This window comes from Eptesicus fuscus, chromosome 13, assembly GCF_027574615.1.
Source record: "Eptesicus fuscus isolate TK198812 chromosome 13, DD_ASM_mEF_20220401, whole genome shotgun sequence".
Lineage (NCBI taxonomy): Eukaryota > Metazoa > Chordata > Mammalia > Chiroptera > Vespertilionidae > Eptesicus > Eptesicus fuscus.
The window spans coordinates 1370817-1427220 of record NC_072485.1 but is presented as its reverse complement, the minus strand read 5'-3'; the positions used below and the strand labels follow the sequence as shown (position 1 = coordinate 1427220).

The 56404-nt window shown below is 60.9% G+C and overlaps 3 protein-coding genes across 5 annotated transcripts; 2 read left to right on the top strand and 1 right to left on the bottom strand.

The window, feature by feature from the left end:
- The first annotated feature begins 2326 nt into the window (after positions 1-2326).
- On the top strand, positions 2327-10764 carry CXCR5 (C-X-C motif chemokine receptor 5). 2 transcript variants are annotated; one of them, XM_054725588.1, is made up of 3 exons: positions 2327-2390; positions 7401-7402; positions 9703-10764. In XM_054725588.1, exons 1-3 carry the CDS (start codon positions 2327-2329, stop codon positions 10762-10764), a joined length of 1128 nt encoding a protein of 375 aa, XP_054581563.1. The 2 variants fall into 2 exon arrangements, with proteins under 2 accessions (XP_054581563.1, XP_028014239.1); XM_028158438.2 differs by lacking the exon at positions 7401-7402 and having other exon boundaries at positions 2327-2386.
- Positions 10765-11156: 392 nt separating this feature from the next.
- Positions 11157-14523, top strand: LOC129151110 (elastin-like). The gene is made up of 5 exons (XM_054724947.1): positions 11157-11162; positions 13264-13984; positions 14035-14114; positions 14161-14196; positions 14311-14523. The coding sequence occupies exons 1-5, from the start codon at positions 11157-11159 to the stop codon at positions 14521-14523; spliced, it is 1056 nt and encodes a 351-aa protein (XP_054580922.1).
- A 453-nt stretch (positions 14524-14976) lies between these two features.
- On the bottom strand, positions 14977-50186 carry BCL9L (BCL9 like). 2 transcript variants are annotated; one of them, XM_008150091.3, is made up of 9 exons: positions 49945-50186; positions 27828-27926; positions 26288-26673; positions 25509-25628; positions 22559-22763; positions 19547-19631; positions 17156-19448; positions 16487-16765; positions 14977-16139 (listed from the first exon to the last, which is right to left on the bottom strand). In XM_008150091.3, exons 2-9 carry the CDS (start codon positions 27851-27853, stop codon positions 15052-15054), a joined length of 4482 nt encoding a protein of 1493 aa, XP_008148313.2. In that variant the 5' UTR covers positions 27854-27926; positions 49945-50186; the 3' UTR covers positions 14977-15051. The 2 variants fall into 2 exon arrangements, with proteins under 2 accessions (XP_008148313.2, XP_028014237.2); XM_028158436.2 differs by lacking the exon at positions 27828-27926.
- Positions 50187-56404: the final 6218 nt, after the last annotated feature.

Here is a 56404-nt window from a genome sequence, read left to right as displayed (position 1 = left end):
CGTAACATAATCCATGGCCTGCGGAGTAAAATTACAGAGAAAAACCCACCCAAGCCACCGCTCGGCAGCCGGCCACCTGGGGCAGACGCTCCGCCCGTCCGTGATGGGCCGCCGTGTCACTTTGAGGAGGGGCCTGGGACACCGTCTCACCTCAGGTGGGCTGTCCATGAGCGGGCGGGAGCTCACAGCGTGGAACTATAACCAGGGTGCATACTGAGGTAACATCGGGGCTGCCTCCCCTGGGAGCACCCCCGGCTGACCATCACACACCGGGGGGACCTTCCTTCTCTTTCAAGTGGAGGGGTCACACCCTCGGCATTGCCCTCTCTGCCGGGCAGTCTGGCTCTGGGTTTGAAGATGATGGTATCGTCTTTGCCAGCACAGCAGTCATCCTCTGAGTCCTCTGCAGCAGGCGTGGGGAACGTCCATAGCAGGCCCGCAAAATCGCTGGGTCTGGCCCTGCCGAGGCATCAGGGCGAGGTAATTAAATGTTTCACCACATACAGCAGGCTAGTTTTTAAGTTGATCATTCTGTATGGCCGCGAACGACGTTATAAATATCCAAATGGCCCCTGGCAGAGAAAAGGCTCCCCGCCCCGGTACAGCAACATTAGAACGCGTGGTCACCAGGCATTTACCCATTTAGGGCAAACGGAGTTGGCCAGCCAAGGTCAGGGCCTGGGGCAAGCGGGCCTTGGTGCCAGCACCTTCAGAGACAGGAAGGGGATCGTGATGGGTCCCTAGAACAAGCAGCATTAGGAGCCTGGCTAGCAGGGCTCAGTGGTTGGGCGTCGGCCTATGAATGAGGAGGTCAGGGTTTGACTCCCGGTCAGGGCACAGGCCCGGGTTGCGGGCTCGATCCCCAGTAGGGGGCTCTCTCATTGATGTTTCTATCGCTCCCTCTCCCTTCCTCTCTGAAATCAATAAGAATATATTTTTAGAAAGTTACTCTTTATAAGCCAATATGATGGACGGGAACCATCACAACGGTGTGTGTTAGGCATGTTGTCAAGGAGAGCGAGAGCCGCAGGCAGCCCATTGGAATTGCAGTCACATTAAGTTCGGAATCTTTAGCAAGAAAACTTTTATCTTCCTCTATTTTGTCCTAGTCAGACGTCGACCATTAACCTCAAATCACCCAGACGTCAAAGCACAGGCTGATGAGGGCCCGGGAGCAGTCCTCTGAAGGCTGGCTGCGGGCCTGGGAGGGTGTGCGCGGGAGGAGTCTCGTGAGGAGGCCGCATCTGGCTCCAGAGGACGCTTCTGCGCAGAGGAGCCAGACCGTCTGCACGTGAGGCAGAGCCAGGGCGCTGGAGATGCGTGCCCGGAGACGAGTTCGGACTCAGCGTGAGGGACACGTGTCTGATGATTCCATCACCCCACAGGAAAGCACCAGCTCCTGGAAGGAACAAGTGGTGTGTTTGTCCAATGCTGGGTGACCGGCTGGTGAGGATGGAGTGCAAGAATCTTACATTTTGCCCTAACCAGTTTGGCTCAGTGGATAGAGCGTCGGCCTGCGGACTGAAGGGTCCCAGGGTCGATTCAGGTCAAGGGCACGTGCCCAGGTTGCGGGCTCGAACCCCAGTAGAGGGGGCGTGCAGGAGGCAGCTGATCAATGATTCTCCCTCATCATGGATGTTTCTCTCCCTCTCCCTTCCTCTCTGAAATCAATAAAAATATATTTTAAAAAAATAAAGAGGGAACAGGTTTTGTCCCAGCCTGGGCAAAAGGATGGTGGTAAGCAGGGTAGCCAGGGTCCCAGTGTGCCAGGGACTTAGGGGTGCCCAGGACAAGGGGCTTTCAGGTCAGGCACCCTGGGCGAGCGGGCTCCCTGGCGGCGAGAAGACGAGGGTTGGGGATGGCTCGGAGCAGTGGGCTGGGAGGCCCTTCCTTTCCCTGTCTTGGAGTTTCCCTCGTTGCCCCACGGACCGTGGTTTTTGTTACCAGGTGCGGCTCCCTGAGGAAGCTGGCGGAGGTCAGGGAGGAGAAGTGCGGGGCAGCCTTTGAGCGAGTCAAAGCCCCAGATGAGACAGCGAGTGCCAGGAAAGAGCTGAAATGCTTGACTAGCACGAAGGCTACGGGGATTTTCCCTCTTTCTTAAAAAAAAGCACACACACACACACACACACACACGCACACACAGAAAAGACCCAGTGGAAAAAAGTGATGAGCTGAGGCAGGCGTGGGTCCTACGCAGCCGGGGAGACCGCGCAGCTCATTTGTTTAAAGTTGCCCCTGTCGGCGGCCACCTCTCTATAGGTGCCCGGCTGGGAGCTTCTCAACACCAGACGGCGAGCGGCCAGTTTGGGGACAAACAGCTACAACTATGAACTACCCCTTAACCCTGGACATGGACTTCATCGTCAACTACAACCTGGAGGACCTGGTGAGTAGGGACAGACGTTCGCCCAGGCCCTACTTGGAATTCTAAATATTCTGTGCCCAGGGCGCCAGGAAGAGGGAAAAGCTGTGGCGTCCCCCCCACCCTGGCTGGACAGAATCTAGACCGGCCCTTGGGCCCACTCCATGACGGAGCACATAAGCAGAGCCGTTGCCTTAAATAGACACCCTTTAGCGGGAGCTGGAAGTGGGGGTTCAGCTTCTGCGTCCTCCCTGACGGGCTCTGTGACCTGGAATGAGTCACGCGGCCTGCCCTCCTTGCCTCTCAGGGCTGAGGTAAGGGTGTAGCCTGGGAAGAACTGGGGGGTTCTTAATCTCAGGGGGCTGGCATTGCGAGTCGACCACGCGTGTGTCCGTATTCATCGCTTGCTAGACAATTCTATCGTGGGGGCACTCCGTTCTGTTGAGGACCTGGTCTGAGCCCCCAGCATTGGCTGTGGTCTAGCCGAGAAAAGACAGATCCCTCACCAGAAGCTCTCAGACCATCATTATTGCTAAACGGGAGAGGCATGAGGCCAGGTGGTCAGCTAGAGAGAGCACCAGTGGCCGGAGGCCGGGGCAGGGGTCCAAGCTGGTGAGCGGACTCTGTGTTCATCCTAGAACATGGTGTGCCTCCTTGCAGGACTGACCCTCCAGAGCCCAGGTGCGAACAGGCCCGGCCTCGCTCTGCCCCACCACACCTCTCCCAGGCAGCGAGGGCGCCGTGGGCTGGGCTGTCTCTGGGCCCCCAGGGAATGTGTGTGTGGAGCATCTCCGCCAGAGACCCCGGGACTCCTGCGTGCAGGCGGCAGAGGACTGCTTTAGGGATCTTCTGGAAACCTCTTTGTGGTCTTTTCTCCCTTCCCCCACAGCCAATGGCACTTCTGGGCTGGACTATGAAGGAACCAAACCCTTCCCCTCACCCTCCAGCTCCCCTGGCTGTGTGCACAGTGTAGCTCCCTCCACCCTGCCCCAGCCTTGCCGGGAAGGTCTGCCCTCGCCTGCCTGGGTCCTGGGGTGTGGGCGTGAAGCAGACCGTGCGTGGGAGAGAAGCTGCGGGGAGGGCTAAGTGCCTAACTTGGGGCCTGAGCCCCGGGGAATAGTGGACCAGAACCGTCGTCTAATCGGACCCGGTGAAATGGAAGCACAGCCTCTTCTTCGAACAGTATTCAACGGTTCGGACAGCGAGCTCTCGCAGGCGCAGGGCTCAGCGCAGCCCTCACGCCCGAAGCTGGTCCTGAGCTCCAGCTCCGCGTCTAACCCCAATCGGACCGCCCCGCCCGCCCGAGCGGCAGCCGCCGCCGGCCTGACCGGCCCGGGGAGCGGCTGGTCTTCCCCGGCCCCAGCTCCGAGCTGACCCCAGCGCTGACCCAGTTGCTGTCAGGAGCCTGCGACAGGCCCGCTGGTCCGGCTTCTGAGAAGCCTCACCATTTCCCCTAACTGCTCGCCCGCCGCGCTCCACTGCGTGACCTACTAGACAGGTGGTGGCGGGGGCAGGGCGACGGCAGGTTCCAGCCGCCAGGACCCACAGCCCAGGAGCGGGCCTGGGCGGCTTCCTGGTGAGGACCCTCCGTCAGGGGCCGTGCAGGGCGGCTGGGGGGCTCGTCTGTACCCAGCTCCCGGCGCCTGGCGTCACCTTCACTAGCTGCTGGCGCCCCTCCGCCCGGCCGTGGCCCCCCAAGCACGGCCCACCCCCGCGGGGCCTCTCTGACCGGCTCTGCAGGAGACCCTCGGTCGCGGAGTAGAAGGATCCTGCACGTAGTCGCTTCTGAATAAGTGTGGATGGGTTTGCGATTTGTCGAAGGTCTTAGCTCACCGCTCCTCTAGGCGTTAGGCCAGCTTCGATGCCTGCTGCCTCCTGCCCCTTGGCCTGGCCCCCATACCTGCTCCCTGTCCCAGAGCTCTGGTCTCCACGCTCCATGGCTGGGTAAGACCCGGGCTCGAGGCCGCCAGCCACGTGCCTGCCGGTCACCCTGTGTGTCCTTTCTCCTCTGGAAACCTAATTGTCAGGGCGAAGGAGCCAGGTCCCTGGGTGCGCGCCAGGGACCCATCCTGCCGGGAAGGCGGATCTGGGCAGACGGATCTGGGCAGACGTAGCAAAGCCTGGTCCGCAGGCACCTTGATGGGAGAGCAGGCGCCTCCTCACGACAGAACCAGGAGCCGGGGCGCCTCCGTGGGGCGGGGGTCATCATAAACGGCACCTCCGCCCCACCCTGCACCCACCGGGGGGCGGGGGAGGGGAAGCTGCTACAGAGCAGGGAGAAGCTCCCCCATCCCCAGCTCCTGACCCTGACCCTCCCCAGCGCCGGCCCCATGAACTCCGGCTCCAGTGTGGTCAGAACAGCACAGGCTGCCAAGCCCGTCCGCGCCATCTCACCTCATCTCACCGGCGGTGTGGAGAGGACCCCAACGGGTGCCAGCATTTCTGGGCTTTACCTTGGGGGGAGGGAAGGAGCCCCTGCAATGAGGTCACACGTCCCAGAAGAAGCCCAGTGGAGGAGGCCCGCTGGGTGTGATTGGAGGGCTTGGAGGTGAGGGGAGACCCAGGGCCAGCCCGGGAGGGTCAGCACGGGGGGCCTTGGGCTCAGGCGCAGACCGCAGCCCCCGGAGGAGCTCTAGGGCGCGGCCTGGAACGTGGCGGCCTCCGCGCTGACTCAGGGCCCAGGCCTGGGGGAGAGTCCTCTCGGGAACGACGGACAAACTCTCAGGCCGCCGTCTCAAGCGGTTGCTGCGCACACCGAGGGGACATCAGCCTGCCCCTCGGGCTGCGTGGCTCAGCTCTGTCTCCAAAGTGCAAATTGGTGTGGGGTGCCCAAGGGGACCCCCTAAACCTAAAGACTCGGTGCAGAAGCAGGGATAGCCTAAAGTCCCCCCTCAGAACCACAGCGGGTAAAGGAGGAGCCCACAGGCTCGCCCCTGACGGGAGCGAGGAGAGAAGCTTGGCACGGGGCGAGCCAGCGACCCAGGTGTTCTTCTGGGGAGCCCGGTCCTCCAGAGGAAGGGTGGGGGCCCTGGCCCGTGTGGCTCAGTGGATAGAGCTTCAGCCCGGGAACTGAAGGGTCCCGGGTTCGATTCTGGTCAAGGGCACATGCCGGGGTTGCAGACTCGATCCCCAGTAGGAGGTGTGCAGGAAGCAGCTGATCAATGATTCTCTCTCATCATTGGTGTTTCTGTCCCTCCCTCCCTCTCCCTTCCTCTCTGAAGTCAATAAAAATATATTCAAAGGAAGAGTGTGGTGAGGGATACAGACCTCTGTCCTCACCCTCAGCCCAGTCTCATTCTTCCAGACCCCAGCCCCTCCTCAAAGGTAGAATGAGAGAGACGCGCTGGCTGACTCCGCTCACAGCTCCTGCCTCTCGGCTGGACTATCCAGACGGGGACATGCACGGAGGCACACGTGTGCTCCGTGTCAGCCGTGGGCTACACCTGTGTGTAGAAGCTCTGCCCCTGGAGTCCCGGCTCTGCCCCCTGGCCCCAGCTCGGGGCGGAGAAGCACAGTCAGGCTGGGGCGTTCACTGGCTGCAGGACAGACAAGTGAGAAAACAAAACAGCTCCCACCCAGGTCCCGAGCCACATGAAGGTCAGGCTGAGCCCCAGCTCCGCCCGGGGCGGGGCGGCAGCCAGAGGACCCACGCCGCCAGGAGCTGGGAGCAAAGGGCGCCGGAGGGCAGGGCTCAGCCTCCTTTCTGGAGCAGGAATCCCTTCCCACACACAGGCCTCAACTTCCTCTTCCTCCCAAGAACCCCGATGTTGGCCAGCTCTGCCTGGTAAAGGCTCTTCTCCTCTGCCTGGAGCCCTGACCCCAGGCTCTGCCCACTCCTCCCGGTCAGCCCTCTGAGCCTCACACCACAGCCCAGCTTGCCCTCTCGCCCCTGGGGCTCTTGTCGGTCCTCCAAGAAGACAGTTCTCCGAGACTCACGTCTCCTCTTCACCCCCGGACCTGAGAGTGTCCCCCCACTGCCAGCTGTCCCCCCGTGTCCAAACCAAACAATGTGGGCTGGGGTCCGGGCGGCCGCCTGCAGGCTTCTGTTCACCTAGGGCAGGGCAGGGCCTTTGTTCCGCCCGGGGCCACGTGGATATTAATAAGATCATTCCCAGGCCATACAAAATTACCCACTTAGCCCGGCCGGCGTGGCTCAGGGGTTGCGTGTTGACCTATGAACCAGGAGGTCACAGTTCGATTCCCGGTCAGGGCACATGCCCAGGTTGCGGGCTCTATCCCCAGTGTGGGGCGTGCAGGAGGCAGCCGATCCATGATTCTCTCTCATCATTGATGTTTCTCTCTCTCTCCCTCTCCCTTCCTCTCTGAAATCATTAAAAAATAAAAGAGCTGGCCCTAACTGGTTTGGCTCAGTGGATAGAGCGTCGGCCTGCGGACTGAAGGGTCCCGGGTTCGATTCCGGTCAAGGGCATGTACCTTGGTTGCGGGCACATCCCCAGTTGGAGGTGTGCAGGAGGCAGCTGATCCATGTTTCTCTCTCATCTCTGATGTTTCTAACTCTCTATCCCTCTCCCTTCCTCTCTGTAAAAAAGCAATAAAATATATTTTGAAAAAAAAGAAAAAAAAAGAGCTGGCCATGCAGTGAGGGAGCAGGTGCCCACCCTGGTCCTGTGACAAAGGCGCACGTCATGTAAGAAGGGACGATGGGAAGCCAAACGGAAGAGCCGGGGAGGATGGAGGAGGTGATGGAGCAGGCCTTGACCTTGACGGAAGCCTAGCATCAGGCACAGTGAGGAAGGACTGCTCAGCCAGAGGAAGTGTTTGGGCCAAGTTTTGGAGACCAGGTTGTGCCGGGGTGTCAGGGCAGGCAGGCTGAAGCCATAAAATGAAATGTGAGGTTTGAAAGGTCAGAGAAATATGTATTTTGTTGAGATTTAAAGGCCCTTTGGAGGCATTTAGACCTCACCCTGCAATTCCAGGGTTTTCAAATGAAAATAGAACCATTTTCTTAAACAAAAGCCTTAGTGGAGGCCCCGCTGTAAAGGAAGGGGTGGGGCTGGAGGCTGCCCCCTCCCCGGAGAAGTCCCCGAATCCGCTGAGGGAGTGCCCGCACAGTGTGGGAGCATGGCAAGAGGGTTGGCTCTCTTTCCTTGAGGGAACTTGGAGGTGAACCCCACTTCTTTCTGAGCCCCACATTGTATTCTGTTGTGTGAATGCATGACGGTGGCTTACTTGAATCTTTTTTTTTCTTTTAAAATCTTTATTGTTGAAAGTATTACATATGTCCCCTTTCCCCCATTCATCTCCGTAACCCTAACCCTAACCCTAACCCTAACCCTAACCCTCCCGCCGCCGCCCAGGCCTTCAGCACCCTTTGCCTGTGTCCGTGGGTGACGCATATACGCATATGACTTCATTGTGATCTCTTTCCCCACTCGCCCACCCTCCCGGCCTTCCCTCTGAGCGACGCTTCCACGGCTCTGGCTCTATTTTTGATCATCAGTTTATGTTGTTCATTAGGTCCCACCTATGAGGGAGATCATGGGACACTTGCCTTTCTCTGCCTGGCTTGATTTGCTCAGCATCATGCTCTCCAGGTCCAAGGCTTACTCCGATCTTGAGGCACTTTCTCACAAACATGACTTTCCCTATCACTGGTTTTGCTATTCAGTGTGAAGTGGGGAAGAAAAGAAAAAGAAAAACACCACTGTTTGTAGGTAAACCGGGATCCAGCAGGACCCTGGTGTGATGGGGATTTGGGGTTGGGAAACCCTTCCTCTGTGTGGAGCCGGGCAGAGTGAAGACACACAGAGGGACACTGGTCCCCAGCATCGGGGCATGGCAGAGGGATGGGGCAGGGGCAGCATGGTACTAATGTATCCCCTCACCCGCTCTCCAGAGTCACCTGCCCCAGGGCCAGGAGGAAAAGAGCCGATAGGGGAACGGGAACGGGGCCCCTGGGGCTCCGCAAACTCCGGGGGCCGTGCAGGACCTCACTCTCTGGAAGGAGGGCAGCGCGGGGCCCCCAGACCCGCTGCCAGGACCTCTCCCAGCCTCTCCCTCCCTGGGCGCTTTGATTACAGACAGTGTCTTTTTTAAACGACATGCATTGGTTGTCACTGGTTTTGAAAATGCCATAGAGAGGGGTCTGGTGAGGGGAGAGGCGGGAAGGACAGCCCTGGGGAGGGAGGTGGAGCAGGTGCAGGGGGCCAGCTGTGAGTGAAAGGTATGAAAAGGCACAGCCAACCCCCCTCTTCCTCTGCGGTTAGCTGGGTAAGCAACCTGAGTGCCGGGGAGGGGTGGGAGGAGGGAGGAAGGGGGGAGGAAGGGGAGGAGGAGGAGGAAGCTGGGGCAGGGGGGCTTCCGGACAGCCTGGGCACACCCCCTTCCCTGGGAACAGGCTCTTCCCTCCCTCCCCCTGGGCCTGGTCTCCCTCCCTTCCTCTTGCTTCTGAGGCTGCCAGGGGAGCAGAGAGCGAGCAGGGAGCTCTAGTGATGGGAGTGGCGGGCGGGAAGCCCAGGCCCTGCCCCTGGTGGGGGCGGCACTGGCTCTGGAGTTAGATCAAGTGGTTCAAACAGCCTGATCTTGAGCGAGGCGCATTGGTAAAGCAGGAGCATCGGCTGCCGGAGCCCGTTGCTAGATGAATGGAAATGGGAGGCTATCGCTGCAGCTTCCAGGACAGTGAAGGCAGACGGGAGAGAGGGACACATCAAGGGGGGCCAGCAGCCCTCGGCAGCGCCGTGCCGGCGGTGGGACCCTAGGCTTCACGAGTGAACAGACGGCTCCGGCCCCACTGGAGCCATCCCACTCTGGAGGCTGGACTCCAGCCCCGACTGCAGCCTCCGCGCCTGGGACACAGACAGGGGTCACTGCCGGCACAGCCCCTCAGAGTGTGAACCATGCCACACCACGTGTGTCCTTTCGTCTCCATCACTCCCCTGAGCGATCAGTCCCTTTATTTACTTTTTAAAATATATTTTTTATTTCAGAGGGGAAGGGACAGGGAGAGAGAGAAACATCCATGATGAGAGAGAATCACTGATGGGCTGCCTCCTGCACGCCCCCTCCTGGGGATCAAGCCCACAAGCTGGGCCTGTGCCCTGACTGGGAATTGAACCGTGACCTCCTGGTTCCTAGGTGACGCTCAACCTGAGAGCCATGGGCCGGGCCCACCAGTCTCTTTCACAGATGGAGGCTGCAGTGGGAGAAGGCGCTCAGCGAAGTGGTCAAGGGCACCGAGGGGCGCCGGGTGGGACACCGGGGAGTGCAGGCCAGCGCAGTCAGCGGGGGATCAGGGCAATCTGAAGGGAGGGGGCCCTCTCCAGGGAGCAAGGCGGGTCCTCAGTTCTCTGCCTTCCTGTCTCCTCGCTCCTGCACCCAAGGAACTAGGAAACTACAGCGACAGCACGGAGACCGCCCCCGTGGAGAGCCACATCTGCTCGGCGGCCGAGGGGCCCCTGCTGACCTCCTTCAAGGCCGTGTTCATGCCCGTGGCCTACGGCCTGGTCTTCCTCCTGGGGCTGGCGGGCAACGCCCTGGTGCTGGCGGTCCTGGAGCGGCACCGGCACACGCGCAGCTCCACCGAGACCTTCCTGCTGCACCTGGCGGCGGCCGACCTGCTGCAGGTGCTCATCCTGCCCTTCGCCGTGGCCGAGGGCTCCGTGGGCTGGGTCCTGGGCGCCGCGCCCTGCAAGGCCGTGATCGCGCTGCACAAGGTCAACTTCTACTGCAGCAGCCTGCTGCTGGCCTGCGTGGCCGTGGACCGCTACCTGGCCGTCGTGCTGGCCGTCCACGCCTACCGCCGCCGCCGCCGCCTCTCCGTCCACGCCGCCTGCGCCGCCGTCTGGCTGGCGGGCTGCCTGCTGGCCCTGCCCGAGCTGCTCTTCGCCAAGGTCAGCCAGCCCCCGCGCAACGCCTCGCTGCCGCTCTGCGCCTTCTCCCAGGAGAGCCGCGCCGAGGCCGGCGCCTGGTTCGCCGCCCGCTTCCTCTACCACTTCGGCGGCTTCCTGCTGCCCGTGCTGGTGATGGGCTGGTGCTACACGGCGGTGGTGCGCAGGCTGCGCCGGGCCCAGCGGCGCCCGCAGCGCCAGAAGGCGGTCAGGGTGGCCATCCTGGTGACCAGCGTCTTCTTCCTCTGCTGGTCGCCCTACCACGTGGCCATCTTCCTGGACACCCTGGCCCGGCTGCGGGCCGTGGGCGGCAGCTGTGCGCTGCACGGCTACCTGTCCGTGGCCATCACCGTGGGCGAGTTCCTGGGCCTGGCCCACTGCTGCCTCAACCCCGTGCTCTACACGTTCGCAGGGGTCAAGTTCCGCAGCGACCTGTCGCGGGTGCTGGCCAAGCTGGGCTGCGCGGGGCCCGCCGCCCTCTGCCAGTTCTTCCCCGCCTGGCGCAGGAGCAGCCTCTCCGAGTCGGAGAACGCCACCTCCCTCACCACCTTCTAGGTCTCAGCCCCCCTTTTCTCTTTGACTTCTTAAGGGGCGCCCTGACTCTGGAAACTTCGCAGGACTGGGATCCCACGAGCTCGCCTGGCCAGCAAGGCGGGCCGACGCTGCCTCCATCCCTGCTGGCTCTCCTCCCCTGGGCTGGGCTGGGTCCAGGGAGGGAAAGGCCTGAAAGGCCCAAAAGGCACTGTGCCCACCTGAGGCGCCTGGGCTGAGGGCCCCGCCCGCCTTCCTCGTCTTAACCACCCAAAGCTCGAGAAACCAGTTTGCTTCTGTCTTCACCAAAGTGGAAAGCCATCAGCCCCCCAGAATGCGCCCACGTCTGAGGCCACTAGCCTCCGCAGCTACGGCCCCCTCCCACCCGCCCCAAGGAGCGAAGCCGAGCTGCGGGGATGGAGGTGGAGGCTGAGGAAAGGCAGGCGTGGCCGCAGCCTGATTCAGCCTCTGACACACACGACGCCTCCCGCCGTCGTCAGCCCTGCAGCCTCTGGACCAGCAGGAAGCTCAGACCGACTCAGACCAGGCAGCTGTCCCCGGCTCTGACCACACGGTCCCTGGGCCAGCTCCGTGTTCCCGGCCCCGGGAGGGCAGACTCAGACAGTTCCTAGGGAACCGAGGTCGAGCCAGCAGAAAGGAGCCAGCCAGGGGGAGAACAGACCGCCTGCCCCGCCCCCAGGAGGGTCGTTCTACACCAAAGCCGCCACCTCCTCTGCCCAGGGCCCTGGTGGGTCTGGGCACTGATGCAGGAGGCAGCCGGGTCGCCCCCTGCCCCTCCAGGGAAGTGCCTCAGGCAGGAGAAACTCCTGCGGCAGGAGGGTCCCCACCACAGCGAGGGCGTCAGGACCAATACGCAGACCCCCAGGGGAAAGCCGGAGAGAAGCTTCTGGAGGTCAGGCTGCACAGACGGCCTGAGGCTGAGGGAGAAGGGCAGGCGGCAGGGAAGCGCCAGCCCCCGAAGCTCTTCTCAGAGGGGACCTCTGCACTGCTTGCTCGCCCACCGGCCCGCCGGCTCCCCCTCTGGCCCCCCGCCTGGGTCCAGCTGGAGTGGGAGAGCCGGACCCCTGCTCCTGCCAGGGCACATCTGAGCTGCCCACTCCCGCAGGCCGATCGGCCACATTCCCGAGGAGGCCCGCACGCACGAGGGGAGTCAGCTTCTGCCTCCCGGCGCCCAACAGCAAGCTGGGCAGCGGAGGAGCCAGACATGGAAGCAAAAAGGCAAGAGATCAGGCTTACATTTTCTCTTTTTAATAAAAAGGCACCTATAAAACAGGTCAGTACAGTACAGGCAGCACAGAGACCCCCGAACAAGCCTAGAAATAGTTTCAAAATAAAAACCCAAAGGATGTCTTCACATATTGTATTTATATATTTATATTTATATATATTTATATAATGGTACAAAATGGCTGGGGGATGGCCGTGGATGGAGGAGGCTGGCCTGTGGAGTTTACCTGGAAAAGCTACTCTGACAGCAGGTGGGAGAGGAGTGTCAGGCCTTGCGGTCTGGCCCTCCCCTCCGGGCAGGCAACACGGAGACATCTGGAGAGTTTGGGGTGGGGGTGGGGGCGGGGGCTCACAGGCAGGGTGTCTGGCTGGCTGGATGGTGGCAGTGGCTCCTGGACACAGAGGCCTGGGGCCCGGGCCGGGGAGGCAGGAGCCTGCAGCCAGCCCGGGAGGAAGCGCTGGGTCCGGCTGACAGGGGACTGAGCACAGCACCAGAGGGGGAGGTGGGGGAGTCCCTTTGTGTGACAGCTGCCGAGGTGGGGCCGGGCCCTACAGGTCGGGCTGGCAGAGGACACGTTGCCTAGACGTGGCCCTGGAGGCCCAGGGAGCGGCCTGACCCCACAGCAGGAAGAGAAGTTTGAAAACGAGCTTTTACTCCTGGGGGAGGGGGTGCACAGCACCCAGTGTGTATGGCTTCAGCTCGACAGAGGTGGGTGGAGCCTGGAGGGGGAGACAGGAGCTGCGCCCGGGTGGGCACAGCCCTGGGCCCTGGGCAGAGGGGCTTTGCCAGCGCGTGGGCGGCAGGCAGAGAGGCCAGCAGGGCGCTCTGCTCCGTCTCTCGTCCGTCCGCAGGGCAGAGGCCGGTGGGAGAGACAGGCTCGGCCACACCTTGGTCTTCCTCCTTTGGTGACAGAATTCAGTGGCAGCCTCTGGAGATTGGGGGCCTGGGGGTGACCTGGCCCAGAGCCCCCGCTGTTCCTCACAGCTCCACTCAGGGGCACACAGCTTCTGCCTTTTCTCTCCTCTTCCCTCAGCCTGGGACCCAGGACTTCAAGTTCTGGCTAAGACGTAGCAGCAGGGACACCAGCCATCCACAACTGGAAGCCACACACACACACACACACACACACACACACACACACACACTCTCTCTCTCTCTCTCTCTCTCTCCTGAATCAGTCAGCAGCCTGCTGTCCCACAGGTCTCAGCCCTGCTGGGCTCACCAGGGAAAAGCCAGGTGGTCTGACCTCAGTTCAGGTGTGAGCCGTCTGCCAGGTGTGGGCCGTCTGTCAGTGGGCTCTCTGTCAGGTGTGGGCTCTCTGTCAGGTGTGGGCCGTCTGTCAGGTGTGGGCTCTGCCAGGTGTGGGCTGTCTGTCAGGTGTGGGCCATCTGTCAGGTGTGAGCCGTCTGTCAGGTGTGGGCTCTCTGTCAGGTGTGGGCCGTCTGTCAGGTGTGAGCTGTCTGCCAGGTGTGGGCTGTCTGCCAGGTGTGGGCCGTCTGTCAGGTGTGGGCTCTCTGTTAGGTGTGGGCCGTCTGTCAGGTGTGGGCTCTCTGTCAGGTGTGGGCCGTCTGTCAGGTGTGGGCTCTCTGTCAGGTGTGGGCTGTCTGTCAGGTGTGAGCCGTCTGTCAGGTGTGGGCTCTCTGTCAGGTGTGGGCCGTCTGTCAGGTGTGGGCCGTCTGTCAGGTGTGGGCTCTGTTAGGTGTGGGCCGTCTGTCAGGTGTGGGCTCTGCCAGGTGTGGGCTCTCTGCCAGGTGTGGGCTGTCTGTCAGGTGTGGGCTCTGCCAGGTGTGGGCTCTGTCAGGTGTGGGCTCTGTCAGGTGTGGGCTGTCTGTCAGGTGTGGGCTCTGTCAGGTGTGGGCTGTCTGTCAGGTGTGGGCTGTCAGGTGTGGGCTCTGTCAGGTGTGGGCTCTGCCAGGTGTGGGCTCTGTCAGGTGTGGGCTCTGCCAGGTGTGGGGTCTGAGGTGTGGGCTCTGTCAGGTGTGGGCCGTCTGTCAGGTGTGGGCTGTCTGTCAGGTGTGGGCTCTGCCAGGTGTGGGCTCTGCCAGGTGTGGGCTCTGTCAGGTGTGGGCTCTGTCAGGTGTGGGCTCTGCCAGGTGTGGGCTCTGTCAGGTGTGGGCTCTGCCAGGTGTGGGGTCTGTCAGGTGTGGGCTGTCAGGTGTGGGCTCTGTTAGGTGTGGGCCGTCTGTCAGGTGTGGGCCGTCTGTCAGGTGTGGGCTGTCTGTCAGGTGTGGGCTCTGCCAGGTGTGGGCTCTGCCAGGTGTGGGCTGTCTGTCAGGTGTGGGCTGTCTGTCAGGTGTGGGCTGTCAGGTGTGGGCTGTCAGGTGTGGGCTCTGTCAGGTGTGGGCCGTCTGTCAGGTGTGGGCTGTCTGTCAGGTGTGGGCTCTGCCAGGTGTGGGCTGTCTGTCAGGTGTGGGCTGTCTGTCAGGTGTGGGCTCTGTCAGGTGTGGGCTCTGTCAGGTGTGGGCTGTCTGTCATCTCCCCACGTGAGCAGTGGACAGGTGTCAGACTGCACAGCCCTGAGGGCAAGCATTTGAAAGAGGGGGGAGGGCTTCTTTCACCCCTTTTCTGGATGGCCTCAGCACAGGACTGCGGACCAGGGCACAGACGCAGCCCGCGGGGGCGGGGGTGTCGGCCGCAGCAGCAGGGAGAGGAGGCGGCAGGAAAAGGGAAGGACCAGGGGGAGCAGGACCAGGAGCAGGAGGCTGGCGCACCGGAGCGGCGGGAAGGGGGTGGAGAAGGGGGAGGTCACCTCTTCCTCTCCCCTCAGGGACTCCCCTCAGGAAGGCAGAGCTGAATGACGGGGTGCAGAGACACAGGGAAGACAGGCTCCAAAAGGCTTGGGGAGTGGGGTGGGATGGTCTGATGGCCACAATGGAACAACCCCTCCCCAGCGCCCTCCCCACTGCCGTCCCATCCGCTGCCAGCACGTCCTTCCGGTGGCCACAAACGCCATTCCCCACACAAGCCCCTCCCACCCACCCCGGACTCCAGGTCACCCCGACACGGAGGGAAGACACTGCTCAGGTGACACCGCGTGCAGTCCGGCCGGCCAGGCAGGGGTGCTAGAAGGGCAGGTTGGCCATGCCTCCCGGGCCCGGGAGGTAGCCCATCTGGCTGTCCAGAGACACACTGCGCTGCCGCAGCGGGTGGGCCATGAGGTTCTGCTGGGGCGGGGGGGCCAGGAGGGAGCCCTGTGGGGAGAGCATGTGGGGGGGCTGGCTGTAGACCTCGCCCCCCACGCCCCGCTGCTTCATCAGCATGAAATTCTGCTGGGTCATGAGGCCCTGTGGCGGGGCCATGACCCCTTGGTGCAGACCGGGGGGCACCACGCCCGGCTGCGGGGGCGCGCCTGTCCTGCCCAGCAAGGACATCTGTCCGGGGTGGCACATGGGCATGTTGAGCCCCCGCTGGACACCTTGCTGGCCCGGGAGGTTGGGGGCCCGTGAGGGCGTCTGCTCCGCCATCATGTTCTGCAGGCTCATGAGATGCAGATTGGGGGGCTGGGCCTTGGGGGGCTGGTTCTCGCTCTTGGGGAAGTACTGGAGGGTGCTGCTTGGCTTCTCCGAGGGGATGATCCTTGACAAGTCGAACTCGGGGATCCCCGTCGGGGTGGGCCGGATCACCTCGCTCAGCTCGGGGTCGTTCAGGACGGATGCCACCCCTGGGAGCACGCCTGGTGGGTACGTGTCGCCCATGCGCCCAGCCATGCCTTTGCCCATCAGGTGCTGCTGGGAGGGCATGGGGCCGGGTGGCTGGCCGGGCAGGTCCTCGGGGGGCAGGGGCATGCCCGAGGGGTAGTGCTGCTGTAGGCCCGGCCCCCCGCCCCCACCGGGGATGGCGCCACCGCCATGGGGCTGCTGCAGCCGCGGGGGGAAGGGCGTCATCTGGGAGGAGCTGGGCACAGGGCCACAGGGGGCGTTCAGGGAGTCTGGGCCCCCTGGAGCCATCATCATGGAGTTCTGAGGCGGCCCCCCTGTCCCCTGAGCATTGGGGTGCAGTGGAATGTTGGAACCCAGGGGGGTGGGGGAGGGGAGCATGGCCGGCTGGGGCTCGTGGGACAGGGGCTGCTGGCCTGGCAGGGTCATGCCCATGGGGCTTTGGGCAGCAGCTGAGCTCAGGTGCATCGGGTTGGACTGGTTAGTGCTGATCCCTGTGGGGAAAGAGAAAGGGATGAGGAACTCCAGGTACCAGCTGGTGCCAGTGGGGAGGACCTCACACCGGCCTGCCCCCGCTGCAAGGAAAGGGGGGGCGTGAGGCATGAAGGCGAGAAGCCGAGGGCCAGGTCTGGTCCAGGTTGCCACGGACACATCTCCGGGTGCTGGACGGACCCCGCGAGTGCCCTGGGCTTGGTTTCCCTAAATGACTGCGCGAGTGGGAGTGGCGCCCGGGACATCACCCCCTACTCCAAGGGCCGTGGGGGAGCACAGAACAGGCCCACAGGGAAGGCTGCCGGCCACGCCCACTCGCCTCACCCCCAGGGCCCTCTCCTGCCCGCACCTGCCCCGGAGCCCGGCGGCGGCGGCGGGGGCAGCAGGGGCCGGTCCGGCAGCAGCTCGTCGTCCGAGGTGGCAATGGTCTTGATGGCGTTGTGGTAGAGCGGCGTGGAGCTGGGCATGGCGTACTTGGACATCTGGGACATCATCAGCGACAGGGGGTTCTGGGACGGCGAGGGGTCTGGGGAGGAGGGGAATGGCAGGCTGGGGTTCACGAGGCCGCCGGCGGGGTTGGCAGGAGGCGCGGAGGAGCTGCTCCGGGGACCGCTGGGCGGGAGGGCGCCTGCAGAGGCGGGAGACGGAGCAGGGTGAGGGGAGGGGAGATGAACCTGCTGTTTATATTGGGGTGCAGGAGAGGCCAGCCCCCAAACCGCCACCGGACTCCTCCAGCCGCACCTCTACCCAGATGTCCCACTAGACACAGGCCCTCCCTCCCACGATTACCACTGCAGCCGCCCTTCTCCAAGCAGCTCCTATAGCCTTGGGGGCCCAGGAAATGGGAGATCCCGTGTGACCCCTCAAAATGCCTAGAGATTAGCATGTGTTCCTGGGAAAGCGCAGCAGAGCCGCCCACCTCTGTCCAGGGGCCTCCTCCATCGCCCGCCACGCATGAGCCCACCTGGCGACGCCCCACGCCTGAGCCCAGGGCCCGCACGCCCGCACGCTGACTCACCCTGCTCCATGCCGCCCAGGGTGGAGGATGAGTTCATGCTGAGAGGCGGCTGCTTGTTTGGGGGGACCCCAGGGCTGGGCATGGCTGTCTTGGGCGAGGCGACCCAGCCCGGAGAAGGCACCGCCATGGAGGGAGACTTGAGCCTGCTGGGAGAGCCCGTGGGCGAGCGGGCACTGAGCGAGGAGCCCAGGACCTGGGGTGATTTGAGAGGCCCCGGCGGGTTGGCAGAAGGCAAGGGCACCATCTGTGAGGGGGTCTGGGGTGACTTCAGGTTGGCAGTGGGCGAGGTGACCAGCGGGGAGTGCACCTGGCTAAGTGTGGGCGACTTCAGGTGCCCCATGCCCGGCGAGCCCATCTGATTAATACTGATGGTGAGGTCCGAAGGGCGTCGGCCCAGCCCCCGGCTCGGGGCTGCATGCACAGACCCCGGAGGAGGGTTGGACGCAGGGGGCAGAGGCATGTGGCTGAGCCGAGTGGTTCCCACATTGCTCATGGGCATGGAGCTCTGGTCGGGGCTGAACACGTCCTGGGTGTTGCCCATGTCCTGCGGCAGAGCCTGGTAGGGCCCCGGGCCCCCGGAGAAGCCCTGCTGGCCCTGGCCGGGGAACTGCGAGGCCATCAGCATCTTCTGCGGGCCGCCCACCAGGCCGCCGCTGCTCTGAGCCCGCACGCGGGCCAGGTCCTCGGGGCCCAGGCCCTGCGGCCCCAGCATGTCCCCAGGGCCCCGCATCTTCTGCGCCATCAGCATCTGCTGCTGCGGGGTCATCTGCACATTCAGGTTCATGTTCATGTTCATGTTCACATTCATATTCATGTTGAGGTTGCCTGGCCCCAAGGGGGGGTCCACCTCCCTCAGCCCGGACTGCCCCATGGGGGGGCTCAGAAGGCCCCGGCCTCCGCCAAAGTCCATGCCCATGGGAGTGCCCGCCAGGCTCTCACCGCCCGCCATCTGCCCGGGGAACATGGCTGGGTCCATCTGCCGGTGCGCCTGCATCATCCGCTCCATCTCCACGCCCTGCCCCATGCCGCTGCCGCTGGCCATGCCCAGGGGGCGCTGCATGCCCAGGGACCGCTTCTCCAGCAGCTGGTGCCGCAGCAGCTCCTCCCGAACCCGGGGGGTCATGAATCGCTCGGCCTCACTCTGCCCACCTGGGTAGGGCACGGGGTTCTGAGCAAAATTGCTGGGCCCCCCCATGGGGGGTAAGTCTTCGGTCCAGCCCATGCCCGGCCTCACAGGCCTCTGCATGGCATTCATAGGCACCTCCATGGGCATGCCCTGCATGCCCCCAAAACCAGGCACCCGCTGCATCTGGCTGCCTGGGAAACGGGGGCCGGGGAAGGGAGGTCCGCCCCGGAGCTGTATGGGATCTTGGACATCCATGGGCCCCCGCAGCTGGGCGCCCATCCCGGGCGGCCACTGGTCCCCAGGCTTGCTGTGGTAGGGAGGCGGCGGCCCCCTCACCATCACCGCGCCCATGCCCATCACGTCCTGCAGCGGGCGGCCCCCGTGGAGCCCAATCTGCTCCTCCTTCCGCCGCTTCTCCTCATAGTACTCCTCCTGCAGCTTGCGCCAGGCCACCTGCTCGGGCGTCAGGCTGTCCTGGCCCAGCCTCTGCATCATCATGTTCATCTGCTGTCCCATGTCCCCGCCCGGGGGTTGCCCAGGCACCTCATGCTCCAGCGGGGGGCCCCCAAGGCTCTGTGTCTGCGAAATCATGGACTGCAAGGGCTCCTCATACTTCTTCAGCCCACCGGGAGGGGCCGTGGGAGGTTGCGGGGGGGCGGGGGGGGCCGGTGCTGGTGGCCCGCCCTCACCCGCACCTCCCGGGGGCCCCTTGAGGAAAGGCTCGGTCTCCCCGCTGCGGAGCAGCAGCCGTTCGATGTCCCGCAGCGTCTGCAGGGAGCGCTCCCGGTGCTCCAGCTGCTCCTTGGACAGCCCCTCCGAGCCCACCAGGCTGCGCTGCCCACTTCCGGGGGGGGCGGCCTCCCCGAGGAGGGCAGGGCCAGGGGCGCCGCTGGGGTCTCCTCCTGGAGGCAGTGGGTTGTTGTTGGTAGCAGCTGTAGGGGTGTTCGGGTGGGTACCCCCAGTCCCACCGCCTGTGCTGGCAGCTCCCACTGAGTTGGGCGTCAGGTCCTGATTGGTGTCCTCAGGAGGCCCCTCAGAAGGCAGAGCGGGGGGGGCACTGCCAGGGGCTGGGGGCGGTGGTGGCAGTGGAGGTGGCTGGGACTGTGGGGTGCCTGCAGACGGTGTGCTCAGGGGAAGCGGCTCCGGGGTGGAGAGCGCTTTGGGGGCCTGCAAGAGGACAAAGGCAGAGCGTGAGACAGGGAAGGGGCGCACTGGCCCGGGTGGCTGCCACGGGAGGCCCCAGGCCCAGCCAGCACCACACTCACCTGGTCGAGCTTGGCCCGGGGCACGTTCTGCTGGTGGTAGGCCAGGATGGAGTCGGCCCGGCCCTGCAGCACAGCCTCCGCAGCCCTGCACGGGGTTCGACACAACAGCTCAGAGAGGAGACAGGAGGGCCCTCACCTTCAACACCCCAACCCAAACAATCCCAACCCACCCAAGCCAGCTGGACCCAACCCACCCAACCAACCTGACCCAACCCAAACCAATCCAACCAACCTGACCCAACCCACCCAACCAACCTGACCCAACCCAACCCAATCCAACCAACTTAACCCAACCCACCCCAACCAACCTGACCCAACCCACCCCAACCAACCTGACCCAACCCATCCAACCAACCTGACCCAACCCAAACCAATCCAACCAACCTGACCCAACCCACCCAACCAACCTGACCCAACCCAAACCAATCCAACCAACTTAACCCAACCCACCCCAACCAACCTGACCCAACCCAACCCATCCCAACCAACCTAACCCAACCCACCCAACCAACCTGACCCAACCCAAACCAATCCAACCAACCTGACCCAACCCACCCAACCAACCTGACCCAATCCAACCCAATCCAACCAACCTGACCCAACCCACCCAACCAACCTGACCCAACCCAAACCAATCCAACCAACCTGACCCAACCCACCCAACCAACCTGACCCAACCCAACCCAATCCAACCAACTTAACCCAACCCACACCAACCAACCTGATCCAACCCACCCCAACCAACCTGACCCAACCCATCCAACCAACCTGACCCAACCCAAACCAATCCAACCAACCTGACCCAACCCACCCAACCAACCTGACCCAACCCAAACCAATCCAACCAACTTAACCCAACCCACCCCAACCAACCTGACCCAACCCAACCCAATCCAACCAACCTAACCCAACCCACCCAACCAACCTGACCCAACCCAAACCAATCCAACCAACCTGACCCAACCCACCCAACCAACCTGACCCAATCCAACCCAATCCAACCAACCTGACCCAACCCACCCAACCAACCTGACCCAACCCAAACCAATCCAACCAACCTGACCCAACCCACCCAACCAACCTGACCCAACCCAACCCAATCCAACCAACTTAACCCAACCCACACCAACCAACCTGATCCAACCCACCCCAACCAACCTGACCCAACCCACCCAACCAACCTGACCCAACCCAAACCAATCCAACCAACCTGACCCAACCCACCCAACCAACCTGACCCAACCCAACCCAATCCAACCAACTTAACCCAACCCACCCCAACCAACCTGACCCAACCCACCCCAACCAACCTGACCCAACCCAAACCAATCCAACCAACCTGACCCAACCCACCCAACCAACCTGACCCAACCCAACCCACCCAACCAACCTGACCCAACCCACCCCAACCAACCTGACCCAACCCAACCCAATCCAACCAACCTGACCCAACCCACCCAACCAACCTGACCCAATCCAACCCAATCCAACCAACCTAACCCAACCCACCCAACCAACCTGACCCAACCCAAACCAATCCAACCAACCTGACCCAACCCACCCAACCAACCTGACCCAACCCAACCCAATCCAACCAACCTGACCCAACCCAACCCAATCTAACCAACCTGACCCAACCCAAACCAATCCAACCAACCTGACCCAACCCACCCAACCAACCTGACCCAACCCAACCCAACCCAACCAACCTGACCCAACCCACCCCAACCAACCTGACCCAACCCACCCCAACCAACCTGACCCAACCCACCCCAACCAACCTGACCCAACCCAACCCAATCCAACCAACCTAACCCAACCCACCCAACCAACCTGACCCAACCCAACCCAATCCAACCAACCTGACCCAACCCACCCAACCAACCTGACCCAATCCAACCCAATCCAACCAACCTGACCCAACCCACCCCAACCAACCTGACCCAACCCAAACCAATCCAACCAACCTGACCCAACCCACCCAACCAACCTGACCCAACCCAACCCAATCCAACCAACCTGACCCAACCCAACCCAATCCAACCAACCTGACCCAACCCAAACCAATCCAACCAACCTGACCCAACCCACCCAACCAACCTGACCCAACCCAACCCAATCCAACCAACCTGACCCAACCCAACCCAATCCAACCAACCTGACCCAACCCAAACCAATCCAACCAACCTGACCCAACCCAAACCAATCCAACCAACCTGACCCAACCCAAACCAATCCAACCAACCTGACCCAACCCAACCCACCCCAACCAACCTGACCCAACCCAACCCACCCCAACCAACCTGACCCAACCCAACCCACCCCAACCAACCTGACCCAACCCACCCCAACCAACCTGACCCAACCCAACCCAATCCACCCAACCTAACCCAACCCACCCAACCAACCTGACCCAACCCAACCCAATCCAACCAACCTGACCCAACCCACCCAACCAACCTGACCCAATCCAACCCAATCCACCCAACCTAACCCAACCCACCCAACCAACCTGACCCAACCCAACCCAATCCAACCAACCTGACCCAACCCAACCCAATCCAACCAACCTAACCCAACCCACCCAACCAACCTGACCCAACCCAACCCACCCAACCAACCTGACCCAACCCAATCCAACCAACCTGACCCAACCCACCCCGACCCGACCCAACCCAACCCAATCCAACCAACCTAACCCAACCCACCCCGACCCGACCCAACCCAACACAACCCAACCCAACCAACCCGACCTGACCCAACGCAACCAACCCTACCCAACCAACCCAACCCAACCTAACCAACCCGACCCAAGCCAATCCAACCCACCCCAACCAACCTGACCCAACCCAACCAACCCAACCTGAGCTAACCATCCAACCCAGCCAACTCAAGCCAACCCAACCAGCCCAACCCAACCCAACCCAACCCTGGCCCCACAGACACTCCTGCAGGACCCCAGGCTCCAGGTTGCTGCATAAAGAGAGCCAGCATGGTCTGCGAGTCACTTACGTGTTGGCTAGGTGGGTGGTGAAGACATACACGAATTGTGAGGGAGGCTTTCCGGGGACACCACCACCCCCGGGGGCATCTGGCCGCAGGGCTGCTGAGGGCCCATGCGGGGGGCCTGGGGCACTGCCCTCACTGAGAGGAAGCTGGGGGGCCTGGCCAGGACCCAGCTGCGGGGCCGCCATGGCAGGGTCTCCTACATTACAATCTGCAAGGAAGGGAAGGAAAGAGGGTCAGCAGTCCAGATTTAGAAAGCAGAACTAGCTGGCACCCCATCACCAAGAGGTGCCAAGGGACAGAGGTTCACCGTGGAAGGTGGTGCCCATGGGCCCTCTCCCTAGCCTGTTTTCCACACGTACTCGCCCTAGACCAGTCTTTGACCAGGATTGGGGGACCGTGTGGAACGGGAAGAAAGGGAAAGTGCCATGCTAAGGAATAGGTTTGGCACCCCGAATGCAACACCCACAGAGTCTGCAAAACCTGCTCTTAGCCCTGCTCCGTCCTCATGCCCTGGTCTCTACGAGGGGAGAAGGCAAAAAGGGCGCACCAACGGAGGATTCAGGCGATGAGTGGTTTTTCACCACTAACTAACTAGCTGGCTGTGTGACCTTATGAACAAGACACTCAGTCCCTCTCAGCCTCTATTCTCCTGTCCTGCATAAGGGGTAGTCAAAGAAATCTATTTTTTGTAACAAGTTCAGAAGCAAGACACAAGCTAAAAAACAACGGGGCCCGGTTGGTGTGGCTCAGCAGTGGAGTGTCGACCCGCACCAAGAGGTCACTGGTTCAATTCCCTGTCAGGGCACATTGTGGGCTCAATCCCAAGTAGGGGATGTGCAGGAGGCAGCCAATCAATGATTCTCTCTCATCATTGATGTTTTCTATCTCTCTCTCCCTCCCCCTTCCTCTCTGAAAAGCTAACAGTGTTCTAAGTATGTTGTATGTATTAACTCACCACATACCAACCCTATGAGGTAAATATTATTTTTATAGGTGAATAAACCAAGGCCCTTTCCCCAATTTATACAAATAATTAGTGAAAACCTGGGCTATAAACCAAGGTGGTCTGATTGAAGAGTCTGTGCTGTTCACTCTGTATTATATTGCCCCACCATTGAGAACTCTTTGAGAGCCTGGCTGGCATGGCTCAGTGGTTGAGCACTGACCCAGAAACCAAGAGATCACAGTTCAATTCCCAGTCAGGGCACATGCCAGAGGGGGGCGTGCAGCAGGCAGCCAGTTGATGATGTTTCTCTCATCTATGTTATCTCTCTATCCCTCTTCCCTTCCTCTCTCGCTCTCAAAAAAAAAAAAAAATCAATAAAAACATATTTAAAACAAAAAGAACTCTTTGAGAATCTAGTGGCAGGCAGTACAACTAAAATAGTAATAGTGGTTGCCTTGGTACTGAGTATGAGGTGTTAGCAACATCTTTTCTGTACTTGCCTGTGTCTCCCGGCATTTTTACAATGGTGCAGGCTAGTATCATAAACGCAAATGTGATAGCTCAACCAGCGTGGCTCAGTGGTTGAGCACTGACCTATGAACCCGGAGGTCACGGTCCAATTACCAGTCAAGGTACACGCCCAGGTTGCCGGAAGCAGCCAATCAATGATTCTCTCTCATCATTGATGTTTCTCTCTCTCCCTTTCCCTTCCTCTCTGAAATCAATTTTAAAAAATTACTTTTTAAGCCGAAACCGGTTTGGCTGAGTGGATAGAGCGTCGGTCTGCGGACTGAAAGGTCCCAGGTTCGGTTCCGGTCAAGGGCATGTACATTGGTTGCGGGCACATCCCCGGTGGGGGGTGTACAGGAGGCAGCTGATCGATGTTTCTCTCTCATGGATGTTTCTAGCTCTCTGTCCCTCTCTCCTCCTCTCTGTAAAAAGTCAATAAAATATATTATTAAAAAAAATTACTTTTTAAAAAGTGAATAAGATAGAGGAGGGGTGTCTGTCCTTAGAGGCAGTGACCACCCCCATCTATCAGGGAAGGTTCAGCCAGGGGCTCATGAACTGACAGTCAGTCCCTTTGGGGAGACCTGGGACCAGGTGACCTTTAAAGTCCCAGCCAGCTGCAGAGGCTTCAGTCAGTATTTGATCTATGTGCCACCTCCATGGACACAGTCCCTCATTCCACAAGCATCTGCTGCGTCTGCTTCCTCCTCTGGGACAGGCACCATAATCACACCTGTCTCATGTAAGGATTGAATACCACACAGTAGGACGTTTAGCCAGCTTAGTTTTTTTCTTCCTTCCTTCTAAGCCCCTGCCTTCAACAAGTTCACGATTGAACCTTCTCTGGCTGGTTTCTTATGCATTAAGCTGTTGCACCTGCCCCCTTCCCCCCCAAAAAACAGCTGTAAGCTTTGAGGGAAAGCACCAAATAAACATGTATGGGCATCCCAAGGGCAGGGCATGTCTGGCTCTCCCCCATCACTGGTGCAAGGCCAAATACATGCCCAGAATAAGGAATGGGCACCCACCCACACTTTGTCCTGGTGATGTATTCTGGGCACTTGCCAGGAGTTAGTGAAAGGTCAGGGAGGTGCGCCAGAGACACAGCCAGTGTTAGCTCACACCCTGGCACGGCCTGGACAACGGAGCCACTGTCCCACTCCAAGTGATGCTGGACTCTTGCTGCCCTCCCTCCACTGACCAGCAGGTGGCAGCACAGGCCAGCAATTCATGGAGTTGTAAGTGGAATAGCCAGGAGGGGCCACCTGAGGTTCACCCCACCCTGCCTTGGTCCTCAGGAAAAGGGGGCCACTGAGCACCTGGAAGGCAGGGGCAGAGCTGTCCCGGTGCAGGGAGCAGCAGTGCGGAGGTGGGATTAGAAAGCAGGAGCCTGGGCTCAGCCCTCTGCCGCCCGAGGTGAAGGGAGGAAAGCTCCCTTAGGGCAGCATCCCCCAAGGGCAGCGTGGGCCACAGCACCCTGGCACGATGGGCACTCACTGTGGGTGGCCCCGATGGGCTTGTCGTCCTCCTCGCTGTCTGGTCCTGAGCACCATTCGTCTCCGCTGTACGGCTGCTTCCGCTCCAGCACACAGCGCCGCTTGCTCCGGGGTGCCACCTCTGCTGGGCAGGCCGGGGCAGGCGGGTCAGAGGGTGCCCCAGGGCCTGTCCTCCCACCTCCAGGCCCATTCTCCCAGATGTCCCAAGGCGATGCCCAGGCTGTGGTGGGCATTTCGCCAGCCCTTGGCCCCCACCACACCACCATTTGTTTCTCATTTCTCTCTACAGCCCAACGGCCTGCCTCCCCTCCCCCACCCAGCACCAAGCACAACTGGTTCTAATTAAGGCTGGGGGGGGAGGGGGAGGCCTCTGCTACTCTTCCAGGCTAGTGGCTGCTCAGCAGCTCCCACCAGCCCAGAACCAGGAGGCTCCTGGGGGGTATGGGTCTGCTCCTCCCCATGGAGCACCTTCCTCCTCCCCTAGGGGTTCTGTGGGACAGCAGGAGAGGAAGAGACGGACTGGGAACCCACCACTGGGTGGCCCCATCATGGGTGGTGGGTGGCACCTAAGGATGACAAATCTCCCCCCCGGCCACTCCCAATCCTGAGAAAACTACCAGTGGGTGGGTGTAATGGGGGTAAGAGAAAGGCGCCCCCACATACACGCTGGAGAGAAGCAGGGGAAGAGGACCGGGAAGGGGACAGAAAGCTGGCTCTGCGCAAGCGTGGGCCTTGGACTGCAGAACATGCTGGGCTCCTGGGGATCAGAACATGGGGTACCTTTGGCCTCTGAGTCCAGGGATGGCGTCCCAGCCTCACGCTGCTCTCCAGAGTCCACAGACACACTCCGCTCCCTCTTCACTTTGCCCTTGAGCGAGCTGAAAGGGGGCACCCCGGCCTGGGCGTTCTTCAGACTGGAGTTGCTGGGTGAAATCTGGTTGGCCTTGGCCCCATGGCTCCCCGCCCCCACACCCTTTGAGCCCAGGTTGCAGGTGGGTGCTTGGTTCACATTCTGGGGCTGGGATTGGGCCCCACCATTCCCTGTCTTGCCATGATTGGTCAGCTTATTTTCTGGGTGCATTGGTTTGGATGGGGCAGGGGGGCAGTGGCCGCGGGGGGACAGTGGTGGGCTCCCCGGAGCTTCTCTCCTCCTGGGGTGGGGCAACCTGGGAGAAGGCGAGAGACAGGAAAGGTTAATCGTGACAGGGGCTCAGCACGCCTGCGTTTTCACTGCCCCCTCCTGCCTCACCTATGGGAGGGCAGGGAGGGCTGAGCGGCATCTTAAGATGCCCAGCTTATTCCTACCTCCTTCCACTGCTCCTCAGAGCAGGGCTGGTGCCATTCACCTCGGAGAGTGAAGATGGGGCAACCTCCACCCTCAGGCCCCACAATGCCAATGAAAACCAGAGCCTTTCCTGGCAGACCCACCCACACCCCAACACCCCTCAGGCTGCAAGCCTCCAGGCACCACCACCCGCACACACTGGCACCTGACCACCACTTAGCATCCTCTTGTCTGGGGGCTGCTGTCTGGATTGCTTCCAAGGTCCCAAACCTCAGCTTCCACGTGTCCCAGCACCAACAGGGAAGGGCACGGGACCTGAGGGTCACTACTCATGCCCAGCCCTGGTTCCGGGGAAGTGGGGGAAAGCACCACCGAGTGGCTGGTACCCACTGGTCCAGACAGCTCCCCAGAGCAGGAGGGGAGACTGCAGAGGCCTGGTGGGCAGGCGGGAGCAGGAAGAAAGGGGAAGGGGAGTGGTGTGTGGAGCAGACTGGAGTGCAGCTCACAGCCAAGGATTCCAAGGCTGTGGGCCCTTTAAGACCCAGCTGGCTCCCCCCACCACCTCCCCCTCCCCGGAGACCTATTAATAGCCGCTGGAAAGATCACATCACTGGGAGAGGATATTTATCCCCCTCATTCCACACCAGCTCAGATTTATTTCAGCTCCGCTGTCCTGCAGCCGCCTGGCCTGTCTGCAGGCTCCTCCTGGGGAAGGGAGGAAGGCTGGCCACCCCCTCCCAGCGAGGCTGGGGCCAGAGGGCACCAGGGGACCCACAGTGGGGTGGGAGGTAGGGGTTCCGCTCAAAATGTTTCTAAGCGGAAAAGGCCTAGCTGGTTGCCATTCCCCTGCCCCCTGGGTCCAGGCACTCAGGCTGGGCTCCTGGCTCAGGGCAGGCCTTCCCATTCCAACCCGCCTTGAACTGGGTGCCAGGGAGGCCCGATCCCCAAGCCAGCACTGCTCGGCCCCATGGCTCCTGGGCCCCTCCCTTCCCCACACTCCACACACACGTCCCACCCTCCATGACACCCACACACCTTGTCTTGTTAGCCAGGATCCTCATGGCTCCCACACACAGTGGGGCTACGCCCCCTGCGTGCCCAGGGCCCAGCAGGTACTCGGTACTGGAGCAGGGACTGCAGCAACAAGCCCCAAAGAGAAAACTTGTGACTTGGGGAGGGGGGGAGGGGAGGGGAGGAGGGAGGACCCAGCAGCCCTAGACTAGGGACCTGGACAGGGTGATGAGAGAGCGACTGCTAGGCGGGGTCTGTCCTAGAGGCCAGTCCTAGCCATCCCGCCCGCACTGACCCGCAGGGGCCTGCCCTCCAGCGTGGCCCGGCCGCAGAGGCGGAAAGCACGGAAGGGATGGGGGGCAACCGTGCCGCGCGGGGCGGCCCTGGCACCTGGGGCCCCCTCTCCCAGTCACGCCCCTCACCCCGGGGCCCCTCACGACCCCCCCTCACCCCCCAGCGCAGCGTCCCTCCCGGGCGCCCCCGGCGTGGGCAGCGGGGATGCGGGCTCTCCGCGCGCTCAGCCCGGGCCGGGCCCGAGCCCATCCCGGCAGGCAGGCCCGGGCGGGCAGGAGGCTGGGCCGGGCGGCAGCTGGCGCGGCAGGAGACCGGCGACGCGGCTCGGATTCCTCCCCAACCGCAAGAATGCAGCCCGCCCCGCGCCCACCCCACCCCCGCGCGGGGCAGGGGCGGCAGCCAGAGCCGGCCGGCGGGCGGCGCGACGGCGCGGGAGGCAGGGGACCCGATCGCGGGGACGGCCGCAGGGCCAGGCTGAGCGCGGGCGCCGCGGGGCAGCGGCTCCGGGAGCCTGGGCGGCCGAACTCTGACTCACTCCCAGCTCCCACGTGGACGGGACACAAAGACACGCACGGAGCCTGGGAAGCGGAGGTGCGCCCACGCCCCCCCCTCGGGGGTGCCGGAGGGCGCGGGGCGCACCCAGGGAGCCACCCAGCCCGCCCCGGCCCCAGGGCTGCCGCAGGGCAGAGCGCGTGCCCTGCCCTCATTGCACAGATGGAAAGACTGAGGCCAGCCCCGGAGTCCTAGCAGCCGGTAGTCACACACACACACAGGGCCATGGATACATCCTCACACACACACAAACAGAAGCCTCGGCCCCCCACCCCCACCCCCGCTGGTCCTGGGGAGGGGAGGGGAGGGGAGGGGAGCGCGGGGGGGGGGGGGGGCCTGGGCCTGCAGCCTACACAGGTGACAGGCCCACCAGGCACTGGGGCCCAGTCCCGCTGCTCCCCACCGGGCTGCTGGAGGCTAGGCTGGGACCACAGGACCAGGCCCCCCTGGGGCCCCGTGAGAGTCTAACCCTAACGTAACCCTGGGCACATGAGCCTTCCTGGGAAGGGAGGGGCCTCAGGAGAAGGTTTCAAAGTCCAGGGCTCGGCTGAGCAGCGGGCACCAGCCCGGTTAGAGCAGAGGCGGGAGGCCGGAGGCCGGGCAGGCGCAGAGGGGGGTCTCGGGCTCCACCTTCACCACCTCCTTCAGCCGGGCTACTTACCACCTCCTGGGAGGTAGTTGGTGTGTTTGTAACCCTCACATGTTTCCATTGAGAGTGGAAGGGAAGAGAGGAAACATGTGAGACAGTGACTGGTGGCCTCCTTGACGGGGAAGGTACTGCCTTTGACCAAGAATCGAACCCGAGACCCTTCGGCGGAGGGTGACACTCGCCACTGAGCCAAGCTGGCCAGGACGAGGGTAGGGTTTAGTATTCCATTTCACCAGGAGGACACTGAGGTCTAGGAAAAGGAAGGGACCAATAAGACCCCCGCCCCGTGGTGTCCCCAACACAGCAGTGCCCCTCTGCTGGGTCAGGACAGCTCATCGGAGCCGTAACAGGTGGGTTGGCTTCCCACATGCCAGCCACGGGGCCAGGCCCACCCCTCCCTCCTAGGTTTACAGCTGTGAATCCTGGGACCTGTGCTAAGTTGGGAAGGGCTGTTAGGACATGGGGCTTCTCCAGTGTCTCCCGAGGCCGAGGCTCGGAGCTCTCCTCGCCCATCCCCCTGCTCCCACCCAGCCACAGGGCAAGCTGAGTCAGGCAGGGATGAGTCAGAACTTTCCCATCTCACCCCCTCCCACTTTTACCCCCAGGAGTGGGCCCAGCTCCCGGAGACCCCGCCTCCTTACACAATCCCAGGAGAGTGCGGGAAGGCCCCGGGGATGGTGGGCAGGGGGCTGGGTCCTTCCTCGTGGGTGCAGTTTTTAAATTAAATTGACTGGGGTGACACTGGTTCATAGGATCATGTAGGTTTCACGTGTGGATTTCTGTGACAAGATCTGAATATGGCCCACCCCCCAAACTCAACTCATCTTATATTACACCCCCTTTACTCCTACCCCCACCCCATGAGTGAAGGGTCTCCCCAGACCAGGCCCCGAGCCCCTGCGATGGTGAAAAGCAAGGGATGGGGCTCTGGGAGCCCACGCCCGGGCTCCTCTTGGGGGGTGGGTGGGGCCGGAGTGAGCCGGCTCAGACAGGGAGGGAGCTGGGCCCGGTCCTCGGGGAAAGGCAGGGAGAGGCCCAGGAGAGCAGGCCAGGAGGGGCTGAGCCGGTGCGTGCTGCCCTCCCGGTGAACTCGGGATGGGGGCAGGAAGCAGGGCTCGAGGTGGAGGACCCGGGGCTGCCCAGGCCTCCGGCTCCCGGCTCACAGGAACCCCCACAGGCGCCGGGGCACTCACACACCCGCGGCACCTGCCTCTGGCCCACTGGCCCTGCCTAGAGAGCCTCTGCGTGGCTCCCTGCCTGGCCCCACACCACCATGAGAACTCGGGGGTCCTCGCTCCCACATGCAGTGGGCAAAGGTGGAAGTGGATGGCGAGGGTCCTGAAAGGACAGGCCCCTGCTGGGAGCAAAAGGGGTGGGACCCTTGGCCTCTGGCTAGAGGGGTGCAGCCCCCAAGACCACAAGGCCCTGAGCCCTTTCCCAGGGCATAGGTCTCCTTGGTCCCAGAAGCTCTCCTCTAGCACCCAGCACTTCCTCCTCCTGAGGGCCCGCGGCTGGGCAGGTCAAGGGTCACAGCCCAGCAGGAAACCTGCTCAAGGACCGAGGTGTGGCTCAGAGACCCTCTGTGGGAACTTCCAGCCAGGAGCTGGGTGAGGGGCTTCCCCTGGTCCAGGTTCCCAGTAGTGCTCCCCACTTCCCCCTACCTCCTGCCAAAGGAGACCATGCAAATCAACCACTTCTGCCTGGGAGTTTCCAGCGCAGCCCCCCGCGCCCCAGCGTAACACCAGGCAGCCCAGCCCCACGGGAACATGGAAACTCCTGGCCGGCCTTTGCAGGCTGGGTCTCTGCACAGGGTGTTTCCACGGGAGATTCTGTGCCCGCTGGACCTTCCGGAGGCTGCAGGGCCAGTGGCATTGCCTGGACAAGCCTGAGGTCACCTCCCTCGGCTCCTTCAGCCAGTGCCAGTCATGCCCTGGCAGTGAGGTGCCCCCAAAGTTTGCTGCCCAATCCCTGCCTGTCCCCTCCCCCCGCGGGGAGCGTGGGGGGGCACAGTGAACCAAGACAGGCAGGAAGCCCAGGCAGAGCGGGCACTGTGGGCCAGGCAAACAGCCTGCACAGGAAACCACGGCCCACCCCGCCCACCCCGCCCGCCCGCCGAGCCTGGGAGAGAGGAGGGCCACAGTCTGGTCCCCAAACAGGGGCAAGGGCCAGGGGTCAGCCCGGGGCAAGGGCGGAGCCAGCAGCCCTCCAGTCCCCTCTGTCCCAGACCCTACCTGGGGAGGGGAGGAAGCCAAGCTGGCAGGCACGGTGCTACCTCTTTAAATCCACCGAAATCCTGAGCGCGGCCCAGCCCAGCTCTGGTTTCACAGGAAGGAAAGGAGCGAGGAGCCGTGGGGCAGCAGTGTGGCTGGGATTAGCCCCACCAGCCCAAATATAGCTGTCCCGGCCCGCCGCCCCCTGGCACTTCCTGGCCCCTGGCACCTGCACCGAGGTGGGGGGGGCGGGGGCACTAGGTGCTGCTTCCTACCCTGGGGAAGACCCCAATCTCTAGAGCAGCCCTTGCCGGGCACAGGAGGGGAGAGGTGACTTCCCAGGCCCGTATCCCGAGAACAGAGCAACCTGTGGGCCCTCACCTAGCCTCTGGCCTCCAAGGGGTTAATCTGGCCCCTGTTGGGGGGGTGGAGGTTAGGGGTGGCCTAGGCACCTCCTCCAAACTGCCTGGCTGCAGGGAACAATGGGGCCATTGTGGGAGGAGAGGCGGCAGCAGACTTGCTGGCACAGCCGCCTATACCACAGGCAGGCCTCACCCGCTGCCTCCTCAGCCTCTGCTCTCCCAGGTCAGCCGTGGCAGAGACCCCCCCCCGCCCCCCCCCCCCCCCCCCCCGCCTGCCTGGCCCCAACTCGGCACCTGCAGCACCTGGAGGCCCTTGGGCTCTGCCTATGTTCCCATCCAGACTCTGACCCTCCAGGAAGCAGGGCCTGTGGGCAGGCGGGGAGCGGGGGGGGGGGGGGGGGGGGGGGAGACAGGACAGGATGTGTGATCCTCCTGCCGGGAGGACAGGAAGGCCAAACGGGGTGGCCGGTGTCAGTCCTGGCACCCACTGGCAAGGAGAGCTTAGGGCATTAGGAGAGCAGTGACAGGCAGGGTCCCCTGCCCCGGGGCCTCCCTTCCCACTCCCTAAACCTGTTCCTGAGGGGGTCCAGCGCCAGGGCCCAGGACCGGCGGGCAGTGGGCACGGTGCAGGGACTGGAGCTGGGTGTACAGTCAGGGGGAGGTGCCAGGCACAGCCCTTCCCTTCTGAGCAGCAGGGCCTTCTCCACCCCTTCGGCCCTTTGAGCCCCAGTTTCACCTTCTGCAAAAGGAGGATAAATTCAGAGTGAAATCCTATTAGTAAAACTATCTAACAGAATGCCTACGGCACCCTGCCAGGGTGACTCAGTGGTTGAACGTCGACCTATGAACCAGGAGGTCGTGGTTCGATTCCCGTCAGGGCACATGCCTGGGTTGTGGGCTCGATCCCCAGTGTGGGGCGTGCAGGAGGCAGCTGATCAATGATTCTCTCTCATCATTGATATTTCTTCTCTCTCTCCCTCTGCCTTCCTCTCTGAGATCAATAAAAATATATATTTTTTTAAAAAAGAATGCCTATGGCATACTCAGCCTTCAACAAATCCACGATGCCCCCTTTTTTTCTGGCCTGAATGGCACCCAAATCCACGGGCATTTGGTAAAGGTAGGTCTTGCCCGGGTGTTTGTCTTTGACCCACCCAGGAGCTCCTGGGCAGCACACTGGTGGTCTGAGCACAAGACCGGGCCCTCCCGCCCTGGCCGGTGTGGCTCAGTGGATAGAGCGTCGGCCTGCGGAGTGAAAGGTCCCGGGTTCGATTCCGGTGAAGGGCATGTACCTTGGTTGCAGGCACATCCCCAGTAGGGGGTGTGCAGGAGGCAGCTGATCGATGTTTCTCTCATCGATGTTTCTAACTCTCTCTCCCTCTCCCTTCCTCTCTGTGAAAAATCAATAAAATATATTTTAAAAAAAAAAGACCTGGCCCTCCCTCCGCACCCTTCGCAGAGGCCAGGCATGGCGAGCACCCAGGCACCCCTGGGTTTACTGACAAACACACCGACCCCAAGTGTGAACCCCAGAGCAGCTGACCCCTCGCTCAGCCTCAAGTCTGTGTCTCAAACCCCTGGAGGCAAGCATCCCAATGCCAGGCCCCCCTCCTGACCCTGAGGCGGTCTCCGTTTGGGCTGGTGAGAGCTGGAGTCTACTTTCTTGCCATGGACCTCTTTAAACAGTGGGGAGGTCGGCCCTGGCCAGTGTGCTTAGTGGTTAGAGCGCCGACCCTCAGAATGAAGGGTCGAGGGTTCAACTGCGGTTAAGGGCAAGTACCTCGGTTGCAGGTTGGATCCTGGCCCTGGTTGGGGCGTGTGTGGAAGGCAACCAATCAAAGTGTGTCTCTCACATCGATGTTTCTCTCTCTGTCTCTCCCCCTCCCTTCTACTCTCTCTAAAAATCAATGGAAAATGTCCTCGGGTGGGGATTAGCAACAACAGCAACACAACAGTGGAGGGTCGGAGAGGGAACGAAGAGCAGCTGGGACGCACAGTTCTGGAAACTAGGGGACCAAGACCTGCTCTCTTCTCAACCAGAGGGGCTATCCCTCTCAAGGCGGCTCCACACGCCCCCAAAGGGTTAACAAAGCCTAAAAATACCCTGCTCCCAGCAGGACCCACGGAGTGGGACCCACCAGCCACCTGTCCCATCTCTCCTGTTCACCCTGGAGCGTGTGAAAGCAGCCCAGAGCCCCAGCTGACCCCAAAACAGCCCCAACCTGTCCGAGGAGCGGGCTCCAGGGCCGGGCACAGGAGCGTGCCCAGCAGCGAGGCGCAGGCCGGGCAGTGCTCCCCTCTGCTCCCAGAGGAGGCGGTGAGTGGAGCCAGGGATTCCAGCCCACGGCCCAGTACCAGGCCAAAGAAGGCACCTGCCAGCCAAGCCAGGCCTCAGACCCGGTGCCCGCATGTCCCAGGCACTGGCCACCTTCTGATCAACTGTCTCCAGGGCTGTGGCCAGTGACCGCCCAGAAGGCCCAGACCACCTTCTGTGAGCTCCCCTCGTGGGAGCAACGTCCCTGCTGCCCAGCCTGGGCTCCTCACCCAGAGGGCCAGGCCACAGCCCTCCACCCCCTCCCACCCCGGGCCTTCGGAGCCCTGCCCACCCCGCACCACTCAGCGTCTCCCCTGCCCCGGGCACCCAGGGCTGACTGCCCCACTCCCCCGTCAGCCCAGGAAAGGATTCTGGGGTTCCCAGACACCACAGATGCTAATACCCCGCCCTGCTCGGGCCTTTAGGATGCCACCTCCCTGCCCACTGTGTGCAGCAGGTGACAGGCATGCCCAGCGGGGCTTCCACACGTGTCCCAGGCGTGAGCACTGCCCCGTCCGCTCAGGGAGCCAGGGGACCTGGGCACCGAGGCAGGCCTAAGCGCCATCCATAGCAGAGCTCCACGCTGCCATTTTTTTCTCCCCAAGGAAGGTCCTTGACCCCGTGGCCAGGAAGGAAAGGAAGCAGCCATTTAAGGCGTTTAAGGACAGAATGTGTTGTCCGGCCTGTGAAAGAACAGGGCAGGAGGGCTGGGGTGGCTGGGGAGGTGCTGAAGCCGACCTGTCTGCTCACAGCCCGGGGAGGGGCTCCGCCTGAGACACCGGGACACGTGAGGAAGACCTGGCCTAAGGCCCCAGGCCCCCTCCAGGCCATTGGCTATTTGGCAAACTTGTAATCAAGATGCCAGCCAGCACCAACATGGGGGAAACTGAGGCAGCAAGAAGACGGGTCTGGCCCTAGGTGGTTTGGCTCAGTGGATAGAAGGGTCCCAGGTTCGATTCCGGTCAGGGCACATGCCCGGGTTGCAGGCTCGATCCCCAGTGTGGGACGTGCAAGAGGGAGCCGATCAATGATTCTCTCTCATCATTGATGTTTTCTCTCTCTCTCCCTCCCTTCCTCTCTGAAATCAATAAAAATATTTTTTAAAAAGAAAAAAAAAAAAGAAGGGCATTAGAATCTAGCTGGTCTCCTCCCGACACCCCTCACGCCCTCACCTGCTCCGGGTCTTCCCCTGCCTCGCCCCGGGGGCCGGAGTTCCGTGAGGACTGATAAAACCGGAGGACCTCTCTGGTCTCTGACAGGCGCTGAGCAGCACTCAGAAACGCCGAGCTGTCCTGCGGCTTCCCACGCATCACCCAATGGACCCTCAGAACAGCTCTGTGCCAAGCACCCCCGCTTCACAGGGGCCGCAGCAGGGAAGTCACTCACTTAAGGCGCACAGTCCAGAGTGAGAAAGGTTAGGGTTCGAGCCCATAAGCTCCAGCAATTGGTTCTTAACCATTTCATAATCCACATTCACCCTGGTAGCAGCACTCCGTGCTGTGAGGAAGGAATGGTGTCTGCTCGCTCCTTCCACTCCCCCAGGCCTGATGTGTACCAGGTCGGAGCTAGAGGCCACAGTTCTGCTGGGGAGGAGGTCAAAGAGAGGGCACCACTCCACCCACCTTGACACGGTGCCTGGCCCACCTGGAGCCCTGAGAGCAAAGTCCGTGGGCTGCCCCCAGCCCACCACCCTCCTCCGGAGGTCCCACTGACCCGCCCCTCAGATCACGGAAGGGAGCGGCAAGTTACCACGACAGCAGCATCAGCTTGCTCCCACTCTGCAGGTGAGGGTCAAAGGTCAAGTGGGGTGGAGTCCAAGCCCCACCCCTAAACCTGTCACTGTTCACCAAACAGGACCACTTCCTCCAGATCCCTGTGGGGTGTGTCCTCTGGCCGAGGCTGGGGGGGGGGGGGGGGGGGTCCTCCCTCCTGAGGACCACCTCCAAGAGCCTCCTCCAGGTCCAGCTCTCCCTGCAGACCTGGAGCCCAGAGGCATGTTTGTGGTGAGTTCAGGGAGTTGTTGCTAATGAGGGAGGGAGGAGGGGGGGGAAGGAGCGAGGGGTGGCAGCAGAAGAGAGTGTGTCTCTAGGGGCCGAGGCAGAAACCGCACTAAGGTGGCTGGCGGCCACCCTGGCTTTGACTGCCAGCTGAGGCCAAAGCCGGCAAGAGAGAAGAGCTTGGATGGAAGTTGTACCTTGCCCTCCAGGGATGGTTGTGCTGACCTCCACCTCCCACCCCCACCCCCCAACCCCCATCCCTCACCTGGGGAAGGATCCAGCTAGTTAACCAGAGGCTGGATCCCGCCATGGCCTCGCCCCCACTCCCTACCAGGCTCCAGGTGCAAGGCTGTGAGCCCCTCCTCTGGGGGAGGAGAACGAAGAAGGGGAGGTCAGAAACCAGGAGGAGGGCTCCCAGGACAAAAAGCCTCGCAGGAGACCCTGGCCGGTCACCAAAGGGCTGTGGGAAGCGGGTGAGGGGCACACACCCGCCGGGACCTCCCCTCAGGGCAGCTGTGTGTCTGGGCTTGGGCTCAGGGTGCGGTCTGGGCCTGGGGCCCCCTGTGGAGAGGGTCCCAGCGAGAAGCCCCAGGCCAGCCATCTCTCAGGCCAGGATCTCTGCCCCTCCTCCCATAGCCCCAGTCCCATCCCAACACACACACCACAGAAACAGGCGCACACACATGGCCCGCAGCTCCTGGGACACCCCCACCCACTGCCCTCCCGCCCCCTCCCACGTCTGTGAATTGGCTGGGAGCCAGGGCAGCCAGCTCCCCCCACACACTGCTCCCCTCCCCGTCCCAGAGGCAGGAAAGGAAAGGGAAGATGCCTAGCGATGGGAGAGGGGGCAGGCAGGCAGCTCCCCGGCATGGCCTGAGGACCTGGAAGGAGGGAGGGCGGGGTGGGGAGGCCGAGGACCCCAGGGTCCAGCTCCAACCACCCCCAGGGTTACCCTGTGTCAAGGGAAAGAGTGAGGTGGGTCCCATGTCCTTGTGTGGTCTCCTTGGCGACTTCCCTTCTCCCTGAAGATGCAAAGTCCTGGGGACCAGGCCTGGCCAGGAGGGCCTGGGGCCAGAGGATCGGCACAGCCGTCAGGACGTCAGGACGTCAGGACTAGGGGCTGGTGCAGCTCCACAGGCAGGCGGAGGGAGGGTGGTGGCTGGGCGCAGTTTGCACTGGGGGTCAAAGGGGAGTTCTTTTCCAAAGAATTCTGGGAGAGAGGCCAACTAGAGCAAGCTGCTAACCACCTCTCCCTCTCCCTCCCTCCCTCCCTCTCTCTCTCTCTCTCTCTCTCTCTCTCTCTCTCTCTCTCTCTCTCTCTCTCTGGCAGGAGGGAGGGGGTGTCCCTGCCAACCAGACTTAACCCTCTCCAGCCTGTGCTGCTCCCAGACACAGGATGGGGCGTCGGGAGGAGGCCAGCCTGTGCTGGGCTCTGCTTCTAGGTCCAGGGGCAAAGGCCGGGCCTCTGCAGAGCAGGCTGGTGCCACGGCCACGGGGACACCGGGCCAGCCGGCCCGGGGCCGCTCTGGCTGGTCTCCAGAGGTGTCTGCGGTGACGGGTGTGCGTGTCTCAGACACAGGATGAGAAAGAACCCGAAAATGCCTTGCCAAGCCCTCCCCATGCTGGGTCCCTGAGCCTGCACACTGCCTGCCTGTCTCCCTGGGACCACAGGCCACTGCCCCCCACACAGCCCCTGTCCCCCAACACAGCCCCTGCCCCCCACACAGCCCCTGCCCCCCACACAGCCCCTGTCCCCCAACACAGCCCCTGCCCTCACACAGCCCCTGCCCCCCCACACAGCCCCTGCCCCTCACACAGCCCCTGTCCCCCAACACAGCCCCTGCCCCCCACACAGCCCCTGCCCCCCCACACAGCCCCTGTCCCCCAACACAGCCCCTGCCCCCCACACAGCCCCTGCCCCCCCACACAGCCCCTGTCCCCCAACACAGCCCCTGCCCTCACACAGCCCCTGCCCTCACACAGACCCTGTCCCCCAACACAGCCCCTGCCCCCCAACATAGCCCCTGCCCTCACACAGCCCCTGCCCCCCACACAGCCCCTGCCCTCACACAGCCCCTGCCCCCCAACACAGCCCCTGCCCTCACACAGCCCCTGCCCCCCACACAGCCCCTGCCCCTCAACACAGGCCCTGCCCTCACACAGCCCCTGCCCCCCACACAGCCCCTGCCCCTCAACACAGCCCCTGCCCCCCACACAGCCCCTGCCCCTCAACACAGCCCCTGTCCCCCAACACAGCCCCTGCCCTCACACAGCCTCTGCCCCCCAACACAGCCCCTGCCCCTCACACACCCCCTGCCCTCACACAGCCCCTGCCCCTCACACACCCCCTGCCCTCACACAGCCCCTGCCCCTCACACACCCCCTGCCCTCACACAGCCCCTGCCCCCCACACACCCCCTGCCCTCACACAGCCCCTGCCCCTCACACACCCCCTGCCCTCACACAGCCTCTGCCCCCCACACAGCCCCTGCCCCTCACACAGCCCCTGCCCCCCAACACAGCCCCTGCCCAGCCCTCTTCTTCCTCGCTGATTGGCCACAGGAGTTGCCAGGGGAAAGCATTGGTTCGGTTCTAGCCTGGGACCCCAGGATGGCACAGGGGAGTTGGGCTCTCACTGCCCACAGCCCATGCCGAGGTACCTCTGCCATCCTCACTCCCTGGGCTTGGCCACATAAAGAAGCACCGGCCCCTGCCCTCCGTGGGGCACTCTCCAGCTGCAGGGGAAGGAGTGAGGCCGCACTCCAAGGACTGCCCGGCCCGGCCGGCAGCTCAGTGTTTAGAGCATCGTCCCGAGATGCCAAGGTTTCAGGTTTGATCCCCGATCAGGGCACATATCAGAATCAACCAATCAATGTATAAGTGGAACAACAAATCGATGATTCTCTCTCTCTCTGTCTCTCAAGCCAATCAATCTTTTTTTTTTTTTTAAAGGACTTCCCACCCTAGCGGGTTTGGCTCAGTAGATAAAGCATCGGCCTGTGGACTAAAGGGTCCTGGGTTCAATTCCAGGCCAGGGCACATGTCCAGGTTGCGGGCTTGATCCCCAGTAGGGCGCGTGCAGGAGGCAGCCGATCAATGATTCTCATCATTGATGTTTCTATCTCTCTCTTCCTCTCAATAACTGTTTTGTGGGTTAAAAAAAAAAAAAAAAAGGATTTCCCAGGATCTACTACAATGGCAGCTGGCCCGCCCCAGACACTTCACATTTCTGGGGTGGCACCCCACCCCCTTAGGATCGCAGGCCCCTCTGTCCTCTGTTGAGGCTGGAAATACGAGCGTCAGGTCTTGTTTGGCTCTTTGCCTCTAGCTGAGAAGTCAGCTTTCAGACCTTAAATTAGCACCGAGCTCCCTGGTCCGGGACAGCTGGCTGTTTCTTGTCCTCAAAAAGCAAGTGACCCCGGGGGGGGGGGCCCCCTAACTCTTTCCTTCAGAGCACTGGGCCTCGCTGTGACACCCCCACTGGAGCCTCCGGACAAGAAGAGGGGGTCCGGTAGGTCGTGTTGGGATCCTTCAGGGCACTAGGTGTCCATGAGGGACAGAGGGAGAGAGGCCAGCAAGAACCACAGAACTGCTAGGAGTCCTGGCCCCACGCCAGGCAAGCTCCCTATGGAAGGACAGAGGACTCCATGTCCCAGGCAGCTCCAGGGAGACATGTGACCACACACCCAGACATGTTCCCAGGGAGGAGGAGGCGGGAACAGGCGCGGCGCACCCATGTGCGCACACCAGCAATGCACTAATCAGAGACAACTTTACACACTCCTCAGATACTCCCCATGTGCGCACACCAGCAATGCACTAACCAGAGAGACAACTTTGCACACTCCTCAGAGATACTCCCCATGTGCGCACACCAGCAATGCACTAACCAGAGAGACAACTTTGCACACTCCTCAGAGATACTCCCCATGTGCGCACACCAGCAATGCACTAACCAGAGAGACAACTTTGCACACTCCTCAGATACTCCCCATGTGCGCACACCAGCAATGCACTAACCAGAGAGACAACTTTGCACACTCCTCAGAGATACTCCCCATGTGCGCACACCAGCAATGCACTAACCAGAGAGACAACTTTGCACACTCCTCAGAGATACTCCCCATGTGCGCACACCAGCAATGCACTAACCAGAGAGACAACTTTGCACACTCCTCAGATACTCCCCATGTGCGCACACCAGCAATGCACTAACCAGAGAGACAACTTTGCACACTCCTCAGAGATACTCCCCATGTGCGCACACCAGCAATGCACTAACCAGAGAGACAACTTTGCACACTCCTCAGATACTCCCCATGTGCGCACACCAGCAATGCACTAACCAGAGAGACAACTTTGCACACTCCTCAGAGATACTCCCCATGTGCGCACACCAGCAATGCACTAACCAGAGAGACAACTTTGCACACTCCTCAGAGATACTCCCCATGTGCGCACACCAGCAATGCACTAACCAGAGAGACAACTTTGCACACTCCTCAGAGATACTCCCCATGTGCGCACACCAGCAATGCACTAACCAGAGAGACAACTTTGCACACTCCTCAGAGATACTCCCCATGTGCGCACACCAGCAATGCACTAACCAGAGAGACAACTTTGCATACTCCTCAGATACTCCCCATGTGCGCACACCAGCAATGCACTAATCAGAGACAACTTTGCACACTCCTCAGAGATACTCCCCATGTGCGCACACCAGCAATGCACTAATCAGAGACAACTTTACACACTCCTCAGATACTCCCCATGTGCGCACACCAGCAATGCACTAACCAGAGAGACAACTTTGCATACTCCTCAGAGATACTCCCCATGTGCGCACACCAGCAATGCACTAATCAGAGACAACTTTGCACACTCCTCAGATACTCCCCATGTGCGCACACCAGCAATGCACTAATCAGAGACAACTTTACACACTCCTCAGAGATACTCCCCATGTGCGCACACCAGCAATGCACTAACCAGAGACAACTTTACACACTCCTCAGAGATACTCCCCATGTGCGCACACCAGCAATGCACTAACCAGAGAGACAACTTTGCACACTCCTCAGAGATACTCCCCATGTGCGCACACCAGCAATGCACTAACCAGAGAGACAACTTTGCATACTCCTCAGATACTCCCCATGTGCGCACACCAGCAATGCACTAATCAGAGACAACTTTGCACACTCCTCAGAGATACTCCCCATGTGCGCACACCAGCAATGCACTAACCAGAGACAACTTTACACACTCCTCAGATACTCCCCATGTGCGCACACCAGCAATGCACTAACCAGAGAGACAACTTTGCATACTCCTCAGAGATACTCCCCATGTGCGCACACCAGCAATGCACTAATCAGAGACAACTTTACACACTCCTCAGATACTCCCCATGTGCGCACACCAGCAATGCACTAATCAGAGACAACTTTGCACACTCCTCAGAGATACTCCCCATGTGCGCACACCAGCAATGCACTAATCAGAGACAACTTTGCACACTCCTCAGAGATACTCCCCATGTGCGCACACCAGCAATGCACTAACCAGAGACAACTTTGCACACTCCTCAGAGACACTCCCCATGTGCGCACACCAGCAATGCACTAACCAGAGAGACAACTTTGCATACTCCTCAGATACTCCCCATGTGCGCACACCAGCAATGCACTAATCAGAGACAACTTTACACACTCCTCAGAGATACTCCCCATGTGCGCACACCAGCAATGCACTAATCAGAGACAACTTTGCACACTCCTCAGAGATACTCCCCATGTGCGCACACCAGCAATGCACTAACCAGAGAGACAACTTTGCACACTCCTCAGAGATACTCCCCATGTGCGCACACCAGCAATGCACTAACCAGAGACAACTTTGCACACTCCTCAGAGATACTCCCCATGTGCGCACACCAGCAATGCACTAACCAGAGAGACAACTTTGCACACTCCTCAGAGATACTCCCCATGTGCGCACACCAGCAATGCACTAACCAGAGAGACAACTTTGCACACTCCTCAGAGATACTCCCCATGTGCGCACACCAGCAATGCACTAACCAGAGAGACAACTTTGCACACTCCTCAGAGATACTCCCCATGTGCGCACACCAGCAATGCACTAACCAGAGACAACTTTGCACACTCCTCAGAGATACTCCCCATGTGCGCACACCAGCAATGCACTAACCAGAGAGACAACTTTGCACACTCCTCAGAGATACTCCCCATGTGCGCACACCAGCAATGCACTAATCAGAGACAACTTTACACACTCCTCAGATACTCCCCATGTGCGCACACCAGCAATGCACTAACCAGAGAGACAACTTTGCATACTCCTCAGATACTCCCCATGTGCGCACACCAGCAATGCACTAATCAGAGACAACTTTGCACACTCCTCAGAGATACTCCCCATGTGTGCACACCAGCAATGCACTAACCAGAGAGACAACTTTGCACACTCCTCAGAGATACTCCCCATGTGCGCACACCAGCAATGCACTAACCAGAGAGACAACTTTGCATACTCCTCAGAGATACTCCCCATGTGCGCACACCAGCAATGCACTAACCAGAGAGACAACTTTGCATACTCCTCAGAGATACTCCCCATGTGCGCACACCAGCAATGCACTAATCAGAGACAACTTTGCACACTCCTCAGATACTCCCCATGTGCGCACACCAGCAATGCACTAATCAGAGACAACTTTGCATACTCCTCAGAGATACTCCCCATGTGCGCACACCAGCAATGCACTAACCAGAGAGACAACTTTGCATACTCCTCAGATACTCCCCATGTGCGCACACCAGCAATGCACTAATCAGAGACAACTTTGCACACTCCTCAGAGATACTCCCCATGTGCGCACACCAGCAATGCACTAATCAGAGACAACTTTGCACACTCCTCAGAGATACTCCCCATGTGCGCACACCAGCAATGCACTAATCAGAGACAACTTTACACACTCCTCAGAGATACTCCCCATGTGCGCACACCAGCAATGCACTAACCAGAGAGACAACTTTGCATACTCCTCAGATATACTCCCCATGTGCGCACACCAGCAATGCACTAACCAGAGAGACAACTTTGCATACTCCTCAGAGATACTCCCCATGTGCGCACACCAGCAATGCACTAATCAGAGACAACTTTACACACTCCTCAGATACTCCCCATGTGCGCACACCAGCAATGCACTAATCAGAGACAACTTTGCACACTCCTCAGAGATACTCCCCATGTGCGCACACCAGCAATGCACTAACCAGAGAGACAACTTTGCACACTCCTCAGAGATACTCCCCATGTGCGCACACCAGCAATGCACTAACCAGAGAGACAACTTTCCACACTCCTCAGATACTCCCCATGTGCGCACACCAGCAATGCACTAATCAGAGACAACTTTGCACACTCCTCAGAGATACTCCCCATGTGCGCACACCAGCAATGCACTAATCAGAGACAACTTTGCACACTCCTCAGAGATACTCCCCATGTGCGCACACCAGCAATGCACTAATCAGAGACAACTTTGCACACTCCTCAGAGATACTCCCCATGTGCGCACACCAGCAATGCACTAACCAGAGAGACAACTTTGCACACTCCTCAGAGATACTCCCCATGTGCGCACACCAGTAATGCACTAACCAGAGAGACAACTTTGCACACTCCTCAAAGATACTCCCCATGTGCGCACACCAGCAATGCACTAACCAGAGAGACAACTTTGCATACTCCTCAGAGATACTCCCCATGTGCGCACACCAGCAATGCATTAATCAGAGACAACTTTGCACACTCCTCAGAGATACTCCCCATGTGCGCACACCAGCAATGCACTAATCAGAGACAACTTTGCACACTCCTCAGAGATACTCCCCATGTGCGCACACCAGCAATGCACTAACCAGAGAGACAACTTTGCATACTCCTCAGATACTCCCCATGTGCGCACACCAGCAATGCACTAATCAGAGACAACTTTGCACACTCCTCAGAGATACTCCCCATGTGCGCACACCAGCAATGCACTAATCAGAGACAACTTTGCACACTCCTCAGAGATACTCCCCATGTGCGCACACCAGCAATGCACTAATCAGAGACAACTTTGCACACTCCTCAGAGATACTCCCCATGTGCGCACACCAGCAATGCACTAACCAGAGAGACAACTTTACACACTCCTCAGAGATACTCCCCATGTGCGCACACCAGCAATGCACTAACCAGAGAGACAACTTTGCACACTCCTCAGAGATACTCCCCATGTGCGCACACCAGCAATGCACTAACCAGAGAGACAACTTTGCACACTCCTCAGAGATACTCCCCATGTGCGCACACCAGCAATGCACTAATCAGAGACAACTTTGCACACTCCTCAGAGATACTCCCCATGTGCGCACACCAGCAATGCACTAATCAGAGAGACTCCCCGACATGTGTAGCTGAGAGATGCACAGACACAACTCCCAAACACCAACCCAGGTGCCTCTTACACATCACCCACATGCCATAGAAATGGCTCCTGCAGACCGTTGAGGCTTTAATACTCATAGAGAAGGCCCAAGAGAGCTCAGGAACGAGAGGGGCGGGCCAGTGCACAGAGCTGCTGGCTGACAAGATATACCCACACTGGGACACACACTCACACACACACAGGAGTATGCACATGGCCATGTGCTAGCATGCACACTCACTCACACACTCACACACACACAGGAGTATGCACATGGCCATGTGCTAGCACACATGCTCACACACACACACAGAGGAGTACACATGTGGCCATGTGCTAGCACACACGCTCACACAAACACTCACACACACACACAGAGGAGTACACATGTTGCCATGTGCTAGCACACACGCTCACACACACACTCACACACACACTCACACAGACACACAGAGGAGTACAATGTGGCCATGTGCTAGCACACATGCTCACTCACACACTCACACACACAGAGGAGTACACATGTGGCCATGTGCTAGCACACATGCTCACTCACACACACACTCACACAGAGGAGTACACATGTGGCCATGTGCTAGCACACATGCTCACTCACACACTCACACACACACACAGAGGAGTACAATGTGGCCATGTGCTAGCACACACACTCACACACACACAGGAGTATGCACATGGCCATGTGCTAGCATGCACACTCACTCACACACTCACACACACACAGGAGTATGCACATGGCCATGTGCTAGCACACATGCTCACACACACACAGAGGAGTACACATGTGGCCATGTGCTAGCACACACGCTCACACACACACACACACACACACAGAGGAGTACACATGTGGCCATGTGCTAGCACACACGCTCACACACACACTCACACAGACACACAGAGGAGTACAATGTGGCCATGTGCTAGCACACACGCTCACACACACACTCACACACACAGAGGAGTACACATGTGGCCATGTGCTAGCACACATGCTCACTCACACACACACTCACACAGAGGAGTACACATGTGGCCATGTGCTAGCACACATGCTCACTCACACACTCACACACACAGAGGAGTACACATGTGGCCATGTGCTAGCACACATGCTCACTCACACACTCACATACACACACAGAGGAGTACAATGTGGCCATGTGCTAGCACACACACACACACACACACACACACTCACACACACAGAGGAGTACACATGTGGCCATGTGCTAGCACACATGCTCACTCACACACTCACACACACACACAGAGGAGTACACATGTGGCCATGTGCTAGCACACATGCTCACTCACACACTCACACACACACACAGAGGAGTACAATGTGGCCATGTGCTAGCACACACACTCACACACACACACACTCACACACACACACAGAGGAGTACACATGTGGCCGTGTGCTAGCATGCACGCTCACACACACACAGAGGACTACACATGTGGCCATGTGCTAGCGCACACACACACACAGAGGAGTACACATGTGGCCATGTGCTAGCACACACGCTCACACACACACAGAGAGGAGTACACATGTGGCCATGTGCTAGCACACACGCTCACACACACACAGAGAGGAGTACACATGTGGCCATGTGCTAGCACACACGCTCACACACACACACAGAGGAGTACACATGTGGCCATGTGCTAGCATGCACGCTCACACACACACTCACACACACACAGAGAGGAGTACACATGTGGCCATGTGCTAGTGCGCACGCATGCCCGCACCCTGGCGATGCACAGGATGCACAGCGTGCAGTCAGGTTAGGAGAGGAGGCTCTGGGCTGTGGGGAGCAGAGAGGAGGGGGTGGAGAGGCCCTCAGAGATTTCAAAACAATTCTGGTTTCGAAATGCTGGACCCAGGGCCATTCCCGGCCTGGGGGTGGAGAGCCAGGGGGAGGGCGGCTGGGCCAGTGCAGATCAGCCAACCAGCCCCAGGGGGGAGGGGGTGGACAGCCCCAGGCCCTGAGGAAAGGGGACTGGAAGGTACAGCGGCAGGAAAGGCAGGTGCCGGGTCCAGCAGGGAGGCCGAGGGAAAGGGACACAGCAGAGGCCTCTGCCTGGCCCCGGCTGGACAAGGTGGGGCCGGCTTCCTTCCCCGGGACTGGGAGGAAAGAGAAACCTCCTGTGCCCTGCCCCCACTCACAGGCGGTGCTGACCACCTTCTCCCCTGCAGGCTGGTACCTGGCACCCCTTTCCCACCCCCACCTCCCCACCCCTCGTGCAGAGCCCCGTGGGGGGCCTAAAGCTAAGGGGTGGGGCAGAGGAAGCAAGGGCCTGTGGGGGGAGGGGGTTGTCAGGGAATTCCCACGCTCACGCTCAGGGCAGGGTGGGGGTCGGCTCCCAGAGAACCCTGGGACCCTCCTCTCCGTGGGGGGAGGGGGTATTAGGAAGATGGGCAGGAAACCACCAGAATGCCTTCAGGACCCTCCCCCCACCTCCTTGGGAAGTGGGCAGTGCTCCCAGGGCAGGGGTGCAGGCCAGTCGGGAGCAGGGACCTGGAGGCGAGCCTAGCACCTAGCAGAGGCCACTCCAGGCTCTGGCTCCAGAGGCCCCGACCAAGCGCCAGTCCCGCGGTCTCCCCAGCCCCTCAGCTCCCAGCTCCTCAGCCAATGGGCCCTCCAGCTCTGGGAGTCACAGGGCAGGACCTGGACGGGGCGGCCTCTCCGGCCCATCCTGGCGCCTCGGCCAGGCCGCCTTTCCCCAGGTCCCTGGGCAGCCCACAGTGTGGCTCTGGGTGGGCAGCTGGCAGGGCTGGCAGGCAGAGGCACAGATCCAAACTAGCGCAGCCAGGCACTCAACAGGTTGGGCCAGTCCCTGGAACAGCCCCACCCCAGGGAGACAGGCCTGGCAGAGGCTCCGTGCCCTAGGCACCCAACCTGTCCCCACTTGGCTGTCCACTTTCCCACGCTGCCATCCCCTCTTCCTCCTCCCGGCAGTGCCCAAAGCTCTTGGGACAAAATGCTCTTTCCCCATCGCCCTTGGGTGCCCAGGCTCCGGGAGCACCTCACTCTGAGCAGCCAAGACGCCCAAAGAAGAATAAACACGGTGTCAAAGCAATGAGAACCCCAAAGTGCCCCCACCTCCTTTCAGGCCCTCACTCAGGCATCCTGGCCCCCACAGCTGCCCCCCGCCACTATCCTTGGCACTGGGATGGAATTTGGCACGAGAGGCAGTGTGGGGGTGCCCCCAGCTCCTGTCTTGGGCTCCTGCTGGAGCTGCCATTGCCTGCAAACCCGGTCCTTTCCTTGCCCCCCACTCCTGGGCTCCAGGGAACTCCCTCCCGACCACTCCCCCGCCAGGTGCCAGCCCCTCTTAGCAGGCATCGCCTCTATCTAAAGCAGGTGCCAGGCATTACACCCTCTGCTGAGTTGACACTGCCACCCACCAGGCCTCTGCCCAGAATGCTACCCCTGCCTGTTCAGGGAAACCGAGTCTCTAGCCCAGAGCTCCTGCTGAACCCAGGGACCCGGAAGCTGGGAGGCAGGAACTATCCAAAGTCAAGGGTGCCCAACACAGATCAATCGCAAGTTCACCAGGTCCCACATCCCCACTGCTGTGACGGTCCCAGTTCCTGGGGACCAGCGATCCTTCCCCAGGCCTCTGCAGCTCCTCCCCACTCTGACTTTCCACCCCAGTCACTCACAGCCTCACTTGGAGTCTCCACGTGGACGTCCAGAACCCACCTCCTGCTGCCCCAAGCACAAGAGTGGCTCTGGACCCAAGAGTATAGGCAGTCTAGCCCTCACAAGTACCCCCCCAACATTAGTACCCCACCCACTTTCGGAGCAACACAGGTGAGCAGAGAGCCTCTGGAGGGACGTGGTCAGAAGGCTGGCCTTCAGGCCCGATCCCCTGGGGGCGGCAGCATCTTCCTCCCTGGCACCAGACTCCCCCACCCTTCGCCTTCTCTGCCATCCTCCCCCTGCCCCGAGGCTTCTCTCAGCAGGGCCTCAGAGCTGACACCAGAGAGACAGGGCCTGAACGCGCGTCCTTCGCCCGGGGCCATGGAATCGCCTCCTGCCCCGGAGGAGGCCGCCAGCAGCCCTAGCCCCGGAGTGGCTGCTCCTGGGAAGGCCGAGGAGCTGGCAGAAGGGCAGGGAAGCCCACCCAACTGGGAAGTAGGTTGGAAAGCTGCCTGGAGACATCTCGGCTCGCAGACACAGTGGGGAGCAGCCTGCCCAGGTGTGCCTCTTCCCAGGGCGATCACCTGCGCAGCCCACCTCCCCCAGAGCAACACTTTCCCTCCCTGAGCACAGGCCTCCCCCAGACAGGACACAGACACCAACCCCCAGCAGAGACAGACAGAAAGAGAGGGAGGGGGAGTGTCAGAGAAAGCCGGAAGGAAGGAAGGAAGGAAGGAAGGAAGGAAGGAAGGAAGGAAGGAAGGAAGGAAGGAAGCTGGACAGACAGACAGAAGTTGATCCTGGCTTTACTGTTCCAGAGAGGCAGCCTCCAGATTCCCAGACCCTGAGGAGCGAGCTCCTCTCAGCCCCCAGGGGAGAAGGGAGAGGAGACCAAATCCCAGCAGCCCCGGGACAGAACGCCTCTCAGGCAGGCCCTGGGATAGACCGCATGTCCGCCAAGAAGAAGCCTGAGCCTCCCTTCTCGTCCCCACATTCCTTTGGGCCAAGGCAGGGGCCACTTCCCTTAGTGCAGGGACACCTCCAAGGAACTCTGTGGTCGCCCAACCCCCCACCGCCCAGCCAAACCCACACCAAGAACCCTCGGCTGGGGAGACTCCTCCAGGCACAGCCCCTGCTGCAGAGGGTGACCCCAGTGATCCCCAAACCCAATGCACCTCCTTAGGGAGGTTCCCATCAGGCATGGAGGGGTGCTGGGACCCAAGGAGTGGGGAAGCCTAGGAGGGGGACTACAACTCCCAGAAGCCCCCAGGGCAGGGCTGCTGCTCCAGCTGGCCCCAGGCCGGCCTTGTTCTGTGCTCTAGGGTGGCAGGGTCCCTGGCTGCCCCTGAGCCCTCCCCACTGTGCTCTGGGGCTGCCTACCAGATTGGGGGCCCAAGCGTAACCTCCACGAACCCTGGGGGTGCCCCCGCCCATTAAACAGCTCGGGGGTGCGTTCCCGAGGGCAAGAGATATTCCGACTGTGTCCCCCTCCCCAGTTCGAACTGGACCTCCCTCCCCGCGCCCCCGCTGGCTAGGCAGGACCTTCGCCCTCAGCCCAGCCCGCCCCTCACCTCTCGCGGGTCGGGATCCTCAAGCCAGGCCGGAGCCGGACGCCATGACCAGGTCCGGGTCGGTGGGTAGATCGGGGTCCTGCTCGCCAGTCGGCGGTGCGGAGGGCGCAGGAGGTGGTCCTGGATCCTGGGTACCTTGATCTCAACACCAGCCTGGCCGGGGCGAGGGTGTCCAGGGTCGCCGGGCGCCTAGGTCCCAGCTTCCCGGTCGCGGAGCATGGTCGTGGGCGGCGGGGAGCGCGCGCCCGTCAGTCCCGGTCTCGGGGCTGGGGTCTCGGCCCGAAGCTCAGGACTCGGCTCCCGCGCCTCCTTCTCCTCCTCTTCCTCCTTCCTTCCTTCCTTCCTTCCTTCCTTCCTTCCTTCCTTCCTTCCTTCCTTCCTTCCTTCCTCCCTCCCTCCCTCCCTCCCTCCCTTCTTCCCTCCCTTCCTTCCTTCTTCCTTCCTTCCTCGCTTCGCCTCCTCCTTTCACTTTCCCCGGAGCCGGCGGGGCGGCGGGCGCGGGGCGGGGAGTGGGCTGTCTGGGCGCTTATTGTTGGCCGCGCGCCGAGGGTCCGGGGCGCAGCCCCCGGGCGGCGCGGCGCGGGGGGACCCGGGCGTGCGGGCGGCGGGCCGGCTGGCTGCGGGCGGCGGCGGGGGTGCAGCGGCCCCGCGTCCGGGGCATGTCCGGCCTCTGGCTCCGCCGCGCGCCGCCGCCTTCCCGGGCTCCGCTGCGCTGCCGGGGCCTGGCCCGCTGCGCTCGGCTCCGCTCCGGCCCCAATACGCTCCGCACCGGGCGCGCTGGCGGCCTCCTTCTGCCTTCATTCCAGAGCCGCGCGGCCCCTGTCAAAATAAGAGCTCCCCCATCTCCTCCTGCCCAGCCGGCTCCCCGGCCTCCCAGCGGCCTGACTCGGTAAGGCGCCGAACCGGCTGCGGGGAGGCCGGTGGGTCGGGACGGGAGGGGGCTGCTACCCCTCTCCTCCCGCCAGTAACCGCCCACGCTGGGGCGAGGCTACACAAAACTCCCGCCCCTCCGACCCACACGGATGGGAAGCAGCAGGGTGCCGGGACTCCCTCAACCCCCCACTCCCGGGTCCCTGCGGCTTGTCCGCACCCACCTCCACCAGGCGCTGAGCATCTCCTCTGGTCCTCTCTCCTGGAGACCATGACGTTGTTGAGGACACTGACTGGGTGTTTCCTTCTCAATTCTCAGGACAAAGTGGCTGCTGAGAAACTGTTTGTGGAAGTGAAACCGTGGTCTTCTCCCAAGAACTCTGCTCACATCAGAGTGACACACACACACACACACACACACACACACACACCCCTATCTGAGAGCAGATGCAATGGAAATGAAGTTGTACTTTTTATTTCACGTTACTTCAGCGCTTACCACAAACCGTGAGAAAGATGTTCCGGCCCATTCCACTGAGGAGGGAACTGAAGTCTGCACTAGCGAAGGACTGCCTCCGGCTTTCACAGCGGGAAATGGAAACCCAGGACTAGAATGTGGGTCTCCGTGTCCCAAGGCACTTTCCCTGTGTCCCACTGCCCTCACCCACCCAGAATTAATACCAACAAGTAGGAAGGATGGACTGTCCTATATATATCTGGATGCTCCAAAAGATCCTTGAGGGCCCAAACCATGCCTCCTATGCCGGTTAATAATGCGGATTTTGTAATCAAAGAAAACAATGATTTCAAGAGAAACATCGAAAGTGCTTTATTCAAAGTAATGGCCATCGCTAGCTACACATTTCCCCATCTTTCAGGTAATTTGTGGATACCGTCCCAATAGAACTTTCCTTGTTTTGAGGCAGACCATTCAGAGACCCAATTTTCCACTTCTTCGTACGTTTTGAAGTGCTGCTCAGAAAGTGCGTGTGCCATCGATCGGAACAAGTGGTCATCTGAGGAGCAAGGTCTGGTGAATACGGCGGGTGGGTTAATACTTCCCAGGCAAGATCTGTTAACGTGTCTTTAACTGGTTTTGAAGTGTGTGATGGTGCGTCATCATGAAGCAAAATTACTTTGCCGTGTTTACTGGCCCATTCTGGTCGTTTTATGATCAAAGCGTGGTTCAAATTGATTATTTGTTGTCGGTAGCGATCAGTGTTAATGGTTTCACCTGGATTTAGAAGCTCATAATACACCACACCTTCCTGAGCCCACCAAACGCAGAGCATTGTCTTCTTTCCGAAGCGATTTGGCCTTGCAGTTGATGATGGTTGACCTGGATCAACCCATGATTTTGTGCGTTTGGGATTCTCAAATCCACTTTTTATCGCCAGTTACAATTTGATGCAAAAAAGACTTTCTTTCGTGCTGTTGAAGCAATGTTTTTACTGATGACTTCGGTTTTTCATTTGTCTTTCGTTCAGTTGATGTGGCACCCATTTGCCTTCCTTTAAAATCTTTCCCATTGCTTGTAAATGATTGGAAATTGTTTGCTGAGCAATGTTTAATCTTTCTGAAAGGTGTGTTTGAGTTTGACATGCATCTTCATCCAATAATGCTTGTAATTGTTGGTCTTCAAACTTTTTCGGTTGACCTGGACATTCTTTGTCTTTCACATTGAAATCATCACTTTTAAAGCATTTAGACCAGCGTCCACAAGTATCTTGAGATGGAGCATGTTCACCATAAGCTTCCCGAAGTATATGATAACTTTTTCTTCAAAATAAAGTAATGAATTAAAACTTCCCACAAATGCTTTTTTTTTTTTGGCACAAAATTCAACATTTTTAAGCGTAAAAATATCTATGATGTTAACACCTTCAGCAAATTTGACATAGGAAGTTTTGAAGCTTGCTGTCAATACAACAAAATAGCATACATACCAAATCGCATATATATCAACATATGTGTAGCTCCAGCTATTGGAAAAGATCCACATCATTAACTGGTACACCTGGTGTATTCCCCACGGCATTCAAGTGCTGGGGTCATAGTAGGGCTTCCATAAATTCACCGGATGGGTGAATGGTGCCAGCACCTGGGCCAGTCAACAAAACATCCCCAGTGTCTACCACCTGCTGCACCAGCACCGAGCTGGGTTGGGGATCGACTCATCACAGCCTCTGAGCTGGTGTTGTTCCCACTTAAAGGAAAAGCAAGCTGAAGCCCAGAGAGGCTGAGCTTTGGTGTGAAACAATCCTAGGGCCTAGATAGTACCTGACCCATGTAATTAGGGTTTAATTTCCTCTCCCGTCTCCAGGGTCCTGTGGGTATAATATGAGCTACATCCCAGCCAGTGTGGCTCAGTGGTTGAGCATCCACCTATGAACCAGGAGGTCAGGGTTCGATTCCCAGTCAGGGCACATACCCAGGTTGCAGGCTCGATCCCCAGTGTGAGGCGTGCGGGAGGCAGCGGATCCATGATTCTCTCTCATCATGGATATTTCTATCTCTCTCCCTCTCCCTTCCTCTCTGAAATCAATAAAAATATTAAAATAAAAAAATATGAGCGACAAGGCCAGAAGGCCATTTCTCCAACAGGATGCTTGTCATAAGGAAGGGTCCAGCCCCTGTATGCGGATCAGTCTCCTGTTACATACATGACAAGCTACGCGGCTTGTTCTGACCGTGTAGCACATTGCCCGGCTCCTAGAGGTTCCCGGCACGGTGTCAGCGGGTGATAGCTGGGTGCCAAGGGGTATCTGAAATGTGGTCCACTGTCAGTCAGGGGGACTCGGCGTGTACTGTGGGGCAGCCGCGCAGAGCGCTCCGCAGGGTGGGGCTGTGACCCACTCCCCCGCGTGGGCTCTGGGCTGGGGTGTGGAGCTGAGCTTGGGGCAGCCACAAGTTCTGGGTGGGACCCTGGAGGCGGGAGGAGAGGTGGGGAGAGGCCGGGCCCACGGATGGAATCGCGCGGCTCCCCCTACCGGCGGACTCGGGAACCACGCATTCCTGTGCATCTGAGTCACAGGTGTGTCCACGCCGGCGGTGGAGGTGGAGGTGGAGGTGCCGTGCGAGGGTGGCGGTGGTGTGTGCGGACACCTGTTTGTGGGGGTGCAGGGCGGGATGCCAGCGCCACGAGGCCTGTCTCTGGGATCCCAGGGTGTGCACAGGCAACTACATCTTGTCATGCGATTTACCTTGGGGCTGGGGAGGGGGAGGGGCGGCGCTGGGGCTGCTGCCGACCTGGAGGACTTCCTGCGAGAACCCGGAGCAGGGACCTTCCAGCGGGCCCCTCTCACTGACCTCGCGAGGAGGGAGGGACGCGGGGCTGGAAGGGATTCGGTTCCTAGGAAGCGACTCTATTTCTTAAAGGAACTAGGGCCCAAGAAAGGGTTAACTTTGCGCCCCGCAGTGACTTTCATCATTGGCTCAGGGCACTGTCCGTCAGAATTCTGGGGCAGGGTTTGCGGGTCCGTCTGCGGAATGCCTGGGGCCCCGCACTTGCCCCTCACCCCCCACTTGGCTTCGCTCGGGGATGCACCCACCGCCCCCTCGGGATGCAGACAATTTCCCGGGCCGGGAGGAGGACCTTGGGGCGTCCCGGCCCCCGCTCCCGCCAGCGGCCTGGCTGCCTGACGGATGGTGATGACGTGACCGAGCTTCTGGGCAGGGCCGTGCCGGCGCGGAACACTCCGCTCCCCCTCGACGCTGCCCAGGGCCTGGCACCCACCGCTCAGAGCCCGCTGCCCGGCTCTCCCACCTCCATCCAGGGCGGGGGCTCCGGGGCCGCCTCCCCCGGCGGCCCTGGTTTCAGTCCTGGGAGGAGGCGGCCCCGGGTCGGCCTGCAGAGGGGTTCTGCCGGCATCTCTCCTGGACGGGCCACCGGGCCCCGCCAACCTGAGCCGCAGAGGCGGGGACGGGGTCGCCGGGGAAAGCGGCTCGGGAAGGCCCCGGGGCGGGAACGGGAGGCTGGGCGGGGGCAGGGGGAGGGACTCTTATCCTGACAGGGCTCCCGCCTTCCCCGCCGGAGGGTTTGGAAAAACTGAGCGGGCGGCGGGGCTGGGCTGGAAAGCCCGCAGCCCACCTCCCGGGACACAAAGGTGGGGAGCGCGGGGGGCAGGGGGGCGGCGAGAGCGCGACCCCGGGAGGGCGTGGCCTCTTTGGGGACTTGGGGCCCCGGGGCCAGGTCCCTGGGGAGGGGGTTCCTGGCGCTGTCTCCCTGCAGTGTGTCCCCCCTTCCCCTCCGCCCACCCACCACTTCCTCCTGCCGGCTCCGGGCCCGCGGACCGGGCAGACTTAACTCCTTCCGCGCCGGCCCGGGGACGCGAGGTGGGCCGCCTTGGGGGAGGGCGGGACTGCCGCCCCCGCCCCCCGCTGTTTAACACCTCGTAGCCCGGAACGCGATCTCACGATGTGGGGGGTTCCGAGCCCTGGAAGGTTGCCTGCGGCCCGATGAGCGACCCACACCAGGCACCGGAGAGCCGCCTCGTCCGGTCCTTTCTCCGGCCAACTCGTACCTGTCTGCCCGCCCCGCCGCCTGGCTTCTGGGCCCCTCCCTCCCTCCCCTCTCCGCCGCTCTCCCTCTTACCCCCCCCCCCCCCCCCCCATTACGGGGTCCTGTTCGTTAGAGGCTGCGGGGACCCTGAAGCGTGGGCGGTAGCCGCCTCCGCATCCTGCCCGCGAGGCCGGCGCTGGGAAGCCACGCCTCTCACCTCCGGGGCCTCCGGCACCCACGGGGGCGGGGGGGGGGGGCGCAGCTACCCACGGAGGCAGGTGATGCCGGCCGCCCCGGCTCCAGCCAGGACAAGGGCCGCAGAGATCAAAGAGGCTAAGTTCTCCACAACACCCCTTCTCCATCAGGTTTTTTTAAAGGATGAATTTTTATTGATTTCAGAGAGGAAGAGAGGGAGAGAGGGAGACACAATGATGAGAGAAAACCGGCGATCGGCTGCCTCCTGCACACCCACACTGGGGTGGAGCCCGCTACCTGGCCTGTGCCCTGCCCGGGAATCCAACCGCGACCTCCCGGCTCCTAGGTGATGCTCAAACCCTGAGCCACCGGGGCGGGCTCCGATCAGACCTGCCCTCCGGTTATGCTGTGAATGACTGGCGGAGGGAAGGACCTCCGACCAGGCAGGAACGGGTTAACGGACTACCGGGCTCCAGGGCCCGGAGAGGCGCCGCCTTTCTGGGTGCCCCGCGCGTGGGTGGGGGATTGGAGGGAGAATGACCCTCGAGCTGCTTTTCGCCCCCTGGTGGCCAGGCGTGGCTTAGCCGTCTCTTGCCGAAGCCAGCTTGGGTGGAGCCGCGAAGGGCTGGGGAGACAGCTTCCGTCCTCCCGCGGCCCCTTTGGGGGAAAGAGTGGCCTCTGGATGGGCTGATGGAGTGAGCGAGCCCCGCAGGCCCTGCCATGCCAGCCCCAGTCAGCAGGCCGCCTTAGCCACCCAGATCCTGGCCTAAGGGACTCCACCCGTGGGTGTCAGGTGCCAGACCCTGCAGGAGGGAAGGGAGAGAAAGAAGACACAGGCCAAAACAGAAGTCCTCCCAAGGTTTAGACTCCGTAGAGGGCTCCGTAGAGGGAAGC

Bases quoted from the DNA above. Each gene is read 5' to 3' on its own strand.
- CXCR5 (XM_054725588.1), top strand. From the start codon at position 2,327: ATGAACTACCCCTTAACCCTGGACATGGACTTCATCGTCAACTACAAC.
- BCL9L (XM_008150091.3), bottom strand. From the start codon at position 27,853: ATGAGGATCCTGGCTAACAAGACAAG. The intron at 26,674-27,827 runs GTGTGTGGGTGT...GCCTTCTCCCAG, and splicing joins ATCCTGGCTAACAAGACAAG to GTTGCCCCACCCCAGGAGGA. The intron at 16,766-17,155 runs GTGAGTCAGCGT...CCGCCTCTGCAG, and splicing joins CCTGGGCGGCATGGAGCAGG to GCGCCCTCCCGCCCAGCGGT.
- LOC129151110 (XM_054724947.1), top strand. The intron at 13,985-14,034 runs GTGTGGGCTGTC...GGGCTCTGCCAG, and splicing joins AGGTGTGGGCCGTCTGTCAG to GTGTGGGCTCTGTCAGGTGT. The intron at 14,115-14,160 runs GTGTGGGGTCTG...GGGCTCTGTTAG, and splicing joins TCAGGTGTGGGCTCTGCCAG to GTGTGGGCCGTCTGTCAGGT.